At 40.7% G+C, this 52325-nt stretch overlaps 1 protein-coding gene across 3 annotated transcripts; it reads left to right on the top strand.

The window, feature by feature from the left end:
• Window positions 1-11484: 11484 nt before the first annotated feature.
• On the top strand, window positions 11485-46934 carry LOC118565795 (myelin-oligodendrocyte glycoprotein-like). 3 transcript variants are annotated; one of them, XM_036146804.1, is made up of 6 exons: window positions 11548-11640; window positions 12639-12694; window positions 12942-13304; window positions 14701-14790; window positions 14874-14977; window positions 19589-20448. In XM_036146804.1, the coding sequence occupies exons 1-6, from the start codon at window positions 11567-11569 to the stop codon at window positions 19649-19651; spliced, it is 750 nt and encodes a 249-aa protein (XP_036002697.1). In that variant the 5' UTR covers window positions 11548-11566; the 3' UTR covers window positions 19652-20448. The 3 variants fall into 3 exon arrangements, with proteins under 3 accessions (XP_036002698.1, XP_036002697.1, XP_036002699.1); XM_036146805.1 differs by lacking the exons at window positions 12639-12694; window positions 12942-13304; window positions 14701-14790; window positions 14874-14977; window positions 19589-20448 and adding exons at window positions 44503-44865; window positions 44959-45048; window positions 45132-45235; window positions 46128-46934 and having other exon boundaries at window positions 11485-11640; XM_036146806.1 differs by lacking the exons at window positions 11548-11640; window positions 12639-12694; window positions 12942-13304; ... (1 more) ...; window positions 14874-14977; window positions 19589-20448 and adding exons at window positions 41337-41489; window positions 44503-44865; window positions 44959-45048; window positions 45132-45235; window positions 46128-46934.
• Window positions 46935-52325: the final 5391 nt, after the last annotated feature.

Raw genomic sequence — 52325 nt, 5'->3', positions numbered from 1 at the left:
GATGTTAAGTTTTGTGGCGTGGCATTTCCTCTTGAAAGGGCTGTGATGGCTGTTATTAAACCTTTACTTAAGAAACCTTATCTTGATCAAGATGAGTTAGTAAATTACAGACCTATATCTAATCTTCTTTTCTTATCTAAAATTCTTGAGAAAGTAGTTGCTAATCAACTTTGTGAACATTTACAAAGCAATGACCTACTTGAGGAGTTTCAGTCAGGCTTCAGAGCTCATCATAGCACTGAAACAGTAGTTCTCAACATCTGACTGACTCCTCCTTGGCTGACGTCACTTCCTGTTTGCGGTAAGGCATATTGTATCACTTCCTGTTTTCACTGCGTGAGCAACGGTTTGTTGCTCCAGATTCTCTCGCTTTTATCTTTAATCTATTTGCTGTAACATCTGTTTCTAACACATAAGCACTTTTAAAACATTTTCTGTTGCTGCACATCACGCTTGGGAACTCCTCGTGTTTCACGGTTTGCTCTCTTGGCGTGGTAGAAGGGCGCTAGCCTAGCTTTAGCCTAGCCTAGCTTTAGCTCCACAATGGCTTCCTCTCCTACTATTACTTCAGCTTCTCCGTCTCTGACTAAGTCTCCCCTTATCTCCTGCTCTCTGTGTCAGATGTTTAGCTATTCCTCTGCCTCCTTTAGCGATAATGGTACTTGTAATAAATGTAGTGTTTTTGTAGCTTTGGAGGCGAGGGTGTCAGAATTAGAGTCCCGGCTCCGTGCTATGGAAAGACCAGCTGATATCCGCCCCTCTGCTAGCGCGGAGCCACATAGACCTTGCGTTAGTTCACTTAGTGGTCCTCCAGAAGCACCCGAGCAGCCGGGCAAGCAGGCCGGCTGGGTGACAGTTCGTAGGAAGCATAGCTCTAGATTTCAGCCCCCAGTTCACCACCAACCCGTCTGCGTTTCTAACAAATTTTCCCCACTCAGCGACACACCCGCTGAGAAGCCGACCCTGATTATTGGGAGCTCAATAGTCAGAAACGTGGCACTAGAGACACCAGGGACCATAGTTAAATGCCTGCCAGGGGCCAGAACGGGCGACATAGAATCTTACCTAAAACTGCTGGCTAAGGATAAGCGTAAATACAGTAAGATTGTTATTCACGCTGGCGGTAATGACACCCGGTCACGCCGATCGGAGGTCACTAAAGTTGGTGGTGCTTCGGTTTGTGAGTTTGCTAAAGCAATGTCGGACTCCGTAATTTTCTCTGGTCCCCTGCCTGATCTGACCAGTGACGACATGTTTAGCCGCATGTCATCATTCAACCGCTGGTTGTCTAGGTGGTGTCCAGAAAATGACGTGGGCTACATTGATAACTGGAGAACTTTCTGGGGAAAACCTGGTCTGATCCAGAGAGACGGCATCCATCCTACTTTGGATGGTGCTGCTCTTCTTTGTAGAAATCTGGCCAGATTTATTAGTTGTCCTAAATGCTGACAACCCAGGGTCCAGACCAGGAAGCAGAGCCGTAGTTTAACACACCTCTCTGCAGCTTCTGTACTGTTACCCATCCATTATCCTATTGAGACGGTGTCTTTCCCACGGCCAAAACTTAACAGATCAAAAACTTATCTAAAAGGAACAAATCATAAAAACCTACTAAAAATCAATACGGTTCACCTTGAACCTAAAAATAAAACAATTAAATGTGGTCTATTAAATATAAGGTCTCTCCCTCCAAAGACTTTGTTAGTTAACGAATTGATTTCTGATAAACAGATTGATTTGTTTTGTCTCACAGAAACCTGGCTACAAGAGGACTACATTAGTATAAATGAGTCAACTCCCTCCAACTATTCAAATTTCCACATTCCCAGACCTGTGGGAAGAGGAGGAGGAGTGGCAACCATCTTTCAGTCTGATTTATTAATTAGTCCCAGACCAATTAATAATTACAGTTCTTTTGAACATTTAACCCTCAGTTTCCCTCATCCAAACTGCAAAGCAATAAAACCTCTTCTGTTTGTTGTTTTGTATCGTCCACCAGGCCCTTACACTCAGTTTTTGGATGAGTTGTCAGATTTCTTATCTGATTTGGTGTTAAATACTGATAAGGTTATTATAGTGGGTGATTTTAACATCCATGTTGACACAGAATGTGATAACCTTAGTGTAGCCTTTAAAACTATCCTAGATTCAATTGGTTTTGCTCAAAATGTGCATAAACCGACGCACTCTTGGCTCCATACTTTAGACCTTGTGCTGACATATGGCATTGATTGTGAAGAATTAACAGTATTTCCTCACAGCCCTGTCCTATCTGATCATTTTTTAATAACATTTGAGTTTAATCTAACTGATTTCTCCACCCCCAAAAGAGGGTTCCATTATAGTAGATCTTTATCGGATAATGCTGTATCAAAACTTAAAGAGTCTGTCCCCTTTTTAATATCCTCCGTATTGCAGAAATGCCCTGTAGATGGCAGCAATGTTGTTTCTTCCAATTCACAAATAGATGTCTTTGTAAACGGTATGACTTCGTCATTGCGTTCTGCATTAGACAATGTAGCTCCCTTGAAAAAGAAGGTGATTATTCACAGGAAGCTGGCTCCTTGGTTTAATTCAGAGCTGCGTTCCTTGAAGCACAATGTTAGGAAATTGGAGAGAAAATGGCGTTCTACACACCAAGATGAATCCTACCTAATCTGGAGGGACAGTCTATTGTTGTATACCAAGACCCTTCGCAGAGTTAGAGCAGCATATCTTTCATCATTAATTGAGGAGAATAAGAACAATCCTAGATTTCTCTTCAGTACAGTTGCCAAACTTACCCAGAGCCACAGCTCTGTTGATCCATCCATACCCTTAGCTCTTAGCAGTAATGATTTTATGGGATTCTTCATAAATAAAATTGATTCCATTAAAAATAAAATAATTGGCATCCTCCCAAACATGATTACCTCGTCCTCAGTAAGTGAGGCAGCATTGGAGGAATCCTTAGAACCTGCGCAGTGTCTGAACTGTTTAAAAGCAGTAGAGCTTTCTGAGCTATCTAAAATTTTAGCTTCATCTAAACCTTCTACCTGTATGTTAGACCCAATCCCAACCAAGTTGTTTAAGGAGGTATTCCCTCTGATCAGTGGTCCTATTTTAGACATAATTAATCTATCCTTGGTAAATGGATATGTACCACAGGCTTTTAAAGTAGCTGTTATTAAACCTTTACTTAAGAAACAATCTCTTGATCAAGATGAGTTAGTAAATTACAGACCTATATCTTATCTAAAAGTCTTGAGAAAGTAGTTGCTAATCAACTATGTGAACATTTACAAAATAATGACCTACTTGAGGAGTTTCAGTCAGGCTTCAGAGCTCATCATAGCACTGAAACAGCTCTGGTGAAGGTCACCAATGATATTCTCATGACCTCAGATAATGGACTTGTGTCTATACTTGTCCTGTTTGATCTCAGTGCTGCATTTGATACAGTTGATCACAATATTCTCCTACAAAGACTTGAGCATACTGTAGGGATTAAGGGGAAAGCATTAGGCTGGTTTAAATCTTATCTGTCGGACAGATTCCAGTTTGTCCATGTTAATAATAAATCTTCCTCAAACTCTAGGGTCACCTGTGGAGTACCACAGGGTTCAGTCCTTGGACCAATTCTATTTACTATATATATGCTTCCGATTGGCAAAATTATCAGACAGCATGGGATTAATTTCCACTGTTATGCTGATGACACTCAGCTATATTTATCCATAAATCCTGATGAATCCAATCAGTTACTTCAACTGCAGTCATGTCTTGATGACATCAAAAGCTGGATGACTTTAAATTCCCTGCATTTAAATTCTGACAAGACAGAAGTTGTAATCTTTGGGCCAGAGTCTTCAAAAAATAAAGTTCTTAATCAATCACTTAATCTGGATGGCATTAACTTGGCCTCTGGTAATAAAGTTAAAAATCTTGGTGTTGTTTTTGACCAAGACATGTCATTTAAATCTCATATTAAACAGGTTTCCAGAGTTTCCTTTTTTCACCTCCGGAATATCGCCAAAATTAGAAACATTCTGTCCAAGGGTGATGCTGAAAAACTGGTCCATGCATTTGTTACTTCAAGGCTGGACTATTGTAATTCTTTACTATCAGGAATTCCACAAAATGCAGTTCAAAGCCTTCAGCTGATCCAAAATGCTGCAGCAAGAGTTCTGATGAAAATCAACAAGAGGGATCATATTTCTCCAATTTTAGCTTCCCTTCATTGGCTTCCTGTTAAATCAAGAATAGAATTTAAAATTCTCCTTCTAACGTATAAAGCCCTTAATAATCAAGCTCCATCATATATCAGAGCTCTGATTACCCCGTATGTTCCTAACAGAGCACTTCGCTCTCAGACTGCAGGTCTGCTGGTGGTTCCTAGAGTCTCTAAAAGTAGAATGGGAGGCAGATCCTTTAGCTATCAGGCTCCTCTCCTGTGGAACCAACTCCCAGTTTTGGTCCGTGAGGCAGAAACCCTATCTATTTTTAAGACTAATCTTAAAACTTTCCTTTTTGACAAAGCTTATAGTTAGAGTGGCTCATGTTACCCTGAGCTATCTCTATAGTTGTGCTGTGATAGGCCTAAGCTGCTGGAGGAAATCAGGGTCTAATTTTCTCACTCTACTGATTTCTACTTTTCTTCAGTCTACTGTTCTCCAGTTTTGCATTGTATTACATTGAAATGACTGTCGTCATTTCAGCTTTTAACTTTTTGCTCTCTCTCTTTTTCTTCATAGTAGGTACACCTGGTCTGGCGTTCTGTTAACTGTGACATCATCCAGAGAAGACGGCTCACCCGCTACTACCATCTAATGTAGAACAGATTACTGGATCAATGTGTGCTTCTGTGCTTTTTTGTCTCTCTTGTTGTGTCTCTGCTCTGTCTTCTGTAACCCCAGTTGGTCGAGGCAGATGACCGTTCATACTGAGCCCGGTTCTGCCGGAGGTTTTCCATCCCGTTAATGGGGAGTTTTTCTTCCCACTGTCGCTTCATGTTTGCTCAGTATGAGGGATTGCAGCAAAGTCATGTACAATGCAGACAACTCTCCATGTGGCTCTACGGTTCCCCAGGAGTGAATGCTGCTTGTCGGGACTTTGATGCAATCAACTGGTTTCCTTATATAGGACATTTTTGACCAATCTGTATAATCTGACCCAATCTGTATAATATGATTGAACTTGATTTTGTAAAGTGCCTTGAGATGACATGTTTCATGATTTGGCGCTATATAAATAAATTGAATTGAAATTGAATTGAATTGTGAATAATGATATTCTCATGGCCTCAGATAATGGACTTGTGTCTGTACTTGTCCTGTTAGATCTCAGTGCTGCATTTGATACAGTTGATCACAATATTCTCTTACAAAGACTTGAACATACTGTAGGGATTAAGGGGAAAGCATTAGGCTGGTTTAAATCTTATCTGTCGGACAGATTCCAGTTTGTCCATGTTAATAATAAATCTTCCTCAAACTCTAGGGTCACCTGTGGAGTACCACAGGGTTCAGTCCTTGGACCAATTCTCTTTACTATATATATGCTTCCGATCGGCAAAATTATCAGACAGCATGGGATTCATTTCCATTGTTATGCTGATGATACTCAGCTATGTTTATCCATAAATCCTGATGAATCCAATCAATTACTTCAACTGCAGTCATGTCTTGGTGACATCAAAAGCTGGATGACTTTAAATTTCCTGCATCTAAATTCTGACAAGACCGAAGTTGTAATCTTTGGACCAGAGTCTTCAAAAAATAAACTTCTTAACCAATCATTTAATCTGGGTGGCATTAACTTGGCCTCTGACAATAAAGTAAAAAATCTTGGTGTTATTTTTGACCAAGACATGTCATTTAAATCCCATATTAAACAGGTTTCCAGAGTTTCCTTTTTTCACCTCTGGAATATCGCCAAAATTACACAAGGGGAACCAAGACGCTGGACCTCTTCTATGCAAACGTTAAGGACGCCTACACCTCCGCCCCCCTCCCCCCACTCGGTCGCTCGGATCACAATCTTATCTCCCTGCTCCCCCATTACACTCCACTGGTGAGAAGGACATTAGCACAGAAGAAGTCGGTGAAAATCTGGTCAGATGAGGCCACTGAGAGACTTAGAGATTGTTTCAGAACCACAGACTGGAGCATGTTCCAGAGCTCTCATGGTGATGACATCAACAGCCTGACCGAATGTATCACCGACTACATGAACTTCTGTGTGGAGAGCATTGTGCCTACACGACGGCTACGGTGCTTTGACAACAACCACCCCTGGGTGACCCCTGAGCTGAAAGTCCTCCTGAACCAGAAGAAGAGGGCTTTCCACTCAGGGGACAGAGAGGAGCAGCGTAGAGTCCAGCGGGAGCTCCAGTGGAAGATCAGGGCAGCAAAGAAGGATTATGGGAAGAAGATGGAGGAACAGCTGGCGCAGAACAACGTCAGAGATGTGTGGAGAGGCCTGAAGAACATGTCTGGCTTTGGGCAGAAGACCAGCAGGGCTGCAGACGGTGACACCAAGTCTGCAGATGAACTTAACAGGTTCTTCACACGTTTCGAGTCCCCTAACACCGGACCCCTCCCTGCCCTAAACTCTCCACACAACTCCAACGACCAGCCATCCAGAGACCTACCCTCCCCCCTGCTGTCACCATCACCAACACCAGAGCCATCCACACCTTCAGCCCTACCTTCCTCCCCCCTCACAGTCACACCAATGCAGGTGAGAGGACAGCTGACGAGGCTGAAACAAAGGAAAGCATCAGGACCGGACGGCATCCCCCCCAGGCTGCTGAGGACCTGTGCAGATGAGCTCTGCGAGGTCCTCAGCTACATCTACAACCTGAGCCTCAGCCTGGGGTTGGTGCCCACCCTGTGGAAGACCTCCTGTGTGGTGCCGGTTCCCAAAACGCCGCACGCCAGGGAACCGGCCCACTTCAGACCAGTCACCCTGACCTCCCACCTGATGAAGACCATGGAGCGCCTCGTCCTAGCACACCTACGCACCGTGGTGAGCCACACCCTGGACCCGCTGCAGTTTGCCTACCAGCCCAACATCGGAGTAGAGGATGCCATCATCTACCTGCTGCAGCGGGCGCTCACCCACCTGGAGACCACCGGGAGCGCTGTGAGAGTCATGTTCTTTGACTTCTCCAGCGCTTTTAACACCATCAGACCAATGCTGCTGAAGGGGAAGCTGGAGGAAGCTGGGGTGGACAAACACCTAGCTGACTGGACCATGGACTACCTCACTGACCGCCCTCAGTACGTGCGGCTGCACGGCTGTCAGTCAGAGGTGGCACTCTGCAGCACCGGGGCCCCCCAGGGCACCGTTCTGTCTCCGTTTCTTTTCACCCTTTACACCTCGGACTTCACCTACAACACGGACAGCTGCCACCTTCAGAAGTTCTCTGATGACTCGGCCATTGTGGGCTGTGTGTCTGAGGGGAACGAGCTGGAGTACCGGTCGGTCATCATGGACTTTGTGGACTGGTGTGAGAAGAACTATTTGTGTTTAAACACCAGCAAGACCAAGGAGATGGTGGTCGACTTCAGGAGAAGACCCCCACCTCACTCACCTGTGAACATCCAGGGGCAGGACATAGAAACTGTGGAGAGTTTCAAATACCTGGGTGTTCACGTCAACAATAAGCTGGACTGGACTCACAACACAGCTGCTCTGTATAAGAAGGGCCAGAGCCGGCTCCACCTCCTGAGGAGGCTGAGGTCCTTTGGAGTGAGCAGGCCTCTGCTAAAAACTTTTTATGACTCTGTGGTGGCCTCATCCCTCCTCTACGCTGTCGTCTGCTGGGCTCCTGGCAGTGCAGAGCGGGACAGAAAGAGACTGAACAAGCTGGTGAGGAAGGCCACTTCTGTCCTGGGCTGCACTCTGGACTCTGTGGAGGAAGTGGCTGAGAGGAGGGTGTTGTCCAAGCTCACATCCATCATGGACAACACCTTCCACCCCCTGCACCAGACTGTAGAGGAGCTGAGCAGCTCCTTTAGTGCAAGACTTAGACATCCAGTCTGTAAAAAGGAGCGTTACCGCAGGTCATTTATTCCTGCTGCTACCAGATTATACAATGCTGCACTGTAACTGTGACCATAACCGTTATTAGTAATATGCAATAACTAATGTAAAATAATAAGCAAATCATGTAAATTTAATCTCTGGACTATACATATAACTGTATAACAGTTACAATTACTGTAACAAGTGTTTTGCAGTAACTACGTGCAATAATGTGCTGTGTTATATTATTATTATTATTATTATTATTATTATTATTATTATTATGGTGTTATATTATTATGTTATAAAGGTCACTCATTCCTGCTGCTACCTGATCATAGCTTTATGAGTGTAACTATTAGAGTAACGACTGCAACCACGCACCATAGCTGCAACAATAACTGTAATAACTTATGTGCAATAAGCTATTTAAACAAGGTGCTACAATCCGTGCATTAAGCCTGTGCAATAATCCTGTATAAACTGTATAAACTGTGCAATAAGCCTGTGCAATAGTCCTGTATAAACTGTATAATAACATATGTGCAATAACATATTTATACATAGGAGTGTACAGAATTGTATATTGTATATAGCTGTATAACTGTATCTAACTGATTCTACTTACCTACTTTGACACCTTCTTCTGACTTTTGACTATTGAGCCGATGGGACAAGTGAATTTCTCCACTGTGAGATCAATAAAGCTTATCTTATCTTATCTTAAATTAGAAACATTCTGTCCAGGGGTGATGGTGAAAAACTAGTCCATGCATTTGTTACTTCAAGGCTGGACCATTGTAATTCTTTACCATCAGGAAGTCCAAAAAATGCAGATTAAAGTCTTCAGCTGATCCAAAATGCTGAAGCAAGAGTTCTGATAAAAATCAACAGGAGGGATCATATTTCTCCAATTTTAGCTAATCTTAAAACTTTCCTTTTTGACAAAACTTATAACTAGAGTGGCTCATGTTACTCTGAGCTACCTTTATAGTTTTACTGCTATAGGCTTAGGCTACTGGAGGATATCAGGATCTAATTTTCTCACTCTATAGAGTTCTACTGTTCTTCAATTATGCATTACGTGTTGTCATTTCAGCTTTTAACTTTCTGTTCTCTCTCTTTTATCTTCATAGTAGGTACACCTGGTCTGGCGTTCTGTTAACTGTGACATCATCCAGAGAAGACAGATCATCCACTATTACCATCTAATGTAGAACAGATTACTGGATCAATGTGTGCTTCTGTGCTTTTTTGTCTTTCTTGTTGTGTCTCTGCTCTGTCTTCTGTAACCCCAGTCGGTCGAGGCAGATGACGTTCATACTGAGCCTGGTTCTGCTGGAGGTTTTCCTTCCCGTTAATGGGGAGTTTTTCTTCCCACTGTCGCTTCATGCTTGCTCAGTATGAGATATTGCAGCAAAGCCATCAACAATGCAGACGACTCTCCCTGTGGCTCTACGTTTCTCTAGCAGTGAATGCTGCTTGTCGGGACTTTGATGCAATCAACTGGTTCCCTTATATAGGACATTTTTGACCAATCTGTATAATATGACCCAATCTGTATAATATGATTGAACTTGACTTTGTAAAGTGCCTTGAGATGACATGTTTCATGATTTGGCGCTATATAAATAAAATTTAATTGAATTGAATACATTTAGTCATTGAATCATAGAAATAAAAGCTAGGATTGGCAAAAACACAAAGTTATTTACCGTAAAGAAGACAATTTTAAAATGTTGGCAGTAAAAGTGATGTTTTTTTCATGTTACTATTCTATCTACTAACCCTGCCTCTTGCCCATTGACAGCTGGAGACAGGCACCAGTGTTGGTACCAGATCGGCTCGGGGGGCCTGCGCTTTTCGATGACGTCATTATATGGCAACTCCAGTCAAACAAACCCCATTACGCCCACGGTCTCCATTTGTTACAAATCAATTTTATTTTGTTAATTTACGGTTATTTTGCAGTAACTTAACCGAGGCATGAAAACTTTTAACATCATTTTGGAATACTTGTGTGGTAGTCTGACAATTTAATCGGTAATTTTGCAGGATAAAAGTTACAACCTTAGAGAAATTTCATTCGTCCAATTTTTTTTTTTAAGTTGTATATATATATATATATATATATATATATATATATATATATATATATATATATATATATATATATATATATAGTTGCTGCAAGGACAGCAACTTTGTACAAAATTTCTTAATATATACAGTTTTTATATGGCCCTTATTTTGAAATTCCACATCAGAATTGGCTGAAACTTGTTGAGCGACATCTGGAGGTGTTCTACTATCCTGCTGAAGTGTAAGCATCGATTGTTTATCTACTATTCGGTTGCTGTAGTCAGGCCCGTATTAAGACAATGTGGTGCCCCTGGGCACTATACCTCAACCCCACCCCACCACCATACCCGTGCTGTCCTCCGGTCAAAAACATCAGACATAATCAAGGGGATTTCTGTAATGTAATTTACTATTTACTAACTTACACAACAACATGTTGTGTAAGTTAGGCATATGAGCAGTGAGCAATATTCAAATATCTCATTTTAAAATGTTGAAATCAAAATAATCTTGATTTATTTATCATTTATTATTATTGTGACATCAGTGTTCACAAAATGAATAATGCATGGTCTTTCAACAATTTCAAGTAAATAATATAACAATTTATAAAAAATATATTTTTAAAGCATGTGTCATGTGGTTCTACTATCATGGTGAAGTGGAAGCATCGATTGATTATCTACGGTTTTGTTGCTAGAGTGACAGCAACTTTGTTCAAAATGAGTTAACATTTAGAGATTTCAAGTTGGTCTTATTTTGAAATTCCACATCACATTTGGATGAGAGTTGTTGAGCGACATTGGGAGGTTTTCTATTGTCATGCTGATGTTATACTATTCGCAGAAAACGTCCATTTCTATAGCAACATTTACAACAACACAGGTCAAATTGAGTCAATGTTGAGATTTTTAAATGCCTTTATTTTTAAATCCCAAATCATGTAGATTGACTTCTAAAGATCATAATCTGTCATCTGTAAGTGAAAGTAGTCACATGTAAAAAAAAAATAAGTTGTTTGAGTAGTTTTTGAGGCTAAAGAATGTGACCAAAGTATATATTTCCATTTTCACCAGCAGACCAGAATAATAGAAATAAATGACACATAAAGCATATAAAATATGTCATATAACTGATGTAAATGTGTAAAAACACTTGGTCGATACACCGCGAAAATGTTGCTTTTATTTTGAAAAAGTAGTCCTAGCCGTCACTGCCGTAATACTTGGTGTTTACGTGATCAACAAAATCAAGCTCACTTGACCGCAGTTATAAAACGCAGTTAATGTGGTTTGCAGGTCAGGCGGAGGCGGAGCCCTGATTTTTTTTTTTTTTTTTTTTTTTTTTTTTTTGCAAGGCGTCTTTTTCAGCTGGAACCAGAGGCGTGGTAAGAGAGCTTGTCTGCATATGAATCAAACCCCGCCAGTTACACACAAGACAAGTGGCGTTTAGTTTCCAGTCTGTCTGTCTCACAATGAGCTGGGATGTCGATGTATTTACGCTGGATTACTGCCTTGTGCTTCTCTCTGTCCTGGACTCTTGTTCAAGGTAAACAGCTGCGGCGCCTCACTCTGAGCTCTACTACTTCTAATAATAATAATACTAATAATAACTTATATAATTGCACTATAAGAATAATGATAATACTAATAATAACTTATATACTTGCACTATTCATAACTTTTATATGCATGTATTGTCATGATTTGTTTTCTGAACCCGAACATAACCACAACAGAGTAAGTTTAACAGTTTATTGAAGTTTGTGGATAGTGGAGGAAGGAACCAAGAGTCAGTACTGAGCTGAACCATAAAGGCGTCTGTCAGGTAGCTAATAGACAGCCATTTGAGTTTTTCATCTAATCGGACTGGGTGAAACAACTGAGCCGATAAAAGCTAGAAGAAGCGGCCGGCGGCCGACCGCTTCTTCCGGCTCAAACCAAGAGCCTTGGCAGACAGGGGTGCTGCACTAGCTGTGATCACCTCAGTTATTTCACCCAGTCCGATTAGATGAAAAACTCTAATGAATGTCTATAAGTAGCTACCTGACGTTTTGTAATCATATCTGTTTAACAAGAGAAACTCCTCATTCAGCTCCATTCAGCCGGGAACAAAGCTCAGCCCAACTGTTGTGTCACGTGGCCAAATGAGCTAATTTCATTGGCTAGAAGCTGCTTGACTCTATCAGTGTAGATTGCTTTGGCTTGAGTTCACTAAAAGTCAACAGATTTGCAGCTGAATATTTACCAGATAAAATGGGACTGTTTTCTTCCATAGTTCTCTGCATCTCAACCCACCCCTTTGGGGAGCAGCAGGGTGCCACTGTGCAGCGCCGGGGGAGCAATCTGGGGTTAAGGGTCTTGCTCAGGGAGCCAGAGTGGCAGTATGTGGGAGTTGAACCCAGAACCTCTGGGACACAAGCGCAATGCACTAACCTCTAGGCCACCACTTCCTTTGGGCTGAAGGAGTTCAGATGTTGCTGGTTGTGTGTTGCTGATGCTGGAGCTGATGTGTTGCTGACTCTCCTCCTCTGTCTCCTCTCACAGGGAGAAGATGATCTGCAGGATCCTGCTGCTCATCATCCTCAACTCATGTCTCTGTGGTCAGTTTCCATCTTCTCTTTGTTCAGTCTAAATCCATCAATAATCAGTGAAAAGTCTGTCAGTGAAGGGAACACTTCAATCCTCCAGCTGCATCTGATCAAGCAGTTTGACTTGAAGAGCATCAAGCAGAGCTCTGACAGCACAGAGAGCATCATGGGACAGAAAGCTCTAGAGATGTAGTTTAAAGACTCCCATGTTCCAGTTCTCAGTGTGTCTGCTCCTCTCTTTCCCTCTCTGTCTCCTCAGCAGCAACATTTGTAGTGAATGTGACACAGAGCTCCTATCAGGCAGAGGAGAACCACAGCATCACTCTGGAGTGGACCTTCACCACCACACCTGATCGACCCTGGAGATTTCTGTTTATTATCTGCAGCTTGTTAACTCCTAGGAAAGAATTAGTCCTTTATCAGGTCCATGATGGTGTTGAGGTGTCAGAGTCTCAGGATGAACAGTTTTCAGGACGAGTCCAGCTTGACAAAGACGTCCTCAGAGAAGGACGAATCAGACTCCATGTGTCCAGACTGAGGACTGAAGACTCTGGACAGTATTACTGTGATGTGACGACTGATGATGGTTCTGGTTCTGCATGGACCAGGATCACAGTAACCGGTGAGTTCAGTCAGTAGGTCTCAGTAGCACTGAGCTATTTCTCCACAGAGTTAAAGATTCAATGTTACAGGGAGGTTTCATGCAGCAGGGACCTTGGGACATGTTTAAAATGGGTTGGCTCCATCTAGAAAGTGTAGATGCTGATGGATCCAAGCACAGACGTTGTCTACTTGTGTTCACCAGCTGAGGCCATTATCATTACCGTCTGTAATCGTTAGACGTGTGACTACATTATCCACTTTCTCTTCAAGTGTTGTCTTTGTGACTTGGTTTACTTTCCAGTAGCATCTTCCTCAGAGTGTAATGTGCCGAGTCATCTCCACACTCTTGTTTAACAGTTTACATTCTCCATGTCACAATTTCCATCAGCCATTCAACACTTTGGACTTTTACTTTATGCTTGTTTTTGGTCTTGATCCCCATTCAAGGTAAGCTGCTGCTTTTCTTTTTGCTAATGTTAAACTGTTACTGTTGCAGAACAGCTTCATTCAGACCTTGGATGTCTTATGAACTTTGTTGTGTTCTGATTAGCAGTCGACCAATACCTCGGCCGGCCGACTTTTTTACCCTATCTTTGCGTTTTTTTTCTGTATCGGTATCGACCAATATGTGCATGTGTTTGCCAGTCTATTAGCGCATTCAGCAGCCGTGCCTTGACTTTACATACAGCGTATACATTGCCAATTCAACTTCTGGTGTAGTTTTAACTGTCTAATTTAGCTGGCCTTTGAAAGCCCGTCTCTGTCTCTATGTGGGAGGACCAGTGGTGTGTTTCTATGTCTAAAAATCCACATCTGATCGCCTGCTGGCAAGCTGACACTGCTGTGTGTGTGTTTGTTCTCATAGAGAATCATGCATCCACGTGTCCATTGTATCATGTATCGGTATGCATACAGCATCTGACTTTACATAAAATAATGTCCATACACTGCAGCGGTGGTTAGTGTTTTTTTTCCTCCTTTTCACCATTGAACTAAAGAAGCTCTTTTCTCACTGTGACACATTCATCAAGTGTGAGTAAAGCTCCGCCATAAGAGTCCCCCACAGAGTCATGACACGTTTTTATCTGTGTACCTTTCCAACAGTGGTTTGAAGCTGATTGTTAATATTAGCTGCTTTAAACACAGGTTTTGAGAGTTTTGAAACATTTTTCATCATTGGGTCATTTTACTAATGTAAATGGAGGAAGAAACAAACAAGCCTCAGAATTGCGGCCCCCCAAAATAATCAGCAGGACATTTTGGGTGTCCGTTAGACTGATGTCAAAATAATCGGTATCGACCTTTGAACACCTGTGTTGGTCTATCTCTAGTTCTGATGGTTTTGTTTGTTTAGTTTTTTTTAATTAAAGTTTCTCTTTAGAGTCTCATGAATCCTGCTGCTGTTGCTGTTTCAGACCCAAACTTTGTTAAAATGACGACAACAGAACCGGTTCCTGATAGAAACATCACCACTCCAGCCCCACAGGAGGAGACCGTCAGTACCGGTGAGTCCGCAGGTCCAAACAGAAACATTTCAGCCACGTTTGTTCCTCTAAATGTTCAGTTATTTACTTTGTTCTTATTCCAGGTGGACGGGTCAGGCTCTATATTTGTTTCCCTGTTTCTTCCTTCATCATTTGCTTGAGTGTGTTGTTGGCCTCCATCATTAGAAAAAGGCGAAAAAATCAGGAAGTAAGTCAGATTTACTTTAAGAATTGGCTTTTTCCCATAAAAGTTTAAATTCATCCCTCTGTCATGGTCTATGCTCGCTCGTTGCTCATTAGGCTCTGGGGGGGGGGGCTGATACTCAGCAGATACTTGCGTTTTTGTCTTGTCTTGTGTCTGTCGATACGTGCATGCGTTGGCCGATCCATGAGCTTCAAGAATCGGCCCAAAAAAATTGGCCTCACATATCGGGTATCAGTTTACCCAAAGTCATAATAATCAGTATCGGCCTTAAAGAACCTGTATCGGTCGACCTCTAGACTGCACAGGTTTCACTGCCACGGCAACTGGACGCTGGAAGAGCGGGTCTGGTCAACTCTGTCTCATTTTTAACAGACTAGTCATTGAAATAGACATGTTTTAATTTTGTTAAAAAGTGAAAGAGAATAAAACATATTTTGTTTCTAGACAGACCGGCATGAATGATCAAATGAAACAGACCCCATATGTCCAAATAATCACTGAATAGAGTAATAAAGTAGTTTTAAGTTATTGTTGGTATTATTACACTCCTTTTTTAAGAATGGAGAACTGCTGTTTTTATTCTATTTTATTAAAGAGTCCCAGAGTGCCTCCAGGCTCCAGGCTTGGCCTCTTCCTCTTCTCTCTTTAACCCGTCCCTCAGGGGTCAGTTATAAGAAACCACTGTTTAGCCTTCGGTTTAGGCAGGAGACAGTCAGACTTTGATGACACTTTTTATGACACGTTTTGAAGGATGGACGCTGATGAAATCCCCTGGCTCCGAGGGAAGAGAGGGGAGAGGCGCGTAAGAGCATTGAGACACTGACACACATATAGTTAGGAAACAATTCGGAATGAATAAAAAATAAATCTATAAATAGACTAAGTGGCGTGTTGGACTGTATCTGGTTAGCAGATGTGTTTTCTGATCCAGCGTGCAGCCATGACTGGTTCTGAATGAAGGCTTTATCTTGGAGCCGCTCTCCCCCCTTTGCCTCCTGCGTAGGCAGTACTGGACCGTACCGGCTTACTTTCACCACTGGTTAAGACCAAAATTATTTATAACTCTGATCGCTCTTCCTGCTGCTCTGTTAACATGAAATGCAGCAGGAATAATTTCTGATGGCCACAAGCTGTGAAACAAGCTGAAACAGCTACATAAAAGTCGGGACTGAGCTCTGGATGGACAGAGCTGTGAACGGATCATCCGCAGCCCAGATGGGCTTCATTATTTTTATGTGTGAGAAATGCCATGTGTGGTGTGTGAAGTCAGTGAAAGTCAGTGAAATGCGTGTGTCACACGGTCATTGCGTGAAAGTTGAGAGCTATGTTTAAAAGGGAATAAACTAGCTTTCAAAAGTTTAAAGCCATCCCTCTGTCATGATCTATTTGCTTCGACCAATATATATATATGACCGGCCGATATTATCGGACGATATTTGCGTCTTTGTTTTGTATCAGTACGTACCGATACGGGCATGCGTTGGCCGATCCATTAGCTTCAAGAATCGACCCAAAAAAAAATTGGCCCCACATATCGGGTATCGGTTTGCCTTGTTATGCCAGAAAACTGTTTGAATATGATTATTATTATTAATTATTAATGTGGTTTGCTATTATAATTTTAATAATAGGTCATTCAAACTCAAATGGTAGCGATAACAAAATATGGTTCAAATGGTGGCAATCCCCGAGCTGTAAGCTTGTAATGATTAATACCAATAATGCATTTATTAATTAGCTGTTATGAACTTATTTATACTGGGACAAAAGGGGTTTTATCGGTTTCTGACCAATGAGGTTTATCCAGCAAGCATTGATAACTCAATTATAACTGCAATTAGAGTTTAATCCTCACTCCTTTATCACCAACCAATGAAAATGTCTCTGTATCAATCTCAGATGTTAACTCAAAAAGAGGTAACTCTGTATCCTGAAAGACCATGCAAAGCCTGGATCGAAATAAACACAAACAATTACTATTCCACACAGTATTATTTATTGAACCAAAACAAATCCTGTCACAGTAATTATTCTAATTCAATAACCTAGGAAACTCTACTCACTACTAAAATGAACATCCCAAAGAAAAATCAATGAAAATAAACAAGTCAAAAATGGATTAAAATAAGAGGTAGCAAATCTTAGTTAAACTCAGTTGTTTAAACATCACATTCGAGACGTCGGCACTTGACGTAGCAGCATTGAAAAACAAAACAGCTTTGAGAATCCAGATGGACGCATCACTGTTTCCCTACAAGCTAGCTAACAGTTTAGCCCCTCTGCACCTTCCCAAGATGGCAACTATGATGACACACAACCTACGACCTTGCGTGATGCGTGAGGAGGAGGTCCTAATGACATCTTTAACGCACAGCTGGTGTATAGGGCGAGGTTTGGAAAAGGGCCGGTCTTACTCCTAGACAAAGGATTCAAGCAAAGTGTGCGAGCTGAAATTGGGATGCACAAAGAGATTGAAATTGAAGATAAAGAAAAAGTGGGGAAAGAGTGAAGATCGGCTCTCGGCGGAGCCACTTATAAAACCACAGACCAAACACACAACATGCACGCACATACATCAGGAATATCCAGCAGTTAAAACAAACTCCGTCTTGGAGTAATTAAGCATAAAACTAAATCCTAAATCCCGTTTAATTGTGTTGTCTCACGGGGATGTCCCAGCTCCAAATCCGCGGGCCTCCTGGAGCGCTTCGGCGAACGCAGGTCCGTCAAACAGCAAGGAAAGGGGGGAATCCCCGAAGTTTCTGGGCTCTTCGGGTGCTTTGTTTGGCCAAAACGAATGCATGGTCCGACGATCACTGGGAGATAAGCGGCTCTCAGTCTTTGATCGAAGTGGATTCAAAGTACTTTTTAAAAGTCGACCTCCTGCACCAAACAGGGATGGGTTGCTTTGAAAATTCTCAGTCCAGCGAGAAATCGAGCACGTGGGGAAAATCCCAACGGAGTGAACAGCTGTGGGTGTCTTCCCAGTTGGCATCGGGCCAGTGAAGAAGGATGAATGCAACGCGCGGCCGTGTTAGATACCTTTATCATAGCAACGTTATCTCGTTGTTATGCTCAGTGGCCATTTTGACCGTGTTGCATAATGGGAGTCGGTGGCCATTTTGACCCCACTGCATCATGGGAAATGTGGTCTGTCACGTCATGAAAATGGTATAACAGCCTGATGTCGATATCAGTCTTAAAAAGCCTGTATCTGTCGACCTCTAGATTGCACAGGTGGTTTTGGATGAGAAGAGAGTGGACCTTGAACAGGCCATTGGTCCATTGTCGTCAATGGACCAATGTAAGATCCTATTTAACATCGATCTTACAGCCATTTTTCTGTCATGTCTTGTTTTTCATGCCCCAAACACTAGCTTAGGATTCTGATAAAAGTTAAAACATTTAGAAAAACATTGGAAGAAATTTGTCTTTGGTCAATTATGGACTTTGTCTCTCGGCTGGCCTGGGAACGCCTTGGGATTCCTCCTGAGGAGCTGACCCAAGTGGCCGGGGAGAGGGACGTCTGGGCCTCCCTACTGAAGCTGCTACCCCGCGACCCGACCCCGGATAAATGGAAGAAAACAATTATGTACAATTTATCTTGAAAATAAGAGTTCTAGAGAAGTATAGATAACATCAGAACTTCCTCCTCCTGCAGACTTCCCATCACTCAACATGTTGTTGTGTTAATCTCTTGAGAAGACTGACCCAGCTTTATCCCACAAGTGTCACAAAGGAGACACAAACCTCTTTTTATCCTCCTGGACAGTAGTGCATGATAAAACTGTTTAAACTGTTGGTTGGCCTCTGGTCCATGAGCTTCAAGAATCGGACCAAAAAAATTGGCCCAATTGTCGGTCCAGAGTATCGGTCGACTTCTAGACTGCACAGTTGTTTTTTTTTGGATGAGGTGACAGAGGACCATTGTCGGCAGTAATTCCTCTATTTAACATTGATTTTACAGCCATTTTTCTGTCATGTTTTGCATTTTAATGCCCCAAACACCAGCTTAGGATCCTGCTAAAAGATAAATATTTAGAAAAACATTGGAAGAAATTTGTCTTTGGTCAATTATGCACAATTTATCTTGCCAATAAAAGTTCTAGAGAATAATACCCAACATAAGCACTTCCTCCTCCTGTTGGTCAGCAGGTTAGACGCACACAGCTGCAGACTTCCCATGACTCAACATGACTCAACATGACCCAACATGACTCTACATGACTCAACAGGTCTTTGTGCATTGTGTCATTTCTAGAGTAGAGTAACCCTTCTTTATCCCACGAGTGTCACAAAGAGTCGTTTGACTGTCAGGAATGCAGACAGCGCCTTTCCTTCCTGTCTGCTTCCTTTGGTGGAGAATCTGAGCGCAATATCTGTATATGGCGTTCAGAGTCGTTTCCTGTAGCAGATTTACATGTAATCCATCTTCCTGGGGTGTGTAGCCGTGAGACTTGGAGTTGAATGGAGACTGCAGTCAGTCTTTGTTTGTTAGCAAATGTTTCAGCAGCGTAACTCTAAATAAACGCATTTTCCTCAGATTAACACGTTGGGTGGGCTTTAAACTCTTTAAACCTCTGTTTTTTACTCGTATTCTTTGTTCTCTTAAAGGTTCTTCATCTGGCAGCTCCCAGACTCAGCAGGAAGAGCCCAGACCTGCAGATCAACACATGACAATGTGTTCTGAACTCATCCTTCAGGATAATGCAGATTTATCAGCTGGAGGATGATGAGGATGAAAAGCTTCAGTTATTTTTTTCTTTCTCTCCTCCTGAAGTTGAGCAGGACTGAACTTTTAGAAAGTCTTCTCTTGTTCCATTGTGGACTTACTGGTCTCACTAGGCCACACTGAGCATGCTCAGTACACCTTCAAAGTTCTTGCAGCATCCTCTAACGTCACGGATCATATGTGGGACCGGTTCAGGGAAACCAGCGTGACGTTTTTTGCTGTTGGTTGAATTTCATTCTTAATATCTGTAACTTTTAGAGACTGAGATATTTGCCAAGTTGATAAAAAAAAACATGAGTAATGCAGAACTGAAAGCAGACATCTCATCATCACTGAGAGGGGAACTCACTAAAATGATAAGAGACGAACTCAAAGGAGCACTAGCAGAAGACTTTACAGCTATAAGAGTCGAGCTGCAGGCTGTCCACTCCAAAATTGCTAACAGTGCAAAGCAATACAAGCTGAAGTGGATGTTATAAAAGCTGACATGGTAGATATGAAGGATGGTCTATCGATGTGGCCAGATGAAGTCACCTCTCTACAGTCTACGGTAACAAGTCTACGAAAAGAAATGTCAACGCTCAAAGATAAATGTGAAGACCTGGATATACACAATTCAGGAAAATGTATTTTATGTTTTCAGACACTCTGAATCTGGTGAATTCTCACCTAATTTCCAGATAAATCCACTGACTGAAAACGTCACCCCTTTAGGGGCTGCATGGGACCAATTGATTGAATTAAAATATTGTCTAACTTAATAAATAATTTCGATTTTGTATTGAAAGTAAGCAAACTTCCAGAGCTCCGTCCCAGGAAGCCTGACTTTTACTCCGCTTATGGGTGCGCAAATAAAAGGACACTAGGAACCAGATCCTGGGGAATTACCTTCCATAAGGAAGATTTTATGATAGATAATCCTCATGCTTTACAGTTACAGTTTATCCGGCATAAACACAATATGTGCTAATGGGTAGCAGGGATGGAAGCAGAGAAAAGTAAATTAAACACCAAAATCAAACAAAATGGTCCTAAATTACTGGATAGACATGATTTATGTCTATCTAATATATTATACAGTATTTTTGCTATGATTTTGTAATTTCTCACCTGTTTTGGTGTTTTGGTCCTGTGAATACACCATGGCAAGGTATTTATCTACTTATAATTCTGGATTCTAAGATGCGTTATTAGGTTTTTTGTTGATTCTTTTTTTTCCCAGATTGCGGTTTGTATTGTTATGAGCACCTTTGCTCTCACTTGTCTGTATATAGTTTTGCTCCTATGTAGATAAGTGCTGTTGTCTGTAGATCAGTGTCTGTGTATGTATATATATATATATATATATATATATATATATATATATATATATATATATATATATATATATATATTTATATATATATAAATATATATATATATATTAGGGCTGGGCAAGTTAACGCGTTAATTTCGCGTTAACTCATTAGACTATTAACGGCGATATTTTCTTTAACGCGCATTAACGCATGTTGCACACATGCTTTTATTTTGTGAAGGTCTGTTGCTGCGGTGTAGGGGTTTGAATCAAAACAGTAGGTGGCGATAATGCGCCAATAACCTCGCTGTCAGCCAAACCTCGGATGCAAAGAAGAAGAAAGGTGCTGGCCGGAAAAAAACAAAGCCGACATGCGGAAGGCGGAAGGCGGTGTTTCCCGTTAGGCGAGGCGGTGAGTTGACGGCCGGAACAAGTTTTGTGCGGAGCGGAGCGGGGTCTGCTTAGACGCCGTCGGTGAAGTCGCTTCTCGTTTCAAAGTATCCATGTGTTTTTGCCTGTTTTCCCCTGCCATTCACTATATGCACAACAACAAAAAACCGCGTATCAACGTCAAATAAACGCAAGCAACGCAAGCATATCGAGTTAGCAAGCATTTCAGTTTAAAGTTCTTCCAGAATGGAATATGACAGAAACAAGTTAGTTGTAACCACTGCCAAGTTAAACTTTGGTATTAAACATAAAATGGTAATGCTGCTCCCTGCTGTTACCTCAGAAATTGCCTGTTTTTGGTAGATTTTTTCCCCATAAATAATTCCCTGTCAGTGGCAATAAGCTTTAATTTATTATTATTGCTATTTTTTGTTTTACATGTTTAAGTTGAGCTTTAAACTAAATATGTGTTACTGATAAGTGCTACAAATGTTACAACACTTTTGTTCATATGGCAGCAGAACATTAAAATAAAAGTGCTCTTTACACTACTTTTGAATTCATTCTTGGAGTTTGTAAATACAATGCGATTAATCGCGATTAATCGCGATTAATCAGGGCGATTAATCGCGATTAAATATTTTAATCGTTGCCCAGCCCTAATATATATATATATATATAGGAAGAAAGAGAGAGAGATTTATGTGTGTATAATTTGTGTGTATATTAGATGAATATGTAACTGCAAAATATGTAAGTGCGTGTACATTTTTCATCCAGTTTAACTTCAGTTTAAATAGTTTTGGTTCTGAATAAATATGTGTAATCTGTCTGAAAGGTCACGAGCATTGCGAACATATGATTAAAATGAGATCTGAGCTGCCTCCTATTAATTTTGACAGCAGCTGTCTGATCTGTGGTCTGACCCAAGATGGCCGCCCTGTAGGCACGTCAGCCCAGCAGCCGGCAGCGACCAATGGGGCGTCTACGTATATGATGTCTATGCGTAGACGCCTCGTCCTCGGGTGAGAGGCGTGCCGACAGAGCGGCCATCTTAGGTCAGACCAAGCTGCGCTTTTTATTGAAAGTAAGCAAACTTCCAGAGCTCCGTCCCAGGAAGCCTGACTTTTACTCCGCTTATGGGTGCGCAAATAAAAGGACGCTAGGAACCAGATCCTGGGGAATTACCTTCCATAAGGAAGATTTTATGATAGATAATCCTCATGCTTTACAGTTACAGTTTATCCGGCATAAACACAATATGTGCTAATGGGTAGCAGGGATGGAAGCAGAGAAAAGTAAATTAAACACCAAAATCAAACAAAATGGTCCTAAATTACTGGATAGACATGATTTATGTCTATCTAATATATTATACAGTATTTTTGCTATGATTTTGTAATTTCTCACCTGTTTTGGTGTTTTGGTCCTGTGAATACACCATGGCAAGGTATTTATCTTCTTATAATTCTGGATTCTAATATGCGTTATTAGGTTTTTTGTTGATTCTTTTTTTCCCCAGATTGCGGTTTGTATTATATCATTTTTAAATGTTGTTATGAGCACCTTTGCTCTCACTTGTCTGTATATAGTTTTGCTCCTATGTAGATAAGTGCTGTTGTCTGTAGATCAGTGTCTGTGTGTATATATATATATATATATATATATATATATATATATATATATATAGGAAGAAAGAGAGAGAGATGTATTTGAGAGAGATAATTTGCGTGTATATTAGATGAATATGTAACTGCAAAATATGTAAGTGCATGTACATTTTTCATCCAGTTTAACTTCAGTTTAAATAGTTTTGGTTCTGAATAAATATGTGTAATCTGTCTGAAATGTCACGAGCATTGCGAACATATGATTAAAATGAGATCTGAGCTGCCTCCTATTAATTTTGACAGCAGATGTCTGATCTGTGGTCTGACCCAAGATGGCCGCCCTGTAGGCACGTCAGCCCAGCAGCCGGCAGCGACCAATGGGGCGTCTACGTATATGATGTCTATGCTCATACAGAGCTTGGGGAATAAGACGGCGGTCGTTCTTTCATTAACGAAAACTATCTATGTTTACAGGTTAGTAATGTGAAGCTGGTGAAAACTGTCTCCCCTAAAATGTAAAATAACAAGTTAATTGGGAACTGATGTTGCAATCACATGCTTAGACTCTCATGGAAAAGGAGTGAATTTCTATCATATTTGCCGTTAGCTCATAACAGTTAGCTCCAACGGTCGGAGGGCAGCCATTTCCTTCCCAAGCTTAAAGTGGATTTGGTCATTCAAAGATGTCTATATTAGAATGTATAACCAATAACATGATTAAGTTTTTCAGAATAATACAATTCAAGGGAAATTAGTAAATTTAATATTTCATTATACTTGAGAAATTTATGTTTTAATGTGAATCTATGAGATTTGGATTTATGGTTGAATTGTTTTGATTTGGCTTGCTGATGATGCCACAGCTGGTGGGAGCTGTTTTTGTTTATTGAAGTGAAAAGTATCTGGTTGTCTTAGAGCAATGAAAAGACACTTGGACATGATGGCAAAAGAAAAGAGAAGAGGATGTTATTGTATAATTTAATGATTTTGTGAATTTGTAATAAAGATACAGAGCTTGGGGAAGAAGACGGCGGTCGTTCTTTCATTAACGGAAACTATCTATGTTTACAGTTTTCAGGTTTTGCACTCTGAAAGAAGGAAATGAAGACGTCATCAAAATATCATTTGTTGCAATGGTTTCAACCCAGTTGAGACGTGTAACATCTGCATATGAATCAAGTCCCGCCAGTTACACACAAGACAGTGTAGTGTGTCGCTTCCTGTCTGTCTGTCTCACAATGTGCTGGGATGTCGATGTATTTATGCTGGATTACTGCCTTGTGCTTCTCTCTGTCCTGGACTTTTGTTCAAGGTAAACAGCTGCGGCACCTCACTCTGAGCTCTACTACTTCTAATAATAATAATGATAATACTAATAATAACTTATGGAACTCTACTCATTACTAAACTAAACACGCAGAAGAAAAATAAGTGAAAATAAAACAAGCCAAAAATGGATTAAAATAAGAGGTAGCAAATCTTAGTTCAACTCACGCTATAATTTTAAAGGAATAAAGAAATGTTTCTAGAGGTCATCAAAGGTCAACCAGCCCCCCCACTTTTATGAAATAAGACAAAATTGGTGTCAATCACCTCGGCTATGTTTGTGCTGGTTTGTGCAGCAAAAATTTTCATTTGTGCCCCAAACATTCTAAAGATATAAAGAAAATGTTCTCCAGGGGTCATCAGAGGTCAACCACTCCCGTGGCACTGCTCACATTTGCAAAAATAAATACATTTGGTGTCATTAAAATGATAGCAGTACAAAAATTGTATATATTTAAAATATGCATTTTAAAATATAAAATATTTAAAATATATTTATTCAAAATATTATATTTTTGTATAGCAGAAATTTTCATCTGTGGTCCTATAATTTTAATGATATTAATAATAGTTTGTAGAGGTCATCAAAGGTCAGTGAACATCTGTTCGTGCTGAAACTGTGAATTTCATATAACTTATAAGTTGCCAACCTATGAATATGAATAATTTAATTTTAACGTGGAAAAAAATGATACCGGCACAAACGAAAATTTTTGCTGCACAAATGTAGCACAGTTGACTGACACCAAATTTATTTATTTTTGAAGCATCGTGGCTGTTGAAGCGGGTTTTCTTCACCTCTCTTGTTTTTGGTAATGTGAGTCATGATGACTTTCTGTTGAACTCGCCAGGAAACAGTTTGGGGAATTCCGCGCATTATATCACGGGACGAGGTGTGAGGTGTTTATAGCTCCATCTAGTGGCGGAAGGAAGTACAACATGACTGCATTCAGAATAGATGTGGATTTTCTTTTTTACTGTAACAATAGTGCAGTGGTACTAAACAGTGGCGTGGCCAGAAATTACCTGTCGACCGGGCATCATAAAAAAATGGGTAGACTAAATAATTATAGTTGAAAGTAAGTCTATTTGTGTAGTCACTGCTGGTCCATGAAAACCAAACAACTCAAGACTTAAAGGTGAACAAACTAAAAGTGAATGTAACTGAAATAGTCACTTGATGAATCGTAGGCTTTTGGTTTAGCAGAACCATCCCTATGTATGTGGGTGTCTAGAAGTGGTCTACTGTCACTCTGAAGTTAAATCAGAGACTGGAAACAGAGTTTTGTAGCAATATTATTGACAGCAACGTAGATAAGGGACCAAATTGTGTGGGTCAAGTAGACATGTTGCTGGATCAAAGCTGTGATGTAAGCTGTGCGTGCTGCACATGATTCACGATGATTCACACAAACACAAAATTTATTTGGGTGCCACGTGCATGTCGCACATGTTAGTTGCTCTTGTGTGGGTCAGGTGGCTTTGTGCGTACCCTCCAATAAAATCCTGCAGGCGCCGCTGTTACAGTTAAGAGTTAAAAAGAAAGGGGGAAATACCGTTGGTGCTGCAGCATTACGCATGATCCAGCTGCTGAGATTTCCTCTGACCTGCTCTAGTAGAATGATACATTTCATAACCGTTCATAGCCACAGGTTTGTCATCTCAGCCTCTACCCTGACCAGAAATTATCTCCCCTGTATTTGCTCAGAGCGACTCTGAGTGCGTAATTTCACTGAAGGCAAAGTTTTAAGATGTTTCATGTTTGTGCTCCAAGCAGACCCAGTGAGACATGGACTCCTGCTTTGCCTTTAACCCACTAGCATTAGTTGTGGTGTTTTCTGACATAACCATTTATTTTCTAACACATCTAGACCTTGTGGGGTAGTGAGGGGTGCTGGTGTCCATCTCCAGCGTTCACTGGGCGAGAGGTGGGGTACACCCTGAACAGGTCGCCAGTCTGTCGCAGGGCTACACAGAGACAGACAGGACAAACAACCATTCACGCACACACTCACACCTAAGGACAATTTAGAGAAGCCAATTAACCTAACAGTCATGTTTTTGGACTGTGGGAGGAAGCCCGAGTACCCGGAGAGAACCCACGCATGCACAGGGAGAACATGCAAACTCCATGCAGAAAAGCCCAGGGTCAGACTCAAACCCAGAGGCAACAGCGCTACCCACAGCCCCAGACATAACCAGTGAGAATGTTAAGACATTAAGACATTACACTCCTTCACCAGCAGAGGGCAGTGTATGACAAGAGATGACAGGAAGCAATGAAGAGAAAAAAGGAGGGAGACGTATGGCCGTTTCTCAATATGCGTTCTTGAGCGTTCTCGTGTACTCGTGACACGTCATCAGCCTCCGCCCGAGCACTGTTCCAATGCTGAGAACGCCAAATCGAGAACGCGCCGAATTCCCCGGATGTTGTTCTCGCCCGCCCTCTTTATCGAGCATGCATCAGAGCAGACTTGTGCGTTCTTCAGACTGACCGCTTGCCCAGAATGCACCGCGGCCGCAGCTTGATTCGAGACAGCGCAAACAGAGCTCACAGCGGTAAGTTAAAAAATTCCCTTTTCTGCTGCTGTTGTTGTCCAAAAGTACGTTTTAAGATCGTTTGAGGCGAGAACATTATACTTTTAAGTTTTCTCTATGTGGCCTGTTTACAGAGTTAGTGCGTAATTAAAAGAAGTAGAGTGCATAATACCGCTGGTTATGATTTATTTATTTGTTTTGTGTTTATCTGACTGACGTGTGTTGCTTTATTAACTCAATACTTGCTGGAATAAATTGTATATGTCTGCCAAGGACGACAGCAGCATATAAAATAAATAAATAAATACATTCTATAAATGTTTTTCCTATCTAAGTGAGTTTCTTCTGAGTCAGGACACGAATAATTGAGAGGAGAAAGAGGGAAAGAAAATAATAGTAATAATAGTATATGAAAAAACTGACATTTATTTTATACAAATGTTTTATCTTTGGAACAGAATGAAGGTGTAATATATTCCACAAATTATTAACAGTTACTAACATGGTTTAAAACAACGAAATAACTCATTAAGATCTTATACAAACAGACAATGCCTATAAACTTACAATTGAAAATAGTTGGAATGGAAATTAATTTACACATTATTTTATGTATTTTTCCAGGTGGTAAAAAAAAAAGAAATGAAGCAGCATGTGAACATGACTCCAACTGATCTACATTAGGTCAGGTGTAGTCATGTTCACTTAAACATGCAGCCAGCTGGAGCCGCTCCCCGTCTTCAGCCGCTGGATGGTCATCCTCCTCTGGATCAACCTCCTCATCCTCCACGTCTAGCTGGTCCCCTGCCTCTATACTAATACTGTGGAGGATGCAGTAGGCGGCGATTACTTTTGGGGCAAACGTCGGGCGGACCTCCAGCACCCTGAAGAAGATGGAACGCCACCGTGTCTTCAGACCACCAAAGGCACGCTCAATGATGTTAATCAGCCTTGGCGTGGTGTCTGTTGTAGCGTGCCTCCACTTGACCTGTACCAAATATAAAATTAACTTGTAATTTAGGTAATATGCTGATCTGTCTTAATCTTCTATCCAATTAATATAATCTATGTATCAGTTGTGTGTCATTGTTGGCTCTATTTAAGGACAAGAAGGTAAGAGATCTTAGTTAGATTTAGATTTAGATTTTAGTGTTGTAGACAGCTGCAGCTGATCCAGAACGCTGCTGCCCGCGTCCTCACTAAGACTAAGAAAGTAGAGAACATCACCCCAGTTCTAAAGTCCTTACACTGGCTCCCTGTATCTCAGAGAATAGACTTTAAAATACTTCTGTTAGTCTATAAATCCTTAAATGGCTTAGCACCTAAATACATCCCAGACTTGTTATCAGTGTATCAACCCTCCAGACCACTCAGGTCTTCTGGCTCCAGTCTACTCCACATACCTAGAACCAGAACCAAACACGGAGAAGCAGCATTTAGTTCCTATGCTCCATTTATCTGGAACAAACTTCCAGAAAACTGTAAAAGTGCGGAAAGCCTGAGTTCCTTTAAATCAAGATTAAAAACACATCTGTTTAAAATTGCCTTTAACTTTTCTAGTTAAACTGTTTTACTGTTTTTAATGTTCTTTTTTGTTACTACATTCTATCCCTACTTGCTTTTATTCTATTTTCTATCTACATTTTATTATTTTGGTATATCTTAATCATGTAAAGCACTTTGTATTGTCTTGTACTGAATTGTGCTATATAAATAAATTTGCCTTGCCTTGCCTTGCCTTACTGGCAAGCTGTTTCCCTATAGGATGCACCACAGGCCAGCCAGCAGAGGGTCAGCAGCACCTCTATCTCCTGTGGCCATCCATGGACCTTCTGGATGGGCAGCAGCTGAAGGAGGAGGACGATGGTGGCCCTGTTTAGCTAGAAGGCTGGTTTCAGTTCCCCTTCATTAAAAAATATTTGGAGGATCGGCACAGAGGTGTTTATCCTCACATATTTTGTTTCTGTTTCTTCATGTAAATAAAAAATGCCAAATGTTACCAGAATTGTTTTTTTTTTACCTTTTCTATGCATAAAACTATACCTGTTTAACATGCAGATTATTATAGTTCTCAAGAAAGAAAAGGTAAAATGTATAGTGTTGTATAGTAAATGTAACAAATGGCTTCCCTTCTCTGGTATTTTTACCATTTCACTGAAAAAATGGGCTGAACTAACTGCACATAATTTATAGATTAATCACTGTAAAGGTGGACAGACATAAAAATGTTTTTTTTTTCCTTTCTTAATGATCAATGCTGTGAAGGTCAGTAGGTGCAATAAAGTAGCTTAACCCTACTGTTATTAATGTTAAAACTGGGTCTTCATTTTTATTAATATAGGAAAAATAGTCACAATTTCAACCTGATCACGTTTTTAATATCATCATCAATGGGTTTTTTTTAAAGATAAAAGTAGGAAATAGGCTGTCAACCTTAAAATGCCTACCAGTTGGCAATAGATGGGCGAGCAAAGCCTGCCTTCTGAGCCTCTGCTGCATCAATCTTCTCCTTGCTCGGAAACACTGTAGTGGCAAGCGTTTTATTGACAGTGAGCTGACAGGAAGAGGGGGGGAAGACAGGCGGCAAAGCGCCGCGGGTCGGAGTCGATCCCGGGCTGACCGCGTTGAGGACTAATAGGCCTCCCAATATGGTTAGCGCTAACCGCTCTGGGGCGCGTCCGCGTACGCGCCCCGGAAAACAAAACTTGCCAAATCCGGTCGGGAGAAGGGCGAAAACATGGTTTCCACCAACAAAAGCCTTCAGAGGCGTTCTCTGATGTTCTTTTAATGAAACAATATCAGATAGATTGGACAATACGGAAGAAATAGCAGCATCAATGCTAACGCTTGCTTTCTCGATGCGAGCCGCCATTGTTGTTGGAATCTCACGGTCACTTCTCCACTACGTCACATCCATTCAACACCCGCCCTGCGTCCTGATTGGCCAGACCAAAAATTTGGTTGGGGAAATCACTTTCAATGAGCCGTGTCCCAGATGTATGTGAGTGGAGCTCCAGCTCCAGGCTGCTGCTCTGTCTCCCTCTTCTGGTTTTCTTCTTCCACGTTGTTTTTATTTGCTATTTTAAAAAGTTCTCCAAGAACAAACTCCACCCTGAGTGCTGAGCTCTGCAGCAGACCAGCAGAGTCAGATTCCAACCAGCAGCTAGAGGCTCATGGCGATGCTGGAGAAGATCAGCCAGAGAGCGGTGAGTCTGAAAATGATCTACAGCACAGATTAATCACAGCTCATCTCTTCCTGTTAGTTAGGCTCAGGTTTTCACCGTTACTCTTTGCTCTCCTGCAGTTTCTCCATGTTGCTGCAGACAGATGCTGCAGCAATCTCCCAGACTCCAAGATAAGTGTCTGCTAACACCTCCTAGATCACATGTGTCTAAAAAAAAAGGCATGTCATAAAGTAGAGCCTTATATCCTTTTAAATTGTATAAAGTGGCTGAAACTGTGCCTCCTGTAGGAAATTATTTTTTTAACTGTGTAGTAACAGCAACCTACCACTAGATGTCAGTTTTTCCACAACACATTAAAAATAACAGAAATGTCCAAAAAGAGGAAAAAGTGATGCAGAGTGATGAGTTTCAAATTTAACTCACCTCAATATTAACTTTTTTTGCAGATAAACTTTTAAAATAGGCCTAAGGGGCTAATCTTATGTCACGTGAATTTTTTTCACGTTTTTATGTGAACTGGAATAAAATGATGAAATCAAAAGTGTCATCTATGCAGGTGAAACCGGCCCTTTTAATAGCTTTGTGATGCCGAAGTGGCCCAATATAGAAATGAGTTTGACACCCCTGTCCTAGATCTTCCACCAAGGAGAAAACGGCTGTAGATTTTAGTGCAGATATTGGAACTGAGGAGAAACACAGGACGCCTTCTTGCAGTTCTTTAAAAACTGCAGCTCCTCTTTTTGTTGGGCTCAGCCTGTTTAGTCATTTAAATGTTATTTTTTCACATTAACCTCACTATGAAAACTGATCCAGAATCATGTTTCTCTTCAGGTCTTCCATTTAACGTTTGAGTCTGTTATTTAAAAACGGGTCAGTTTTTGAAACCATCCGTATAAAGGTCCTGAATAATTACAGAAACACGTCTGTGGATCAAACGTTGGTCTGAATGCAGGAAAGCGTTTAAATTCCTACTTGTAGATTGCATCATAGGTGTGTATTAGATGTATTTTATTATTTTCTTAATAAAAGTCATTACTTTGCCAGTAAGAGACAAAGCTGAGGGGAAGTACAGCAGAAACAAAGTTACCCTGTTTAAAATAATCTCAACTCTGTGCCAGTTTTTAAACCTGAAGATATTTTGCTGTTTAAACCCTTAAATTGCTTTAAAAAGCACCACAATGATGTCAAGTATTTAAACAGAAGCAGTTAAACCAACAGTGAAGGACTAGAAAAGGAGGGGGAGTCAAATTCCTGCTGAGTTATTGCAGTTGTTGGGTTTGCTGGCTGGGTGGCGGAGGGGGTGGGGGGGGGGTACATAATTTGTCATGATTCCGGACAGCAGCAGCTGATGCCTGCTTTAAACTTTAATATGATCATGCTGAGGTGTTCATGTGTCAAGGGGAAAATCTTTCAACAAAACTTTATATTTTGTTGTTAAACATTTTTGGTGTATGTGTTTGATGCAGAAAGAAAAAAAAGCATGGGCTCAATCCAAATACACTTATAGCCCAAAAACGCATGGGGAAGTTGTGAGGAAAACTGCAGTACCACTCCGGTCCAGTGGGTGACAGCTAGAAGACAAGGGCTCCATCCGAATAAGTCTTTTGGGTAAGGACTCTTTATCCAAAGCGGAAGTGCGTCAGCGGTCGCCATGATAAGTGCTGTCCTAATAGTGCAGTCAGTGAGGACGGAGGTAGGAGAAGGAGCCTGTATGCTTCCTTTCACCTCTAGTATAGACTAGGAACCCCCCAACGTCCCTTACTGGCACTAAGAACCCTTAGCGCTGTATGATACATCTATTCTTTGTATTTTGATTATTTATTGATTGTAATTAGTGTCTGTTTTATGTGCTGGTTGACGCCAAAGGCAAATGTCCACTGTGTTTTAAATTGGACAATAAAGTCTTCTTATCTTTAGGTATCCCACAGTTCTTTGCATGGCATGACGTATAACAGCCCCTCTCACAGAAATCAACAAAAATGTCTGGAGAGAAGTGAGCGAGCACGTAGTAGCTCATTTCCAGAAGGCTGTAATCCCGGATCTGACTCATCCATGTGTGTTTCTGTTATTTAATGACAGAGTTAAAGGCTGTCTGAATTCACAACAGTCCAAAGCTCCTTTCCTCCCCATGATAGAGTTCTTACTGTTGACCCAGTGAAAGGTCTAGGAGCAGGATCTAGGAGCAGGAGCTAGAAGCTATTATTAAGGGTATTCAGACTGAGCCCTGATCTCTGAGCAAACCCTTTGTTCTTGTTTTAAATGGAGGAACTCCTCCCACTCAGACTTGTTATCACTTCTCACCAGATGATAAATCAACTGACTGTTGGGGAACACGCCCAGTTACACCCTGGTGCTTATGGTCTACACATTTTTCAGGTTCATATTGAACTCCTGGCTTTGACTTTGTTGGTTTCTAAGAATGTTTAAGCTTGAAAAAATGGCACTACAGAAGTATTTTCGTTCTGAAACAAACTCTGAAAAAAATCATTCATTTCATTCTTTTCATTATACTTGTTATAGTTTTTAACCCAACTGAATGTTTTCTGTTAAGAAATTGATAAATAAAAGGTCATGGTGTAATAATGTGTTTCACTTTCATCTGATAGATCAGCTTTCAGCAACACTTTGTGAAAATCTGAATGAATGAAGTCCGTATCAGTAAAGCCGCTCACATCTCTAAAATTTGTCTCTCTTCCTTTTCGATCTTCTTAAAAAGATTGTGTTGGTAATGTGCTGGCTCCGGTTGGAGAATAACGTAAAGAACGCAAGATACGCAAGATATGCTGCAGCATTACGATCCCTGATTACTTCTGCAAACAATGAGCATGCTCGCTACGTATGACGTCATCGCGTCCTCAACTGCGCATGCGGGACGCTTAGTTGTATGAATGCACTTCACACATGAGATCACATACAAGTCGCATATATTTGAAAATGTGAACGGACACGCAAAAAAATCTGATTTCACAAAAAAATCGAAATTGAGCATCAAGGCCTGCAGTGTGAACGTAGCCTGAGATTGCTGGTCAGTTAATGTTCAAAGATAGCAGTGGTAAATGTTTGAGATTGAATTGATGTTATAATAGGATATCAAAATGTTGTGCCTACTTCATGTTTAGGCTTGAAGTTTGAAATCAAGTTTGAAAGCTGTTGATTCAAGCTCGTCATGTTAAAACGTAAGTTAGCTTTAGAATGAAGCTGTAACTCTATTTCTAGTTTATTATTAAAGTATCGGTATTAAAGGAAATAGGGCGCCTCACATCCACAGCTTTTGTACACGGTCGATGATTAAAACACTCCTGTTCCACGCGTAAACCTTTCTTTTACACCCGTTATTATGACAGCCTCTAACTGTATAAACGACCCCGGTCTTCCTCAAAGTCATAATGACGAGTAATTTGGTACAAAGTGGCTGCATGAATCGCTTTTCAGCTAGCTAAACAGTGACAGGAAGACGGCACAAAAACACGTCAACTCGCTGAGATCTTGATCATTCAGGTTCCTATCTGCGGAAGGAAATAACAGAAATGTTTAACTAAGCGAGGAGGTGTAGTTGATCCCTTTGCTAGGGGTGACACTATCTTTTAAGAGCTTCTTTTAAAGGAGAGAAATGAACCAATTAGATTGGATTAAGATGAAAATTAGCTAAATTAATTGATTGTCACACAACATCCCAATGTTTCAACACACCTTATTCACATCCTCATCATTGTTTTGATTTGCTTATTGTTATGTTTACTCGCCAGTCATTTTACAACCTCATCTATTAGATATCAAAACGGGCTCAGTATTTTACTGGGATTGCCTGCTTGTATAAAGCGTCTGGAATTGGCAAAATGACCAACATAAAAAATGAAGGAAATGAAGATAGAAAAACAACAAACTGCAACGCCTCTGTCCACTCAGCTTAGGGAGGAGAATAGAGGAGTGTTGAAATGTAAATTGGTCCCCTGATCCCGGTGCGAATGCACGGACGTTGAAGCATGCTGCCTCAGATCAATGCATCTTTTCCTCTGGGTTTCTTGATGCTTTGTGCACCAGCCTGGAAAGTGAGAGTGCCATGACATCTCCCAGTGAACCATTTAGGCTACTAACCCTAACCCTCCCTTATCTCATCATGCAATACAGAGAATACATTATCACATCATCTATATATATTTTTTTGTAAATTTCTGATTAACTTATCCAATAATTTACCTATGATTTATTTATATTCAATAAAATTACATTAGGTAGAGACAACCTTTAACTAATTAATTTCCCTCAATGGGGGTGATAAAGTTTATCTTATCTACATATTAATAATTGTATTATTGTTATAAAAGTGTATGTAGGTGGTGGATTAGGTGGTGGCCAATCAGCTCTCTCTGTTTAAACCATCTTCCTGCTTCATATACTCTAAAAGTCCTCACTACTCCTAACATTTTGTCATTTTAGGAGCTCTCTGAAGACTGAAGATGCTTTGTGAAAAACGTTTATTCTAGGAAAATTAGGTGCCCGTATTCAGAGATTCCTCCCCTTAATATGGTGCAGTCGTCCTGTCCCCTTTGCAGAAAAGCATCTTCTTGTGCAATCAAGACTCAGGAAACATCTGATTGGGTTGTAAACAAAGGAATTTCACACTGCTGCACCAAGAACTGCCCCCCTCAGCAGGGTGCCCTGCCATGAAGCCATGAATCTCACTCTTCTTCCTTCTTGCCTGTGGACTCTCAAGGAGAGGGTCCATGCTGGGGAGACCAGCAACCCACACGGGCCGCATGGGCCTCAAAGACTCACAAGCATCTGCTAGCTAGATCTAAGCTAAGTCTGCGGTCTGACTTCTGCGTAACCAGACACTGAAGTAAAAGAATGCCGAAACAGCTTTTTTTCTCAGTTGTTGTAGGAAAGTTGACTCGAGACGCTGCGGAGCGGTCTCCTTTCCTCACCAGACAAGCTGAGACGAGGGGCTGATCTGGAGTCACCTGCTGCAGGGCTGAGTTTCGCATGCCGGGGACCGCAATCTTGAGCTATCTGCTCCGACCGCAGAAATAACCGTTTCCTTGAACTGCTTCCAACTGGATGCCTTAAGTGGATTGAACCCACACCGAGGCAACTACAGGTTTGGCAGAGAAATAACGAAGGAAAGATAAATGGTTTATTTAGAAGGTTTACATAATGCGTTCTCACTGTGTTTTTAAACACATGGAGCTAACCGACGTAGCTCCCGTTAGCATTCTTCGAACCATGCCATTGCCAATGTAATTTGAGTGTTTTTTTCACGGTTATAACAAATGTTATCTCAACAAGGGTTTTATAGATTGATGGGATATTGATGTTTGTTTTATCCCGTCCGCACATTATGACTAAAGTAAAGCTGAAGATTTTTAGATTTAGCACTGAATGTCTGCTAGCCTAATGCTATTAGCTTCTGGCATTCACCCTTCTTGGATATGCAACTACGGCTCTTTTCAAACACAGTGTTTGTTTCGTTTTGCCCCACCGTCGTTCCATAGTGCTATGAGCGTTATTACCGCATTAATATTGAATATTAATTTTGATTTAATGGTGTTTTTGTATAACTTTAGAAGCAACCGAGTTTAGCGACCGATCACTACAGCGACCCATTACCTTTCCGGAGGTATAATCGCATAAATAAAATTAAGCGTTCTGGAAATTTACTGATATTTCACTGTGCAAATCATTCTTAAAATGTTATTTTATCCAATAACGTTTTGTTTAATTCAGGATTTGCATTCTGAATGGGTTGAAACATACCAAATGTTGCTCTGAATTAGTTGAGCTAATTTAACTATTCAACATTCTTTAAGATGAACTTTGGTTCTTTAACTTAGATCTGCAGGGAACCAGGATTCACTGAATTATCCTGATGATCACTTTATTGTGTCTTTTGGTTCTTTTGTGTGTACTTAGTTCCTTAGATTCTTTTTATTTTCATTTTGCTTACTAGTTTCACTATCCTAGTAGAGAGGATTTGTTGATTGAAATATAGGGTTAATTCAGATAAACACCATTATATAATGATGTTCTCTGGATATTATTTTTTTTTTCTGTTAATAAATTCTTAAACTTGAAGAGAAGTTGTCACTCCTTATTCTATATGTGTGCAGAGTTTGCTGTTAAAATAATGTCAGCGCTCAAATTCATCAGAAATGAGAAAAAAACATGACTTTACAACAAGACGCCAACTGAGACAGGATTTGCCAGGGACCGTAGCAAACTGGTCTGGTTTGACCAGAAAAAACAATCAAAGAAAAAGAAACATGAAAGTGGCATACAAAGTTAGATCAAGTTAGAGAAAGAGGATAATATGAAATAGTGCAATGGAAATAGTTCTGGTTTGTGTTTTATATCATATGTTTTAACAAATGAAAGTGGCTTAGATCAGTTTTCTTTTATTTTTGATTTTTGGATATGGTTTTAGGTGGAGAATAGTCTTTCTTGGAGCTATTGATGTATACAGTTGCCTTGTGGTCTTCCTTCATGCTTCAAACAACAACCGCAGCAGTAACGTATCACATTTCATCAGTCCTGAGGGTATGTTGTACCCTCCAGAGTCAGGACAGACAGAGGAGCTGAGAGCAATGCTGTCTGCCTGATAATTAACGTTTTCAGGGGCTTTCATCGTGGCAGCGCCCTGAGAGGAAGCAGCAACCACAACCAAAATATTGAGAGACTCTGGAGTGATCTGTGGTTTGGAATGACTAATGTCTACTATGACATATTTTCCCGCCTTGAGGACGAAAGTATCATAGACAATGAAATGCACCTCTGGGCTTGACATTATATCCACCTCCCTGGGATCAACAGAGATTTGAGAGAGAAATTATGGAGCAATGGAACAACTACGGCTTACGGACAGAAAGACACTTGAGCTCTCTGCAGGTGTTTGAACAAAGCCCCATAAAACAAGGGAGACACTCAACAGCTTTGCAGGATCTCTTCGGTGTTGGACATGCCTCTGCTGGTTCTACCACGGTTGGTGGTAAAGCAGTCATGGGTGAGTCAGTTCTTGCGGGTAAAATGAGAGCAGGTGAAGAGTCAGATGTTAATTTTTGTGGCGTGGCATTTCCTCTTGAAAGAGCTGTGATGGAACAAGCTGTGGCACTCTTTGTGGCTCCAGGGTGTGTCACGGTATTGAACAGATATAAGGCCCAATACAGTTTCTGTTCTGGACTCCGCTATCATTGAGTAGGAATACATTTAGTCATTTAGGCTCCTTTTCAGTTTTTCGTACACGTTGAGCAGAATTAGGAAGAAGGTTGAGTTGCAAGCAGAAGCGGAAACCTTTGGAAGGGAGCCATCATCCTCACCCACACAAGGACACTACCGCATGTGCTACATCTGTAGACTTCATAATCACAAGGTCATCTTGTGATTCAATGAAATGTTATTTTTAGTTATTATTGTTTTTCTGTTACATATGCCTTATTGAGTGTGAGCAGACAAAAAAAAAAAAACAATACGTGGTTACTCATATTTGCTTTGTATCACATTGGTTGTTGATTTTGTCAACAAGAACTTTATGTAATGATTACTGCTGGTGAACCCGATAGTCAGCCGGACACAGAGCTGCATTTAAAGGTTTATTGTGAGCATGAATAATGGCAGGTGAGGCAGACAAACAGAACCAGACTTGGTAGATGAATCTTGGTTGAAGAAGCAGGCAGGCAGGAATGAGCAGGAAACCAGAGCAGGCGGTGTAGTCCAGGGAACCACCAGAAACGGCAGAGCAAACGGCAGGGACTCACGGAGAGGACAGCAGAACTGCAGCGCGCAGACATAGGCAACTTAGCTGAAGAGTCATCTTACAGTACATCAAACAGGGCGATCCGTCATGAGAAGCGAAGATAGTTAGTTACATGAGAAGCGAAGATAGTTAGTTAGTTAGCTTCTGTTAGTCTATAAATCCTTAAATGGCTTAGCTCCTAAATACATCACAGACTTGTTATCAGCGTATAAACCATCCAGACCACTCAGGTCTTCTGACTCCAGCCTGCTCTGCATACCTAGAACCAGAACCAAACATGGAGAAGCAGCATTTAGTTCCTATGCTCCAATTATCTGGAACAAACTTCCTGAAAACTGTAAAAGTGCAGAAAGCCTGAGTTCTTTTAAATCAAGATTAAAAACACATTTGTTTAAAATTGCCTTCAACTGTCCTAGTTAACTGAATCACCACTTTTTTGTTCTATTTTCTATCTATATTTTATTCCTACTTGCTTTTATTCTGTTTTATTTTGCTATATTTTAATCATGTAAAGCACTTTGCATTGTCTTTGTACTGAATTGCGCTATATAAATAAATTGCCTAGACATTCTGGCAGGGATGAGTTGGCTGAGGCGGCTATATGTAGGCTGGTGAACAGGTGACAAGGGTCTGATTACTGGCATTAGGTGGAGTTTATGTGGGCTAATTGACCGTGGCAGAGCTGACAGGACAGTGGCTGGTGGTTGAGAGGTGAACGGCTGAAGAAAAGTCCAAAGGCAAAACAAACAAAAACCCAAATCATGACACTTTAATGAGTAAGGAGAGATAAAGCCGGTAGCAGTTCTCACTGCAAGTTTTCTGACAGTTTGATGAGGTTGACAGTAATCTTTATTACGAATCTGTTTCTTTAAAAACCCTGGTCACTGGTTACTTTGTAAGTAATTATAACGAGTCTGCTGGTCGTTAAAGATCCACGCTTGCTGTTGTTGTTGTGTTTTCATCACATCCGTAGAGCTGTCAAGTCTCACGCATTTAGCGTGAGACACACGCAGTTTCCTGACTTCACACGCATTCACGGCACACATGAAATACGTCTGGCAGAAAAACCCATAAGGGCTGCGAGGGATCCAGTAACTGCACTGTCCATTCAGAATACAGTCTGATCCCCGCCTCCCTGGAGCTGCTTCAGCTGCCTTTCCCAGCTCCTGTTGCCAACACAGCGCACCAAAAACACTAATTATGTTATTACATTGTCTGTATTTCCATCCTGTTCTATCTTTCCCCAGCCATCCAAGGCAAGTTTATTTGCATAGCACATTTTAATAACAATTCAAAGTGCAGTCGCTGCTGTTCTGCTGCAGGGTTATATGTCCTGTGACAAAGGAGTTCATGTTTTCCTTTTTCACTGTCGCCTGTGTGCTTGCTCAATGTCTTTCCCTGATAAATTTACTAATGGGCATGTTATAATGTATCAGAATATTTGAGTACAGTATTTATATGTATAAATGCGTGGAACTGATATTTTAATCTAACCTAGTTACTATACATTTTGTTAATATTACCAATGAAACACTATGAAATCTAGCTTGGTATCTTCAGTCACATCCATCCATCAATTGGTGGAAACCTGAAGTCCTCCACAGTGTAGAGAAATGTTCAGTCTCTAGTTCAGAGGAGAGACATTATGAAAATGAAAAAAAAATAAACCAACAAGGACTCACACTAGCAACGTTGTTCAATTGATGCATTTATTGCACTTTATATTTGCAAACAAATTCTTCAATCCCAACATGCTTGTCTAATTTGATCGTGTTATCGATTTACTGGTAGCAGTGTTTGGTGCATTCTGGAAATACATGATTGAATCATAGAAATAAAAGCTAGGATTGGCAAAAACACAAAAAAGTTATTTACCGTAAAGAAGACAATTTTAAAATGCTGGCAGTAAAAGTGATGTTTTTTTTTTTTTCATTTTACTATTTTATCTACTAACCCCGCCTCTTGCCCATTGACAGCTGGAGGTAGGCACCGGTGTAGGCATAGACATTATATAAGAGTAGACGCGTCATTGGGCGGGTTCTGCCTATGCCGCAATGCGTCAGAGCGTCCGCCATCTTAAATGTGGCAAATCTGCAGTTACTCAGTCACTTAAACAGTATCAGAGGGACTTTAATCTCTGAATATACTTTGTATTCGTAGTATTTTTGTTTTGTAATATTACAAATTTATTTTCGTATCCCTTTAGCTTCATTCTCCTGAATTTATTCTCCTAAAGAATAAAATTATTTAAAATACTCTAACCTGGCCCTATTACTCCAGGAGTGAAATAATTCTGCAAACTCTGACTATTCTGGAAATGTTCCCTCTTAATTCTCATAATATGACGTTTTTCTCATAACATTATCACTTTTGTGTTTGTTTGTTTTTTACTTTATTGACCTAGGACTTTTTTTCTCATAATATTAATTTTACCTCTTTAATACTCACCCCAAAAGTCTGTTCCTAAAGGTTCACATGTGACACGGTTTTATGAAATAATGAAGACCACAATGTTTAGGTTTAACAAATTGATCCTTATATTCATAACACATACACACACAAATATATATATATATATATATATATATATATATATATATATATATATATATATATATATATATATATATATATATATATATATATATATGCAGTAATCCAGGTTTAGTTGCAAGGACAGCAACTTTGTACAAAATTACTTAATATATACAGTTTTTATGTGGCTCTTATTTTGAAATTCCACATCAGAATTGGCTGAAACTTGTTGAGCCACATCTGGGGGTGTTCTACTATCCTGCTGAAGTGGAAGCATCGATTGATTATCTATGGTTTTGTTGCTAGAGTGACAGCAACTTTGTTCACAATGAGTTAACATGTAGAGATTTCAAGTTGGTCTTATTTTGAAATTCCACATCACATTTGGATGAGAGTTGTTGAGCGACATTTCTATTGTCATGCTGATGTTATACTATTCGCAGAAAACGTCCATTTCTATAGCAACATTTACAACAACACAGGTCAAATTGAGTCAATGTTGAGATTTTTAAATGCCTTTATTTTTAAATCCCAAATCATGTAGATTGACTTCTGAAGATCATCATCTGTCATCTGTAAGTGAAAGTAGTCACGTGTAAAAAAAAAAAAATTGAGTAGTTTTTAAGGCTAAAGAATGTGACCAAAGTATATATTTCAATTTTCACCAGCAGACCAGAATTATAGAAAAAATTACACATAAAGCATACAAAACTATGTCATATAACTGATGTAAATGTGAAAAAACACTTGGTCGATACACCGCGAAAATGTTGCTTTTATTTTGAAAGGTAGTCTCAGCCGTCACTGCCGTAATCCTTGGTGTTTACGTGACCAACAAAATCAAGTTATAAAAATCAGTTATAAAACGCAGTTATAAAACGTAGTTAATGTGGTTTTCTGGTCAGGCGGAGGCGGAGCCCTGACATTTTTTATTTTTATTTTTATTTATTTTTTTGTAAGGCGTCTTTTTCAGCTGGAACCAGAGGCGTGGTAAGAGGGCTTGTCTGCATATGAATCAAACCCCGCCAGTTACACATAACAAGACAACGTGGCGTTTAGCTTCCAGTCTGTCTGTCTCACAATGAGCTGGGATGTCGATGTATTTACACTGGATTACTGCCTTGTTCTTCTCTCTGTCCTGGACCTTTGTTCAAGGTAAACAGCTGCGGCGCCTCACTCTGACCTCTACTACTTCTAATAATAATAATACTAATAATAACTTATATACTTGCACTATTAAAATAATGATAATACTAATAATAACTTATATACTTGCACTATTACAATTTTCTTACACATAACTTCTATTTACATGTACATATTTTCTGCTGCTACACTACTGATGAATGATATATATTACGGCGTGATGAAAAATAATTCTAACTGAAAGTAAGTTTATTAGTAAACTGCACTAAGTTCACTATGGAGAAGATACAGGCTGAGCGGAAGGAGAAAAATACCTTATATGGTAAGTGAACATCCTTGAATTTAGAGCGGGGAAAGAAAAGAAATTCAGTCACCTGTAAGATTATTTAGAGCCACAAACACGGCGGAGTGGCTTCTGGATAATTTAAACTGTGGCAGCCTGACAAAGTCATTATTTCTGTTACTGAACGCAGCGTCACTAAGGACGGCTGCCGTCCAGCGCCGGCAGCATGGGTGGGCTTTGGGGGGCTGTGCCCACCCGCAGAGCCAGCCGTACCTGCCCTGGACTGGAAGCTGGGTTTTGTTTTTGCTTCAGAGTGACCAACTTTCTATTATTCCTAGCTTTGATCTATCAATCATACAGTTCAACAAATAAAATCAACAATTTAAGGCGACATGCTAGCCAACACCCTCCCCCCCCCTCGCCGCTGCCCGAAGATTCACATGTCACACTACCAGGTCACTCCTGTACAGTAGATGGCGCTATATAGAAAAAAAGCTTATCGATAAAAAAAAATGCATATTGATCGATATCGATAATTATTGAAAATATTTAAAACCATATTTTATGTGCAGCTCTGCCTGGACATTTTATGATATTGCTAAATGATTTAATTTTAATAAAGAACACAAACACAGAATTTCAATTAAATCTTTATTTAACCAACTTCTTTAACCATAACAGAATTTCTTTTAAGAAAAATAACTTAAGAGACCTGAGTTATGTTATTAAATAAAGACTTTATTGTTAAATAAAGACCAAAATAAATATACCAAATAAATAAATAAATAAAATAGCCTATTTAGGTGGGAATAGTACACTAGTTACTCCTCAGGTTTCATAATTGAGATGCTGACGCAGGGCTGAGGTCTGAGGTTGTGGCGTGTAAGGACACAGACTGCAGCTCATTTTGCACTGATTCCACAGACTTTGGTTTTACCGGTTCCTTGCAAATTTTACAAATCACTGGTTTATTTCTGTCAGGCTGGCGAACTAGTAAAATCCCGTTTTGGGACCGTTTCCTCCACCGCTACTTGCTGCGACATATTCACGTGCTCTGTGTTGTGGTTTGAGAGGGGCGGAGCTTTGTGACGGCGTGCCTGGGTCCGCGATTACGATTGGTCGAGAGGAAGTAGTGACTGTAGCATCAACTAATATGATAGGCTGAAAGGAAGGAAGGAAAACTGTTTCTATCGAACTTTTATTGACCCGTTTTTTTCCTATCGCGCCACACGTCTATCGATCGATATATATTGTTGTTGAATTATCGTCCAGCCCTACTATGTATCACAAATGGTTGCAATCAACCAACTAGAGGAAGAACTTTATAGTACATAAAAGTAAATTAGAGAATAAAGAAAGCATCAATCGAAAACTGAGAATTACCAAATTAGTGAGATGTGGAAAAACAGGAAGATGGTTTTATTGGATTAAAAAGGCAGGAAACAGAGGAAAGATTTGAGCGTACTGGACCTGATTATAGCTGTACTTCATTATACTTTTTAAAACACAGAAGTATAAAACAAGGAGTTGTGACCACTGAGAGGAGGATGAACCAGTAGAACTAGTTATATTGGTATGTCTGAAATATAAGCATGAATATATAGCCTTCTTAATTAAACACAATATTACAGTAAACAGTTAAAAAGGGGTAAATACGCGCGGCACTTATAGCATGCAGAGGTTGTTACACTGCGTCTTTACGCACGATCCAGCTGCTGAGTTTTCCTCTGATCTGCTGCTCCCGTAGACTGTTATATTTTAGAACCTTTGTCGTCGCTTTCGCAGCCAAAGGTTTGTCATCTCAGTCTCCACCCTGACCAGAAATTATCTGCCCTGTAATTTCTCAGAGCGACTCTAAGTGTGTAATTACGCTGAAGGCTGAGTTTGAAGCTGTACTCGGAGCAGATGTTTCATGTTTGTGCTCCAGTAAGGCATGGACTCCTGCTTTGCCTTAAACCTACAGGAAATAACAATATAGGAAATAACATGCATGAAGCTGCAGTTTTCAGGTTGGGACAAGCATAAATTCAATTTCATACGGCTTCATTTTATTTTATGATGTTTTTAATGAAGACTTTAAGTGACGCCCTAAATTACACCCCAAAATTATATATCCATCCATCCATTGTCTTCCGCTTATCCGGGGTCGGGTCGCGGGGAAAGCAGCTTTAGTTCTCACATTGTTATGATAATCAAAGTGGGAAACATCTGGTGGAAGTTATCATGTTGGTATTATTGTTTTATTTTTTCACCTGAACTCATCCTGATCTGTTGTCACACAGCAAAAATATTCCCACAGGAAACATGTGCTTCACATCTGCTTGGGGTTCTGTGTGTGTGACTGTCAGATGACCGGAGAGTTCAGCAACCTAGCATACGGTCAGATGACTGGGATTATTGTGGAACGAGAAATTTAAAATAAACTGCAGTCATATTCAGTAGTTAAATAAGTGAAACCATTTTTATGGATTAATTACACACAGACAGATGCTTTTAATCCTTTATTTCTGCTAATTATGACGAGGTTCTGCTCATGTTAAAATGTGACATCACCTGGAGAAAAGCAGCCCTTGAAGGTGAAAGATCAAATCTAAAGTGTTTGTTTGCACTAATCTTTGATAAACTGTCCAGCTGCTATAGTTTGATTCTGTAATATTGTTTCATTTCTGCATAAATTAATGAATCAGGAAGGAGTTGTTGGTTTCTGCTCCAGATTCCTGATCCCATCTTTGTTTCCAGGTAACCTTCAGCTGATTGGTTCGTCTCAGCCAATCACAGCCGCTCCTGGAGATGACGTCCTCCTCCCATGTCGGGTGGATCCTGAGTGGGACGCCGTGGGGAGGACGGTGGAGTGGTCCAGACCGGACCTGCGGGTCCCGGGCAGACAGAGGCGTGTGGAGTACGTGTACGTGTACCGCTTCCAGAAGACGGAGCGAGACATGATGATGGAGACGTACGTCCAGAGGACGTCTCTGTCAGAGGCAGGACTCAAACGTGGAGACGTGTCTCTGACCATCAGGAACGTGAGCTTGGAGGACGGCGGCAGGTTCAGATGTTTCATCCCAAGCCTGAGGAGAGATGCAGAAGTTCTGCTGGTTGTCGGTGAGTAAACGGCTCCAAACTGCAGGTTCTGGTCCTGATTAATGAGAGTTTCTCTGTAGAGTCTCATGAATCCTGCTACTGTTGCTGTTTCAGACCCAAACTTTGTTAAAATGACGACAACGGAACCGGTTCCTGATAGAAACCCCACCACTCCAGCCCCACAGGAGGAGACCATCAGTACCGGTGAGTCCACGGGTCCAAACAGAAACATTTCAGCCACGTTTGTTCCTCTGAATGTTCAGTTATTTACTTTGTTCTTATTCCAGGTGGACGAGTCAGGCTCCATATTTGTTTCTCTGTTTTTGCCTTCTTCATTTGCCTGAGTGCGGTGTTGGCCTCCATCGTTGGAAAAAGGCGAAAAATTCAGGAAGTAAGTCAGATTTACTTTAAGAATTGGCTTTCTTCCCGTCAAAATTTTAAATCCATCCCTCCTTCATGATCTATTCGGTTCAACCGGTATATCGGCCGGCCGATATTCGCCTTTTTGTCCATGAGCTTCAAGAATCGGCCCTAAAAAATTGGCCCAATTGTCGGTCCAGAGTATCTGTGGACCTCTAGACTGCACAGGGTTTTTTTTTTTTTTTTTTGGATGAGGTGACAGGGGACCATTGTCGGCAGTAATTCCTCTATTTAACATTGATTTTACAGCCATTATTCTGTCATGTTTTGCATTTTAATGCCCCAAACACCAGCTTAGGATCCTGCTAAAAGATAAATATTTAGAAGAACATTGGAAGAAATTTGTCTTTGGTCAATTATGCACAATTTATCTTGCCAATAAAAGTTTCTACAGAATAATACCCAACTTAAGCACTTCCTCCTCCTGTTGGTCAGCAGGCTAGACGCACACAGCTGCAGACTTCCCATGATTCAACATGACTCAACATGTCTTTGTGCATTGTGTCATTGTGTCATTTAGAGTAACCCTTCTTTATCCCACGAGTGTCACAAAGAGTGAATGTCAGGAATGCAGACAGCGCCTTTCCTTCCTGTCTGCTTCCTTTGGTGGAGAATCTGAGCGTAATATCTGTATATGGCGTTCAGAGTCGTTTCCTGTAGCAGATTTAGATGTAATCCATCTTCCTGGGGTGTGTAGCCGTGAGACTTGAAGTTGAATGGAGACTGCAGTCAGTCTCTGTTTGTTAGCAAATGTTTCAGCAACGTAACTCTAAATAAACGCATTGTCCTCAGATTAACACGTTGGGTGGCCTTTAAACTCTTTAAACCTCTGGTTTTTACTCGTATTCTTTGTTCTCTTAAAGGTTCTTCATCTGGCAGCTCCCAGACTCAGCAGGAAGAGCCCAGACCTGCAGATCAACACATGACAACGTGTTCTGGACTCATCCTGCAGGATCATGCAGATTTATCAGCTGGAGGATGATGAGGATGAAAAGCTTCAGTTATTTTTTTTCTTTCTCTCCTCCTGAAGTTGAGCAGGACTGAACTTTTAGAAAGTCTTCTCTTGTTCCGTTCTGGACTGAACTGGTCTCACTAGGCCACACTGAGCATGCTCAGTACACCTTCAAAGTTGTTGCAGCATCCTCTGACGTCGCGGATTCAGGGAAACCAGCGTGACGTTTTGCTGTTGGTTGCATTTCATTCTTAATATCAGTAGCTTTTAGAGATATTTGCCAAGTTGATCAAAAAAGACAGTTGAGCAGGTCCTCTGGACGAGTTCTTCTTTGTTGAAACATTTCGCCTCTTCTCCTTTAGAGACCTCTTCAGTCTGGTGAACTCAGTATTATAAGCCGTACCTTCGCATAGTGGATCAACAAGTTTAACAGTAACAATTAAAACTGGTTAGTCTCATGTAAAAGAGGACCATCAGCCTACCAACCAATCGTTACTGCAAAGAAGAACCTGTCCAGAGGACATACTCATGTGTTTTTTCTACCTGGGTTACTGAGAGCAGGTGCAGTTTCACCAGGAGCCAGATGTTCATCAGCCATGCGAGTCAAATGTTTACAGAAACAGATCGGTAGACCACTGTAATCGGTTTGAAATTATTCACGCTGAAATGTTTGCACTTTTTATATGTTTCTGGTAAATAAAAGACAGATGAATTTGTAGACTTTCTAAATGTCGAATGGGAGGCAGATGTTTTAGTTAGTCAGGCTCCTCTCATGTTGAACCAACTCTCAGTCTTAGTCTGGCAGCAACCTCATGCTACAGATGATCCAGGTGGTCCTGTCTCTCAGAGTCAAACACTTGCCTGTTTTAGTCATAGCTATTGGCTGAACTTTTACTGTGACTAACTGTCCTCTCCCTCTGCTCCTCTTTACCAGAAAACTGACTCAGAGCTTTTCTGCTTGGCCGATTCTTGCTAAAGGAGCTACTGCTACTGTTAACCTTTTACTTTCTGTCATATAGAAAGGATTCCTGGATCAGTGCTTCTTTCTGTGTCTCTGCTCTGTCTTCTCTAAGCCCCAGTGGGTCGAGGCAGATGAGCGTTCACACTGAGCCTGGTTCTGGTTCTGTTGGAGGTTCTCCTCCCTGTTAAAGGGGAGTTTTCCTCTCCACTGTCGCTTTATGCATGCTCAGTATAAGGGATTGCTGCATCCCTCATACTGATTGCGGCGTTCCTGTGTTGAGGATCAGTGGAGCAGGTGGTCCCTATCTTCACCACCTGGGTATCCAACAGTGTTGTAGTACTCGAGTCCGAGACTCGAACTCGAGTTCGAGTCATTAGCTAAATTTAGAGACTCGTGACTTGACTTGGACTTGAGCACTGATGACTCGAACTTGGACTCGGACTCCTACATTCAGATCATTCTGACTCGGAAATTGAGAAAAAGACTCGACTTTTTTTATATCATTAGGCTATAATTTTAATATGTCATTAGAATATTATTTGGTGTATGATTTTAATATCTAAATGTCGTACCGCGCACGTGACGTCACCATCTCATGAGCAACGCCCCTTGCCGCTAATGTAGGGCAAACAGTGTGAGAGCGCACGTAGCAACCAGCCATTACACATGCAACAGATACAAGGATATGACCGACTTTACAGCTGTTAAACTTTCACAAGAGGATGTCCAGGCGCCCCTTTTACTGATAGAACTGTGGAACAACATACCAACGTTCAGCTCAAACGATGGATTGAGTGTCGAGGGCTCGGAAAGACGGGCCGAGTTGATAGGAAGGTAAGTCGTTGTTTTTCTCCTGCTCGGCATTCATGCCGTCCTCGGCCGTTTTTTTTCTGTTTGTAGTCACCGTCCAGGAATCGGTATAAATTTTCCGACCCGCCGAACAATTTAGTCCGGCCCGGTGGCCAAATGCATTATCATTATCCAACGGCTATATCTCCTCACTGCATCGACCGATCTGCACCAGATTTGTTGCGAGTAATGGGGGAACGCTGCCGAACGCGTTTGTGGGAATCGCCCGGTGGACGGGCGAGGAAAATGCGTAACAGCATCTGCGGTGGCGGGCGGCCGGCGGTGCGCGAACCCCGCCCGCCGGCCGGCACCGCGGCGGTGCGCGAACCCCGCCCGCCGGCCGGCACCGCGGCGGTGCGCGAACACCGCCCGCCGGCCGGCACCGCGTCGGTGCGCGAACACCGCGGCTCCGGCCGGCCGGCCGGCCGGCACCGCGGCGGTGGCCAATAGGCCGGAGCGCGCTTGGCTGCGAGGGCCGATCGACGCCGCTTGCGGCTTTAACATCCTTCATATGCGGCCTATCAGCGTACCTGGAGTCGCTGTTGCGCGTTCCATAACAACAATGTTTAAAAACCATGGTTAGGAGACGTCTTAGACTTGGAAAAAGCAGTCGTTTTACCGAGTAAAACAAAGGGTAACTACAGCGAAAGAGTTATTAGTGCAATGGAATGTTACTGCTTCATGTCATACATCACACTCAATAGTGACTCGACTCGGACTTGACTCGGATGAGTAGTGGACTCGACTCGGACTCGACTCGGATTTTTTTTTTAATGACTTGGACTTGACTCGGACTTGAACACTGGTGACTCGAACCTGGACTCGGACTCGAGGCATAGTGACTTGACTACAACACTGGTATCCAAAGAGCAGCAAGAAAAAGATACAAACTGATCTAGAAGGTTATGGCAGGTATGCATAACAAGAACGTGATCTGAAAAGATCCCAGTGATGCGGTAAAGCCAGAATTTATTGGAGGGAACAGACATCAGGTAGTGTTTATAAAAACTTATTGAAACAAAAAACGATGTTTAAGAAGTTGTTGTTTTTTTCTGCCATAAACCCAGATGCTGATAATTCTTGGTTGAAATGCTACAGCGATTTGTGTCACTGGTCAGACTGAGAAGGTTTGGACATCTGCAGGAGAGAGATGGTGAGAACGTCAGTAGAAGGATGCTCAGGCTAGAACTGCCAGGCAGGAGGCCTAAAGGAAGACCAGAGAGGAGATTTATGGAGATAAGGAGGACATGAAGGTATCTGCTGTGAGAGACGATACAAAAGATGGAGACAGATGACCCACAGTGGTGATGTCTCAAAGGTAGAAACTGATAGTAGAAGAAGGTCTTTGAGTCAGAGTTACCCTAGACCCACATGTCTGTCTAGGCTTTAGGCTACCTCAGTCTGAATCATGAATCACTTATGAGTCAGTTCGACTCATTTGTTTGCGATAACCACCCTTTCTTGTCCCAGCCATCCTGTCTAAAGCTCTTTTCTTCAGACTTTTGCTGCTTTTTTCACTCTTTTCCACGTCGGCGCCTCCTATTCAGGCCCCATAGCAGAAAGAGGTCCTAAGCAGAGGTTTATTCAGGGGCCCTCCTCCTGTGAAGCCCACAAACATCTGCAGGCCTGCTGACCTCCTGTCATACTGTCCATACTTTAACATCCTTTGATTTTGTTTTACAGTTACTTAGTGAGCCAACAATAAAATGACCAAACGGTCATATTCGGTACATTAGAATCTGATCAGACTTGTTGATCAGAGTAAAAGGATCATTTCAAAATAATGTTTAAAATAATAATATTTCCACCAATAATCAGTTCAGCTGTTAAGAAAATTTTTAGGTCCCATTTACTGTTATATTAAAACTTAAACTTCTTAAAGTGGATCTCTGTTAGGACACTTCAACAGCAGGGGGAGCCCCTAAAGTCATTTAGTAGATGACTTGAAGTAATTGATCGCATATTTTTACCGTTTTTGAAGCATCGTGGTTGTTGCAGCTCATTACACCTCTCTTGTTTTCTGTAATCTGAGTCATGATGACTTTCTGTCGAACTCGCCAGGAAAAAGTTTGGGGAATTCCGCGCATTATATCATGGGACGAGGTGTGAGGTGTTTATAGCTCCATCTAGTGGCGAAAGGAAGTACAACATGACTGCATTCAGAATAGATGTGGATTTTCTTTTTTACCAAAAGTACAGTCGTACTAAATAACGGCGTAGCCAGAAATTACTTGAAATGAAAAATGGGTAGACCAAATAATTATAGCTGAAAGTAAGTCTTTTTGTAAGTTGCACGTTTGCAAGTTCACTCTGGAGAAGATACAGGCCTGATAAAGTCATTATTTCCGTTTCTGAACACAACGTCACTAATGGCCGCCGTCGCATCATCGATCCAGAAGCCCAGGACACACGAAACCGTTTTTAATGAATGGGAAACTTCTGATATTTTATTTTATTTTATTAAAAACAATATTACAGTTAACATTTAAAGAAAAAGATAATATCCAGCACCACCTTCACATGCTGACAGTTGAAAACCCAGAAAACCAGAACAGGAAGCTTGCAGCTTTCGTGTTTATAATATTTTTCTGCTTCGTTTTATTTTATTTTATGAATATTTTTATGATGACTTTAAGTGTCAGGACCCATCCACTTCATCGGATGGGTCCTGACACCCTAGGCCCACCCAAGGCTACACCTCTGGGTGTATAATATGAGGTCTTTTACAACAATTGAATAAAGAAAAAATAAATTTATATAGTAAAGGGGTTTGCTTATGAGATAAAATAAGTGTTTTCCCCAGGTTTCCAATTATTTAAATGGAGTTTTTTAAGTCAGTTTCTTTAAAACTATGACTTTGATTAACTCATCATCATCTGGTGGACATAATAGTTTGCTGGGATTATAAATAGGTTTACTATTTATTTTCATCTGAAGAAAAGGTTGAATTGTTGAAGAAATGTAACATTTGAAATTTTTGACAGTACAGTATTGTTTCCTATTTTATTCCTGTAAGGAAAAAAATTTGACCAAAATATAACAACATGAGAAAATTCCAGGAATAATTGTTCAATAGTTTCACCGTGACACAAAAAGAGCTGCTGCTGCTGATGTTTGGAGAGAAATGACCATAATCCTTTAATAATTGAGCTCTGATAAACTAAATAAATGGATGTGGAAATAGTTCAGTCAATTAAGAAAAAAACAAACAGCTTGGTGATGTTTTTGCAGAGCAAAATAGCAGATTTTTCAAACTTTTTTTCCCCAATATAACCTTGGAAGCAAAACGAAACATAAATACTACAAAGGAAACAAAAGCAACAAGAATGAAAATATACAATAACTGCTCAGTGAAATAATGAAGTCCAGTTCTAGGATGGTTAGTAAACAACACAAAGCAACAAGTATCGCTATCAATCTATTTAATTCATGATTTACTATCACTATAATGTGATTCTGATAAACATATAGATACCAAAACCCTTGTTTGTCTTGACAAAGATCCACCAAAAGCATCAACTTTTGACATTTAACTTAAAAACTAATGTCCTCCTGGAGAGAGCTTTGTTTCTGAATCATGCCTTGAATTTTCCTTTTACTTTGTGTAATCTAAATTTATGAATAAGTTTTACTTAAAAAGAAGTATAACTGAGCTCTAACCTTTTGAATGAACATCTAAAATCTGCAGAGTAAAAACAATATTTTTATCCATTTTTATTTTTTATGTATGCTGAGTTTATATCTATGTATTTATTTATTTAATACTTTAAACGGCTGTGCTACCCTGTCGTGTTGAAGCACTAGTTGTGTGAGCGCACACTTTTTTACCACAACTAAAAAAGGAAAAGCAGCATTTAGTTCCTATGCTCCACTGATCTGGAACAAACTTCCAGAAAACCGTAAATGTGCTGAAAGCCTGAGTTCCTTTAAATCAAGATTAAATAACTGTTCTAGTTTAACTGTTTTACTGAAACATCATTTGTTCAACTTTGTAGTCCAACTGTTTTGAATATTTGCTATTAAATTCTATTTTTCCATGTTTTATTTTGTTTTTTCTTTTATTCTTTTTTATTACATATATTTTAATGATGTAAAGCACTTTGCGTTGTCTTTGTACTGAAATGTGCTACACATATACATTTGCCTTGCCTTGCCTTGCCACAAGGTGGCAGCAAAGCCCCACAACCTGCTTCGGGTTCATGGGAACACCGAGTTCCGAAGATTCTCTGACAGATTCACGTTGCATTGAGTTTCCCGGCAGTTTCTTAAACAGATCTACGTTCATTTAATGAAATCATT

This window comes from Fundulus heteroclitus, chromosome 14 (genome assembly GCF_011125445.2).
Source record: "Fundulus heteroclitus isolate FHET01 chromosome 14, MU-UCD_Fhet_4.1, whole genome shotgun sequence".
Classification (NCBI taxonomy): domain Eukaryota; kingdom Metazoa; phylum Chordata; class Actinopteri; order Cyprinodontiformes; family Fundulidae; genus Fundulus; species Fundulus heteroclitus.
This window is presented reverse-complemented; position numbering and strand designations above follow the sequence as displayed.

Excerpts from the sequence above, each read along its gene's own strand:
- LOC118565795 (XM_036146804.1), top strand. The coding sequence starts at position 11,567 with ATGAGCTGGGATGTCGATGTATTTACGCTGGATTACTGCCTTGTGCTT. Across the intron at positions 12,695-12,941 it reads CCTCAACTCATGTCTCTGTG|CAGCAACATTTGTAGTGAAT; the intron begins GTCAGTTTCCAT and ends CTGTCTCCTCAG. Across the intron at positions 14,791-14,873 it reads GGAGGAGACCGTCAGTACCG|GTGGACGGGTCAGGCTCTAT; the intron begins GTGAGTCCGCAG and ends TTCTTATTCCAG.